Consider the following 72,089-nt stretch of genomic DNA (forward strand, 5'->3'; position numbering starts at 1 on the left):
CTAGATTTCTTACAGCTTTTCTTTCCAAGGAACAAGCATCTTTGAATTTCAAGTCTGCAGTCACCATCCACAATGATTTTGGAGCGCAAGAAAATAAAATCTGTCACTATTTCCACTTTTCCCCCATCTATTTACCATGAAATGATGGGACCAGATGCCATGATCTTTGTTTTCTGAAGGTTGAGTTTCAATCCACCTGTTTCGCTCTCCCTTCACCCTCATCAGGATGCTCTATATTTCTTCTTCTCTTTCTGCCGTGAGGCTGGTATCATTCACTATCTGAGGGTGTTGATATTTCTGCTGGCAATTTTGATTCCGGTTTGTGATTCATACAGCCTGGCATTTCACGTAATGTACTCTGCATATAAGTTAAACCACTTCAGTATTCTTGCCTCAAGAACCCCATGAATAGTATGAAAAGGCAAGTTACAATATGGAAGGTGAACAAATCAATACAAGTTAAAATACAATCAGTGATTTGTTGGGCAGATCAAGGGAAATATTTCAAAACAAAATGTTAATGAACTAAAATGTAAAAGTTATTATAGTTAAAATTATAGATATACAAGACCAAGGAAAGTGAAGTAAAGGGCTAAGTAAAACAGATAGCATTAGAGATGTATTAGAAGAAAATGATTGACTATGCAGATCAAAATAGTCAGTAGATCCTGGGATTTACTAATTCAGGATGAAATTAGAGCTAAGTGATAAAAACACTAAGGTCAGTTTTAGAGAAAACCTGTATGAAGAGCAACATTCCTTCAGGTTAAAATGTACTCAGTTTGCGGTTCCCTGATAACCCAGTGAGAGACTGAGTAAGTGGGCACACACGCAGGGCGTGACTGCAAACATATTTATTATGTATTATACAGAATAGGGAAACATAATATACTTTTATTGCTTATATGTGATCTTTCTGGAATTTAGAAATCAAAGAGATTACATTTATAATTAACACAATATATAATAATAAATGTGTCCATCATACAAAAGGCTATTTCAGAATCCATAGACTATTAAATAAATCAACGTAGATAAAAAAATTGATAAAAGAGTTTCTCTGCTGGACAATTCATGGTTTTGGTTTCCCTGGTTTGATAATGAAGAAAGCATGAATAGATAAAACATAAGAGCTGCTTTTTGCATTAATCTAACAGTTTATGCTTCAGTTTTTGATTGAGCCTATATTCTGAAAATGGGGGGAGAGATTACTTTGTCTGAGTAAAGCAATGAATCCACCATGATAAAGTTCCTTTCTTCAGATCATTTTAAACTTAGGATAGCAGCGTTTATCAGAGAATAACCTGAAAGGTATTGGTCTATAATAGTTAATTTTATCTACCTGCTTGACTGATCCATGGAGTGCCCAGACATTTGGTTAAACATTTTCTGGATATATCTATGAGGGCAATTTGGATAAGACTAACATTTGAATTATTAGATTAAGCAAAGCAGATTGCCCTCTCTATAACGTGGGTGGCCTATCCAGTCAGTTGAAGACTAGAACAAAAACGCTGGGTAAGAGGGAACTTCTCTCCGACTAACTGTTTTGAGCTGGGACATTGATCTTCCCTGCCTTCAGACGCAGAGCTAGACTAGAACTCTGTCATCAACTTTCCTGGGTCTCTACCTTACAGGCTACAGAAGAGACTTGGGATTTCTCAGCCTCCATAGTTACGTTGGTCAATTCCTTATAATTTATATAAATTATATATATATATACATACATTCTTATATCAACCTAATTTATATTTTTACATCTATCTAGATGCTTTCTGGAAAAGGCAATGGCAACCCACTCCAGTACTCTTGCCTGGGAAATCCCATGGATGGAGGAGCCTGGTAGGCTGCAGTCCATGTGGTTGCTAAGAGTCGGGCACGACTGAGCGACTTCACTTTCACTTTTCTCTTTCATGCATTGGAAAAGGAAATGTCAACCCACTCCAGTGTTCTTGCCTGGAGAATCCCAGGGACGGTGGAGCCTGGTGGGCTGCCGTCTATGGGGTCGCACAGAGTCGGACACGACTGAAGCGATGTAGCAGCAGCAGCAGATCCTGTCTATGTATATATTTCTTATCGATAATATTTCTTTTATAAATACTGTGAATCACAATAATCTGTGGAAAATTCTGAAAAAAGATGGGAATACCAGACCACCTGACCTGCCTCTTGAGAAGTCTGTATGCAGGTCAGGAAGCAACAGTTAGAACTGGACATGGAAAAACAGACTGGTTCCAAATAGGAAAAGCGGTATGGCAAGGCTGTATATTGTCACCCTGCTTATTTAACTTATATGCAGAGTACATCATGAGAAACGCTGGGCTGGATGAAGTGTAAGCTGGAATCAAGATTGCCGGGAGAAATATCAATAACCTCAGATATGCAGATGACACCACCCTTATGGCAGAAAGTGAAGAAGAACTAAAGAGTCTCTTGATGAAAGTGAAAGAGGAGAGTGAAAAAGTTAGCTTAAAGCTCAACGTTCAGAAAACTAAGATCATAGCATCTGGTCCCATCACTTCATGGGAAATAGATGGGGAAACAGTGGACACAGTGTCAGACTTTACTTTTTTGGGCTCCAGAATCACTGCTGATGGTGACTTCAGCCATGAAATTAAAAGACACTTACTCTTGAGAAGGAAAGTTATGACCAACCTAGACAGCATATTAAAGAGCAGAGACTTTACTTTGCCAACAAAGGTCCATCTCGTCGAGGCTATGGTTTTTCCAGTGATCATGCATGGATGTGAGAGTTGGACTATAAAGAAAGCTGAGTGCTGAAGAATTGATGCTTTTGAACTGTGGTGTTGGAGAGTCCCTTGGACTGCAAGGAGATCCAACCAGTCCATCCTAAAGGAAATCGGTCTTGGGTATTCATTGGAAGGACTGATGTTGAAGCTGAAACTCCAATACTTTGGCCACCTGATGTGAAGAGCTGACTCATTTGAAAAGACCCTGATGCTGGGAAAGATTGAAGGCAGGAGGAGATGGGGATGACAGAGGATGAAATGGTTGGTTGGCATCACCCACTCAATGGACATGAGTTTGAGTAAACTCTGGGAGTTGGTGATGGACAGGGAGGCCTGGTGTGCTGCAGTCTATGTGGTCGCAAAGAGTCGGACACTACTGAGTGAGTGAACTGAACTGAATTTATATTTTTATGTCTATCTATATCCCTTCTATGTATATATTTTTTATTGATGACATTTATTTTATACTCATTTTTAAACTTATTTCAGTTGCATTTCAGTTTATATATAACTTAGACACATTTTAGTTTCATGGGTTATTTGCAAAAAATGGATTTATGCACATTTTTTTTAAGATAAAAAGCACATAAGGAATGACATGACATGAGGAATCACATCTGGGGATTATACAACAATTTAGCTCTATGGAAGCCACTGAAATATCTGGAAAAGCAGAGAGAGTGGAAAGATGAGAATTACCCTCAAAGAAGAAACTGTTGAATTATTGTCTTACCATCACTCTTTAGGGCAGATACACATATACCCTACTGTTCTATTTCTCTGGAGAACCCTGGCTAATACAAGGTCAGAACTTAATATGTTAAGAACCAATATTAAAAGTACAAAATCAACAAGTCTACAGATGTCTGACATCAAGATGAGGCAATAGACAAATTCGGGTGAGTAGGGGCTGATAACAAGCCATATGCTTGGTCAGCAACTGGTAAATCAAGGGCCAGGGTAACAGTGTCAAACCAAACACAGGTACTAGAAGCAGTGTTCTGGAAACAGAATTCATTTCTTACGTACTCAGGAATGTGTTTTCTTTAAGAGTTGGAACCAATCAAAAATGCACAGCCCTTCCAAATAGAAGCAGATAGAACACGTGTGAAATCTGATCATTCAACACTTAATTGAACGAAAGAGTCTAAAATAAGAATGTCTTTTGAAAGCACTATTTCATTTATAAAGGGGTAATTGAGGTTTTCTTTTAATGAAAAATGGCAAGCTGGTGAAGAAAAGCCACATGAAGTTCATAACACCAGGTTATCTGTGAACATTTAACACAGCATTTATTCAGGCTGGGCCTGGCTTAGTTGCATGCTGTGGACCCTGGGCTGTGTCACCCAGATGATCTATGCAGGACAAGGACAGTTGCTTAGAGCGCTGCCAGCCTCCAGCCCTCAGATGTCAGCTCCCTCCGAGAAGTGTCCTCATCCGAAGAGAGTCCTTGCCCAGGACCTCTTCTGAGGCAGCTACATCCGCCGGCTGTTGATGTGCAGGTGTGAAGGTCCAACCTCTTTGCCGCTCTTTGCATCAACACTGAAAGACTCTCAGCTTTAGGGCTTCCCTTTGGGCTCCTCTGCCATCTTCGTTAACACTTTGTTGTGACGATATCGGAGCCAATCACTTCCTCCTGTGCAATCTTGCTTCTTTACTTTTCCCCATAAATGCCTCCTTCTCTAACCTCATGCAGAAGGTAGGCTTGAGGCAACATTTTACCTTAGAATAAACTCTGAATTCCTATGTACTATACCACGCTTTGCTCCCTAAAGTAGAATGCAGGGTCCATAAACCAAAGGGTGAAAACAGGGGCAGCTTCTCTAACCATCAGTTTTATAACCCACCTCAGAAATCCGTTCCTTCCCATCCCCACAAATCCAGCCTCAAATCCTAGTTCCCAAATGGTTCTTCTTCTACCAAGGGACACAGAGAGAGTGTCGTGGAACTTGAGCGTATGGCTGCCTCCGCGTATTTGAGACTCCTTAGTGCAAAGGCACCAGTAGGAAGTAACAAGAGGAGGTGAAGCCTGCTCTTACACACTGGGGCCAGGGCTGTGTGTTCAGCACCCAGACTATCCCCTTAGGCAAGTCCGGGCACTCCCTTGCCCAGCTTTAATAGTAAGTGGTCAAGAGCAACAGTGTAGGCCTGAGACGGCACAGGACAGGAGACTTAGATACGCTAGGAAAGGGGTCTGAGTCAGATCAGCAGAGAGGACTGGAAAGGGTGGGAGAAGGTTGGGATGGTTTGCACAGGAGGGAAATAATGAATATAAATTTGGGGACACCAGCGTCAATGGCAGAAACTACCATTCATTCTCCTAATCTTTGTCTTATAAACTCACTCCAGGAAGATGAGACCAACGTAATCCTGAAAGAGTGACTTTCAGAACTTAAACACAGAAATGTATTTAAGTAAAGCAAGGGATGGGCTTCGAAGTTGGGTCAGTCATTCAGATGCCCCTTATTTCCCCAGATGCTAGGAGTACTGGGGGTAACAGACTGAGTTTGGTCTACAGCAAAACATCTAATCAACATGCATTAACCATCTGGACATAACATGAGCTTTCTGAAGTTGACTATAACAGATGTTATCTAATTGTCCAAAACTGAAGAGGGCTGCCTCACCACAATTGCACCAATTTTGTGGGCAGCCTGTATGTGATGAAATAGGGTATAAAGGCCTGGCCCCTCTGGCTAACCTTGGAATAACTATGAAGGCACAATCCCAACTTCCCAGTACTCTGTGGGGTCATCCGGGGTCTTTGCTATGATTGCATCATAGACCACCTTCTTCCTCTGCCCAGTTCTGCCTTGAGTCCTTCCCACACTAATTTGAATACACAAAGTATTCCCTAACTAACTTCCTGGATGACAATCTCTGCATCAAGTTTGATTTAATCTTGGGGAATTTAATCTTCAATATTATCCAAAGATAAGAGATAATTAACTGGGTGGCTGATATCCTTCAAGATAGAATGACCAGCACCACCTACTATCATGATTTCCAGGAATGCCTGGTAAGGTATAAAATTACATAATGTCATGTTGAGTGAGAAAGAAGGAAGGTATAGAATTCGATGGGGCTTCATAGGTGCTGCTAGTGGTAAAGAACCCGCCTGCCCAAGCGGGAGATGTACGAGACACAGATTCGATCCCTGGGTTTGGGAAGATCCCCTGAGGAGGGGAACCCACTCCAGTATTCTTGCCTGGAGAATCCCATGGACAGAGGAGCCTGGTGGGCTACAGTCCACAGGGTCACAGAAAGTCGGACATTACAGAAACGACCTAGCGTGCATAGAATTCGATTATGAAGAGATGCGAGAGAGGCAAAGAGAGAAAGAGATCCAAAACAAAATGCCCCGAGGGCTTCCCTGGCGGCTCAGTGGTAAAAGATCACCTGCCAATGCAGGAAACATAGGTTCCATTCCTGCTCCTAGATGGGGAAGGCAATGGCAACCCACCCCGGTACTCTTGCCTGGAAAATCCCGTGGACTGAGGATCCCGGCGGTTACAGTCCGTGGAGTCACAAAGAGTCGGACAAGACTGAGCGACTTCACTGTCACTTTCAGTTTCTGCTCCTAGGAGATCACACACGCCCCAGAGCAGCTCGGCCGTGTGCCTCAACTTTTGAGCCGGGCTCTAGAGCGTGGGAGCTGCAGCTGCGGAAGCCCAGGCTCCCTGGAGTCTGTGCTCTGCAACAAGAGAAGCCGGGTAACGCAATGAGAAGCCTGCACCCCGTAACCGGAGAGCAGCCCCTGCTCCCCCAAACTGGAGAAAAGCCTGCAGAGCAGCAAAGACCCATCACAGCCAAGAAACAGATACGTAAATAAAATTATTTATCTGTGTAAAATGAAAATGCCCCACTGTGTGTAAATGGGTTTTCTAGACTCTAGAAAAACTGGGACTTCATAATGAATATGTATCGATTTTTAATTCGAAAGCGCTACAATTGGCCGTCGCTACCTTCAGGGAGGTCAGTGCCAGGACCTGCCCAGATGGGAGTCCACAGGTGCTCAGGCCCCGTGGTTCTCCCTGCTGGTGAATTCTGTGTCCTCTCCGACCCTGTCTTGGAGGATTCACCCAGGCACCAGGCCTCATGTGGACCCCATAGATATGGGGGGGGTGACTGTCCACTTATTTTTTTTAAATCATCTTCTAAGTAGACCCATGCAATTTAGGTCCCTGCTGTGCAGGGGTCAACTGTATTTTGATTGATATCGCAAAGCTTGCTCTGATAGGGTGGTGCATTTTAGTCAATTTTGATGTCAAGGAAACTTTGATGTCAGTATGATTTTCACCCATAGCTATGATGAGTTTTTCATGTTTATCATATTAAAGGAGTTATGAGTTTCTTCATTTTAGCCAATATAGTAATTATTGATGATTAAGGTACATTTTCTGTCTTCAAGTGAGATGAAATAATAATTATTATTTTCAAATGTCCACCCCTCCAGTAAGTGCCTCCAAGGCTCATTTCTGACTGGTCTGCCTTTAGGACAAGAGACCTGGGTGTGCACACTGCTCTTTCCACCTTGCTCAGATGCCAAGAATGGGCGTGTGTGCCGGCTGCTCTTCTGGGACTGTGGCAAAGCGTCTCAACCACAGGCATCAGTGCTCTGGTTGTTAGGACACAAGCTTGCTGAAGGTGGTCACCAGGGATGCTGTCAGCTACCAGCTTCAACTCCACCCCTTAATACTGAGAGACTCAGTCCCTAGGCAGGTTGATAAGACATCTGGGATCCCCGAGGAGGAGATAAGGGTCTGGAATTCTCAAGGAGGAGGAAAGGACAAACGCCTTTTTTCCCCCTCTATATTCCTTAGTCTCAGTCACATAAAGTGTTTTTTTCTTTAAGCCTGAAACTGATGATTACCCAACAAACAACCCAGTTTAGGATTATATAACAAGAATGTATCCTGCTTGAGGGTAGCGTCTCCTTCATGAAGCCTTTCTGACTAATCCTGTTATCTTAAAACGTATATTATGGGAGTGGATCTGGTAAGATCTTTCTATTGTTAAGTTCTAATCCTGTTACCTTAAAACGTAAATTGTGGGAATGGGTCTCATAAAATTTTTACCACCTTTAGAAAAGTAAATAACTCCCTTGCTTAGATTAGCCAGCAGACCCTCACCACCCCCTTCTGATGTCTATGTCAGAAGCTTTCTCTGCCCCTTTTCATATTTTAATAAAACTTTGCTACACAAAAGCTCTTGAGTGATCAAGCCTGGTCCCTGGTCCCGAAGCTAAATCTTCAGAGATCACGGATCCGACCCCGTTCACCGCAAGCGATCAGTAGTACCTGCAGCCTTCTCAGAAGCCATTCCTCATCTGATGAATTTACTCTCTTCTCTCCCTCTTCCAATACTGCTGTTTAACCTTGGGCCCCTCAGCTGAAAAGGAGGTGTGTGTTGTGTGTGTGTGCGCGCACACGCGCGTGTGTTAGGAGCAAGGTGCTGTCTTTTTTAACAGCCCATTTCCTCGAGAGCTGATCTTCTAAATTGGAAAGATCCTTTATCTTGCACGATTGGCTGATGCGATGTCCGGTTAAGTGATTGCCTTCTGAGTGCTGGCACCGGTGACTGATCCAGGCTGACAGGCCCAGGTAACGGAAATAGGCATCTACTGCCAGCTGCTGTTTACTGAAGCAAGGAAAAAGAGGAGGAAAATACCCTCCACCTGTGGTCCCGAGAATAAAAGGAAGCAGTACAGCTGTGTGGGGCGGTGAGACGGAGGCCTTAAGCAGCTTTCCCTTCTCGTTAGCACTTGAGGCTGAGACGCTCTGTCTATGGCGGTGAATCTCACCCTCTCGCGCGCGCCCCCTGAAACGCATCTGATTGCTGCCCGTGTCATGCTGCCCTGAGTCAGCTACAAGCAGTCTCTTCCTTGTGTTCACTTTCCTTTTAATATTCTCTCCCAACAAAACCAATTTTTTTCTAGCAAATAGAAAATGAAGTATGTGACATTTGTTATCAGAAATGAAAATACACTTGCCCTGCTTTTGGTAATTCATTTCTACCTCTGTTTTTCCACATTTAGTTTTGGTTATTATTTTGAAACAGACTGAACCTTGAAAACTGGCCTAACAGCTTGTGTGGAATATACATGGCTATTGAAGAAACCCGAATCTTCGGACAAAGCTTACCAACAGATTAAGAAGGCGGACGATTATCCAACAAATGTCACTAAAACCTGAGGTCCCACATTGTAAAATTCTTTCCAAGGCCTAATCAGCAGCTCATCTATTTTAAGTGATATTTGACACAGCATCATGTTACTGCATCAAAGGCCTGTGGGCAGTCTTATGGCATTCCTGCTCTGATGGATTTAGCTAAGTAAAGAAGGTTTGGTTTATTCTGGAATCTCTGCTTCAAGTGCAAGCAATTTAGAACTGACTATGCTTGAAATAGTCTGTTGCTTTCTCCCCTATGTGCCAAATTTAGGTGTACTGTCACGCTTAAGCAATTTGCCCAAATAAGAACTAACAGATTCACTACACATCTAATTATTACTTGCCAAAGAGGCCAAATCTGGCATCTTCATTAAGAGTAACTGAACTCACTAGACAATGGAAAGTTCATAAAATAATCAGAGTAGGTTAACCACGTGGGAGTGTGGGTGTTTAACTTAAAAAGAGAATACAAAATAATCAAGAGCTGAATGGTTGATTTAATTTCATGACAAACACAGTGTTTGAAATGGAAATCAAGGGAAATATCTTGATAATTGTTTTTACAGCAATTGAGACAAAAATGTTCCTGAAATATTCAGATAATTGTTTTACTTATCCATCTCACTTTTTACTTCAAAATACAGATTTTTTGAGACATTGATGATCAGAAACTTGTCAAATGCAGTCATTAAAAGGAAAAATATATTTATGCATATTAGTGAGATGAATTTTTGATAAAAGGAATGAATATGAGTGAATGAAGCTGATAGCTATTTAGCCCCTTCTGTGTCTCAAAGATTTTACACATGTGTTTTATTTATTTATTTTTAATTTATTTTATTGAAATAGAGTTGATTTGCAAGGTTGTGTTAATTTCTGCTATACAGCAAAATGATATAATTTCTTTTTGATATTTTTCCATTAGAGCTTATCACAGGTTATTGAACAGAGTTCTCTGTGCCGCACAGTAGGACCTTGCTGCTTATCTATTCTGTGTATGATCGTTTGCATTTGTTAACCCCAAACTCCCAATCTTTCCCTCCCTCACGGTCTCTCCCCCTTGGCAACCACAAGTCTGTTCTCTACATCTGTGAGTCTGTTTCTGTTTTGTAGGTAAGTTCATTTTTTCATATCCTGGATTCCACATATAAGTGATGTCACATGGTGTGGTCACTGACCTAGAGCCAGACATCCTGGAGTGTCAAGTCAAGTGGGCCTTAGGAAGTGTTACTGTGAGCAAAGCTAGTGGAGGTGACAGAATTCCAGCTGAGCTATTTAAAGTCCTAAAAGATGATGCTGTCAAAGCGCTACACTCAGTATGTCAGCAAATTTGGAAAACTCAGCAGTGGTCACAGGACTGGAAAAAGTCAGTTTTCATTCCAGTCCCAAAGAAGGGCAATACCAAAGAATGTTCAATATACCATACAATTGCTTTCATTTCTCAGGCTAGCAAGGTTATGCTCAATATCCTTGAAGCTAAGCTTCAGCAGTACATGAACCAAGAACTTTCAGATGTACAAACTGGGTTTTGAAGAGGCAGAGGGACCAGAGATCAAGTTGCCAACACTTGTTGGATCATGGAGAAAGCAAGGGAATTAAAAAAAAAAAAAAACTTCTTATGCTTTATTGACTATGCTAACCCTTTCACTCTGTGATCACAAAAAACTGTGGAAAATTCTTCAGGAGATGGAAATACAAGACCACCTTACCTGTCTTCTAAGAAACCTGTATGCAGCTCAAGAAGAAACAGCTAGAACCAGAAAAACAGACTGTTTCAAGATTGGGAAGGAACATGTCAAGGCTGATATTGTAGTTCTGCGCATTGAACTTCCATACAGATTACATCAAGAAAAATGCCAGGCAAGATGAATCACAAGCTGAAATCAAGATTGTCAGGAGAAATATCAGCAACCTCAGATATGCAGATGACAGCACTCTAATGGTAGAAAGTGAAGTGAAGAGGAACTAAACAGCCTCTTGATGAAAGTGAAAGAGGAGAGTGAAAAAGCTGGCTTAAAACTCAACATTCAAAAAACTAAGATCATGGCAACAGGTTCTATCACTTCATGGCAAATAGATAGGGAAACAATGGAAACAGTGACAGACTTTATTTTCTTGGGCTCCAAAATCACTGCAGATGGTGACTGCGGCCATGAAATTAAAAGACTTTTTCTCCTTGGAAGAAAAGCTATGACCAACCTAGATTGTGTATAGACATCACTTTGCCAACAAAGCTTTGTATAGTCAGAGCTACGGCTTTTCCAATAGTCATGTATGGATATGAGATTTGGAACATAAAGAAGGCGAAGTGCCAAAAAACTGATGCTTTTTAACTGTGGTATTAGAGAAGACTCTTGAGAGTCGTTTGGGTTACAGGGAGATCAAACCAGTCAATCCTAAGGGAAGTCAACCCTGGATATTCGTTGAAAGTACTGATATTGAAGCTGAAGCTCCAATACTTTGGCCACCTAATGCAAGGAACCAACTCACTGGAAAAGACCCTGACACTGGGAAAGATTGTAGGCAAAATGAGAAGAGAACAGCAGAGGATGAGATGGCTAGGTAGCCTCACTGTCTCAGTGGACATCAATTTGAGAAAACTCCAGGAGACAGCGGAGGATAGAGGAGCCTAGCATGCTGCATGCCGTCATAAAGAGCTGGACATGGCTTAGCAACTAAACAACAACAACAACGATATTTCTCTTTCTATATCTGATTTATTTCAGTTAGTGTGATAATATCTAGGTCCATCCATGTTGCTGCAAATGGCATTATTTCATGCATTTTTAGAGCCGAGCACTATTTTATTGTGTATACAATTGTATATTGTATATATATACCACATCTGATTTATCTATTCTATTGATGGATATGTAGATCATTTTCAAATCTTGGCTATTTAACACATGTACTTTAACTGCTAATTGTAAACAATAACACTTGCACAGAATTTAAATTTGAGAATTTAGTTTGTTTCATTTCACACCATGAACACCAATCAATCCTAAGCTCTACCTCCATTATTTATAAAATAAAAACACTAGTATATAGGAATATGCACCCCTGACTGACCAGTGGGTATAACCCTACTCATCCACCTTTCACTCATTTCTTTGGCTCATGCGTTCATTCATCCATCAATTTAACAAACACATATAACTCTCTACACTATACTGAAACTGTGGTATATACAAAAAGAAATAGATGTAATGTTTGGTTTCTTAACTCTGGTGGCTTATACTGTATATGGAGGAGCTGAAATCTGTGACATCTGGGTTAAGAGCCTGACTGTGCCACTATCATGGTAGAGATGATTAGTTTTCTGCCCCAAATCCATCCTTGACATTGATTTAGAAATAGAAGCATTTTCTTCCATCCCACACCCCCAGCAGCATTGCTCTTATCTGTATGTTGCTATGATCAGCCAATGGCACTAAGAGAGAGGTGTTCTCTGTGGATGGCTTCCAAGAAAAGTCCTTAGGAGGGGGACACAAATCTGCATTGAACCAGTCTTATCTCCCTCATGATTCCTTCTGCTTCCTCAGTGAACTATAGATGTGATTTCCAGAATTCCAGCAGCCACTTTGGGTAACGAGGCAAACTTGAAAATGAAGGTCAAGTACATAGTTTGGCAGAGCAGGAAGAGAAATAGCATGGGTCTATGAAGACGTACTGGAGGCTCCACATGAATCACAGAGTGCCTACTTCTGAATGTGCTTAACCTGTGAATGAAGTTAATTTGTATTATGTTTAAGTTAACAGTTAACTAACAAAAATTCACTTCAGCATTCTTGCCTTGAGAACCCCATGAACAGTATGAAAAGGCAAAAAGATAGGACACTGAAAGATCAACTCCCTGGGTCGGTAGGTGCCCAATATGCTACTGGAGAACAGTGGAGAAATAACTCCAGAAAGAATGAAGAGACGGAGCCAAAGCAAAAACAACACCCAGTTGTGGATGTGACTGGTGATAGAAGCAAGGTCCAATGCTGTGAAGAGAAATATTGCATAGGAACCTGGAATGTTAGGTCTATGAATCAAGGTAAATTGCAAGTGGTCAAACAGGAGATGGCAAGACTGAACATTGACATTTTAGGAATCAGTAAACTAAAATGGACTAGAATGGGTGAATTTAACTCAGATGACCATTATGTCACTAATGTGGGCAAGAATCCCTTAGAAAAAGTGGAGTAGCCATCATAGTCAACAAAAGTGACTGAAATGCAGTTCTTGGGTGCAATTTCAATTTAAGCCTGGATTTGGCAATAAGAAGTTCATGGCCTGAGTCAGAGGCAGCTTCTGGTCATGTTTTTGCTGACTGTATAGAGCTTCTCCATCTTTGGCTGCAAAGAATATAATCAATACGATTTTGGTATTGACCATTTGGTGATGTCCACGTGTAGAGTCTTCTCTTGTGTTGTTGGAAGAGGGTGTTTGCTGTGACCAGTGTGTTCTCTTGGCAAAACTCTATTAGCCTTTGCCCTGCTTCATTTTGTACTCCAAAGCCAAGTTTGCCTGTTACTCCAGGTGTTTCCTGACTTCCTACTTTTGCATTCCAGTCCCCTATAATGAAAAGGACATCTTTTTTGGGTGTTAATTCTAGAAGGTCTTTCAGGTCTTCATAGAACCATTCAACTTCAGCTTCTTCAGCATCCCTGGTCGGGACAGAGAGTTGGATTACTGTGATATTGAATGGTTTGCCTTGGTCAGACCATTCAGGTATGACCTAAATCAAATCCCTTACGATTATACAGTGGAAATGAGAAATAGATTCAAGGGATTAGGTGTGTTAAACAGAGTGCCTGAAGAACTATGGACGGACGTTTGTGACATTGTACAGGAGACAGTGATCAAGACCATCCCCAAGAAAAAGGAATGCAAAAAGGCAAAATGGTTGTCTGAGGAGGCCTTACAAATAGCTGAGAAAAGAAGAGAAGCTATAGGCAAAGAGAAAAAGAGAGATATAGCCATTTGAATTCAGAGTTCCAAAGAATAGCAAGAAGAGATAAGAAAGTCTTCTTCAGTGATCCATGCAAAGAAATAGAGGAAAACAACAGAATGGGAAAGACTAGAGATCTCTTCAAGAAAATTAGAGATGCTAAGGGAACATTTCATGCAAAGATGGGCACAATAAAGGACAGAAATGGTATGGATCTAACAGAAGCAGAGATATTATTAAGAAGAGATGGCAAGAATGTACAGAAGAACCATACAAAAAAGATTTTCATGACACAGATAACCACGATGGTGTGATCGCTCACCTAGAGCCAGACATCCTGGAATGCTAAGCCAAGTGGGCCTTAGGAAGCATCACTACGAACAAAGCTAGTGGAGGTGATGGAATTCCAGTTGAGCTATTTCAAATCCTAAACGATGATGCTGTGAAAGTGCTGCACTGGATATGCCAGCAAATTTGGAAAATTCAACAGTGGTCATGGGATTGGAAAAGGTCAGTTTTCATTCCAATCCCAAAGAAAGGCAATGCCAAAGAATGCTCAAACTACCGCACAATTGCACTCATCTCACATGCTAGCAAAGTAATGCTTAAAATTCTCCTAGCCAGGCTTCAACAGTACGTGAACCATGAACATCCAGATGTTCAAGCTATATTTAGAAAAGGCAGAGGAACCAGAGATCAAATTGCCAACATCCACTGGATCATTAAAAAAGCAAGAGATTTCCAGAAGAAGATCCACTTTGGCTTTATTGACTACTGAATAGCCTTTGACTGTGTGGATCACAACCAACTGTGGAAAATTCTTGGAGAGATGGAAATACCAGACCACCTTACCTGCCTCCTGAGAAACCTGTATGCAGGTCAAGAAGTAATTGATTCCAAATTGGGATAGATGTACATCAAGGCTGTATATTATCACCCTGCTTATTTAACTTATATGCAGAATACATCATGAGAAATGCCAAGCTGGATGAAACACAAGCTGGAATCAAGATTGCTGGGAGAAATATCAATAACTTCAGATATGCAGATGACATCACCCTTATGGCAGAAGCGAAGAGGAACTAAAGAATCTCTCTCTCTTTTTTAAATTAGTTTATTTTCTATTTTTTAACTTTACAATATTGTGAAAGTCAAAAAGGAGAGTAAAAAAGTTGGCTAAAAACTCAACATTCAGAAAACCAAGATCATGGCATCCGGTTCTATCAGTTAATGCAAATAGATGGGGAAACAATGGAAACAGTGAGAGATATTTTTTGGGGGAGGTGGGGGGGCTCCAAAATCACTGAAGATAGTGAGTGCAACCATGAAATTAAAAGACTCTTGCTCTTTGGAAGAAAAGCTATGACCAACCTAGACAGCATATTAAAAAGCAGAGACATTTGAATCAGTTCTATTGAGATGGATGAAACTGGAGCCCATTATACAGAGTGAAGTAAGCCAGAAAGAAAAACACCAATACAGTATACTGATGCATATATATGGAATTTGAAAGATGGTAATGATAACCCTATATGTGAGACAGAATAAGAGACACAGATGCATAGAACAGTCTTATGGACTCTGAGGGAGAAGGTGAGGGTGGGACGTTCTGAGAGAATAGCATTGAAACATGTATATTATCATATGTGAAACAGAACACGATTCCATGTTCAATGCATGAGACAAATGCTCAGGGCTGGGGCAATGGGATGACCCAGAGGGATGACACGGGGAGGGAGGTGGGAGGGGGGTTCAGGATGGGGAACACGTGTAAACCCATGGCTGATTCATGTCAACGTATGGCAAAAACCACTACAATATTGTAAAGTAATTAGCCCCCAACTAAAATAAATAAATTTATTAAAAAAAAAAAATATCAGCTCAAAAAAAAAAAAGCAGAGACATTACTTTGCCAATAGAGGTCTGTCTAGTCAAATCTATGGTTTTTCCAGTAGTCGTGTATGGATGTGAAATTTGGACTATAAAGAAAGCTGAGCGCCAAAGAATTGCTGCTTTTGAACTGTGGTGTTGGAGAAGACTCTTGAGAGTCTCTTGGACTGCAAGGAGATCCAACCAGTCCACCCAAAAGGGAATCAGTCCTGAATATTCATTGGAAGGACTGATGCTGAAGCTGAAACTCCAATATTTTAACTACCTGATGCAAAGAGCTGACTCATTGAAAAAGAGCCTGATGCTGGGAAAGGTTGAAGGCAGGAGGCGAAGGAGACGACAGAGGATGAGATGGTTGGATGGCATCACTGACTCCATGGACATGAGCTTAAGTGCGGTCCGGGAGCTGGTGATGCACGGGGAGGCCTGGCGTGCCGCTGTCCATGGGGTCACAGAGAGTTGGACGTGACTGAGCGACTGAACTGAACTGAACTGAACAAAAATTAGTAAATGATAAAGCACATCATCTTGGTGAGTCTCCTATTCTCTCTGAACCTTCTTCTCTTCAGCTTTAAAATAACACCAGCTTTGTAGTGCCAACTAAAAATTGTCACTCACCATCTGGTTCTAGAAGAATTAAATCATTAGCCACTGCAGCTGCTGACCTTCAACAACCCCTGAAAAGATTTCAGGGTGGAGATCAGGAACGAGGCACTCGGTGCTCTGGCAAAAAACTGCCAGAACAGACTTCAAATAGATATTTTCAGTAGAACATCTGATGACCCCCCTTGTTGCATCTTCTTATATGTAGCAAAGCACTAAAATCATCAGCAGAGATACATGCTCCTCGTGAGCAGCAGCAACTTTCTTGAGACTAGCAGCAGTCTTCTGCTAAATCGTGCGCTTCAGTTCACGCCAGCCCCTTGAGTGAAGTCCCGTCCACGCTGACCCGTCCCCTCCTTCTTCTGAGCGCGCCTCAGAGCTGCGGAGCGGCTGCTTCCTGGCGACAGTCCTCACGTGACCCCAAACAAAACTTATCTCATAACTCATGTTTCGGTTTTTTTTTTTTTTTTATGTTGACTGTTGAATTTTCAGCTAAAATGCTTGATGTTTATAAAACAGCCAGCGCCTCAGGGGTGGCACAGCAGACATTCCCTGGGCCCGGAACCCTCTGAAGTAGTCATACTGCTTGATGGTGGTGAGCTTGGTTTTGACTGGTCAGAATTATGTCTCTCAAGGGGCTGACCTGGTTTTGAACACCACGCCAGAATGTGTTATGAAAATTAGCTCCTCATATAAAGAGATTATTTATAAAAAGCTGAAATTGTAATAGGATTTAAATAAGAAATTCAATAGAAATGTCAGAAAGCAATAACACTGAAGGATCAGCTGTTTGGTCCCAAACCTAAGGCTTTGTGCCTTTTGAACTCTATAATTTTTTTTTTTTTAACTTTAAAATTTATGAGTTGCTGAAAGAGAAAAATACCAATGAGAAAGATTTATGTCATATCCATGGCATGCTGGCATTCACAGGAGATGAAACCATTTAAAAAATTATCAACGAAATATAGGATGTGCATCCTACGACTATGAAAACTTAAAGGTATGAAAATCTCATGTGAAAAAGCCAAACTTTTGTAAACAAATATTGTCCACATTGCTTTATTCGAACCAAATACAAGTTCTGTGCAAGTTTTTAAATTTAATTTTATTTAATCATTTCAAGTATACCTCAAGTGCGTGTATCTCTTTTAAACTGCCTCAGATGCTTTTTAGAAATAAGTGGATATACATTAAACAGTAGTTATTAAATAACTAAACTGACAAATAAATGTAAAAGTATGTAGTGGAAATAGGTAATAAATAATTTTATTTCTGAGTTTAGGTATAAGGGATTTATTATTTCAACCTAGTCACAAAATGCAGAACATTTCCAAAATACTGTTTGTGTTTGTTTTAAGCCCTGATGTTTAACCTAATTAACACAAATAAAGGAAATAATAATTAATACACACCAGCTTCTACATGACATTTATGCTCTTCAGTGTGATGAATGAGGGGAAACACTGGCGTTTTGAATGATGTGATAATTAAGTAGGAAAAGGAGAGGGATCCATTGTCACCATCATGATGAAACGTGCAAAGACATTCTAAGTACATGCACTGCCTCAGGACTTGCCCAAATTCTGCCTGAGACCAGAAGAGAAATAGCTAGATATCTTTGTGATCTGTCTTTATAGGAAAGTTGAGAATTACTAGTGACCCTTCAAAATACTTCCCTTATTATAGAATAAATGTAATTATAAAAGTGAGCAGTCTTTTACTCTGCAGTTAAGAAGAGGGAAAAAGGCACTTTCCTGGTGATCCAGTGGTTAAGAATCCTCACTTTCAACTCTGGGGACTCAGGTTCAGTCCCTGGTTGGGAAGATAAGATCTCACGTGCTGTGTGGTCAAAAGATAGCAAAAGAAGAAGAGAGAGAAAGCAACAGCCGTGGGGTCACAGAAAGAAGTCGGAGTGTCTTGGAGATGCAAACTTTGATTTTGCAAATGAGGAAACCAGGTCTGCAAAGAATATAAGTAATTCTTTAGGAATTTTTCTTGGGCTCCAAAATCACTGTGGATGGTGATTGTAGCCATGAAATTAAAAGACGCTTGCTCCTTGGAAGAAAAGCTATGACCAACCTAGATAGCATATTAAAAAGCAGAGACATTACTCTGCCAACAAAGTTCCCTCTAGCCAAAGCTATTGTTTTTCCAGTAGTCACGTATGGATGTGAGAGTTGGACTATAAAGAAAGCTGAGCACCAAAGAATTGCTGCTTTTGTACTGTGGTGTTGGAGAAGACTCTTGAGAGTCCCTTGGACTGCAAGGAGATCCAACCAATCCATCCTAAAGGAAATCAGTCCTGAATATTCATTGGAAGGACTGATGCTGAAGCTGAAGCTCCAATACTTTGGCCACCTGATGCAAAGAACTGACTCATTGGAAAAGACCCTGATGCTGGTAAATATTGAAGGGGGGAGGAGAAGGGGACTATGGAGGATGAGATGGTTGGATGGCATCACTGACTCGATGGACATCAGTTTGAGTAAGCTCCAGGAGTTTGGTGATAAACCAGGAGGCCTGGCGTGCTGCAGTCCATGGGGTCGCAAAGAGTTGTACGTGACTGAGTGACTGAACTGAACTGAGGTATTTTTCAGAAAGAAGGAAATGTGGCATGGGGTTTATAAGGTCAAAATATGATGGGAAGCTAAAAGAAAAATACCAATGCACTTCTACTGGGTTTAAAGCAGTTCAAGAATTTTGAAAGTAGTTGGAATTTTTGCCATTTGTAAGTGAAAGAATATTTTTCTAGTTCAATTTTCAAAAATTTTCCATTTTAAATCAATGAATAGTAGTAATGATGATACACTGAAAAACTGTGTTTAGACCAAAATTGATTTCTCCTTAGATGATGGGCTGGTAGCCTAAAATATCTCAATAATGAAATAAAAGATACTGCCCTCAAGCCCTTTGGTAACATGATAGGAAATTGTGTGTGTGTGTGTGTGTGTGTGCTGCAGTGGGAGGGAGTAGATGCAAGAAAATATCTGGAGTGAACAACTGGATCTATTCCCAAAAGTTCAGAGGTTCAGAAAGGGGATCTTAAGGGTAAATTCCAGAGTGGATTGAATTGTGTGTGAAAATGAAAATCTGTTTTGGTCTTTTGACTTCTTAGTGGGCTTCCAAGGTGTCACTAGTGGTAAAGAACCCACCTGCCAATGCAGGACATGGAAGGGACACTGGTTCAGTTCCTGGGTCGGAAGTTCTCCTGCAGCAGGGCATGACAACCCACTCCAGTATTGTGCCGGGAGAACCCCATGCACAGAGGAGCCTGGCAGGCTGCAGTCCATAGGGTCACAGAACAGTTTTGCTGAAGTAAAGACCCTCAGAATTTTCCCAATAAAACCACTATCATAGTGAACACCAATGTCTCAAACTACACACAACCAACTAAATTAACAGGTGAACTTCAGTTCAGTTCAGTTCAATCACTCAGTCGTGTCCAACTCTTTGTGACCCCATGAACTGCAGCACGCCAGGCCTCCCTGTCCATCACCAACTCCTAGAGCTTGCTCAAACTCATGTCCATTGAGTCGGTGATGCCAGGGTTGTATAATCATGAAAAAAATTATCATTCTCCAGAACGGACCCCTGGAGAAGGCAATGGCACCCCACTCCAGTACTCTTGCCTGGAAAATCCCATGGACAGAGGAGCCTGGAGGGCTACAGTCCATGGGGTCGGACACGACTGGGCGACTTCACTTTCCCTTTTCACTTTCATGCATTGGAGAAGGAAATGGCAACCCACTCCAGTGTTCTTGCCTGGAGAATCCCAGGGACGGCAGAGCCTGGTGGGCTGCCGTCTATGGGGTCGCACAGAGTCGGACACGACTGAAGCGACTTAGCAGCAGCAGCAGAACTGACTCCAGCCATGTTGCTTTGCACTTTCATTTTCTGGTTCCATATCCTTCCAGTCAGTCTGGGTAAATCTTTTCTACTGTCTTTCCATCCTCTGGGCCAAGCGTTCACTCCCTTCTGCTAGTGTTGGAACCTTCTACGACTCCTTGTTGCTGGCATGATCTGCCTAGTCACAGCAAGCCATGGGTACACCCCAAGGTAATCACTGAGCCCGTGTCCTTTTGCCATGCCCAAAGTAAAGTTAGAGACTGCACGTTGTAAACAGGAGAGAAAACCACAGTGCCTCTGGGAAGACAAATGACTTAGGGCTCTGACAGTATCTTCACATTCCTCCTTCTCCACAGCTTCACGCTCACACAGACCTGAGGATGACAGGACAGGTCGGCCATCTTGTGTCAGTCTTGAAGAGATGCACGAACCAAGGGATGCTCAGCTCCGTTCATCTTTGCATCGTTCCCCATAGCAAGAAACTGAGAAACACACACCTATTAAAGAGACTGTATGATGCCACAATAACAAGTGCACTTAGTAAATAATTCAAGTAACATTTTTTGATTTGCCAAACTGACAATACCTTGGAAGATGGCCAACTGTTAAGATGGCCTGCTATTGTGTAGTCACTTTTCTCTTGGGTGAGGTAAAAAACTGAGAGATGAACTTATTTTCCAATATGACTATACATTTTTAAGATGCCACTGATCATTTTTAGTTCTATAGGAAGAATTGTGCTTTAGCTAAAGTGAGAGAGATTTAAGCTAAATAAGTAGAATTCTTGTCAGAGTGTGATTCGACACTGAAAGGGAAAGCTCAGAAAACATTCACCTGTTTCCAAACAATAAGGACACTTGGTATCCAAGGACTGACCTTATCAGTCAGTTCAAAAAATCCGTCCTCTCTACCTGGGTTGGACCTAGCCTCTCTCGGAAACAGCTGCCTGGACCTGAGAAACGTTTCACTTGGTGAATATCTCTCAGTGGCGTGGTATTGCCCTCTATGGGGAAACTGGACATTTTAAAAAATTGTGTTGATTAAAGGATGCTAACAGGCATTTACTAGGAGCAAGTCTAAGGATGACAGACATCTTACAATTGTTTAAATTGAAGTAGAGTTGACTTACAGTGTTGTGCCAAGCACTGCTGTACAGCAAAGTGACTCAGTTACGCACATATATGCATTATTTTCTATATTCTTTTCCATTATGGCTTATCCCAGGAGACTGTGTGTAGTTCCTCATACTAAACCATAGGACCTTGTTTATCCATTTTAAATGTCGTAGTTTACATTTCAGCCAATCCCAAAACTCCCATTTCATCTCCCTTCTCTCACTGCTGTAAGTCTGATCTCTGTGTCTGTGATTTTAGTTCTGTTTCATAGATAGGATCATTTGTGTCATATTTTAGATTCCGCATACAAGTGATATCACATGGTGTATGTCTTCTTCTAACTTACTTCCCTTAGTATGATAATCTGTAATTGCATCTATCTTGCTGCAAACCACATTATTTCATTCTCTTTACAGCTGAGTGGTATTCCATTGTATCTATGTGTTACCACATCTTTTTTTTTTCTTAAAGAGTGTGGTACCTGTGTCTTAACTGACAATAAGACCAATGAAATGAAATGGAAATGCCAAAATATGTTATTGGTATGCAACATTAGGATTGTTGTTTAGTCACAAGTCATGTCCAACCCTTTTCAACCTCATGGACTGTATTAAGCTTCTCGATGCTTGGGAATTCTCAGGCAGGAATACTGGAGTGGGTTTCCACTTCCTTCTCCAGGGAATCTTCCCCATCCAGGGATTGAACCTGTGTCTCCTGCATTGGCAGGTGGATTCCTTACCACTAAGCCACACTGGCATTAATTGAAAGAAAGAGGTTACGTCCCAGATCATGGTAAGGGTGCACCACATTTTCTTATCCTATTCAGCTCTTGATAGGTGTTTACGTGGTTTCCATGTCTTGGCTGTTATGAGCAGTGCCGCTATGAACAGAGGTGTGAGTATCTTTCTGAATCAGTTCCGTTAGTGTTTACGTCCAGGAGCGCCTGCTCGGTCACACGCTAGCTCTAATTTTAGTTTCCTGAGGAACCTCCATACTATTTTCTATAGTGGCTGCAGCAGCTTACTTTCCTACCTATAGTGTAAGAGGGTTCCCTTTTCTTCACACCCTCTCTAGTACTTGTTATCCGTAGAACTTTTTGATGATGACCATTCTGACCTGTGTGAGGTGGTACCTCATTGTAGTTTTGATTTGCATTTCTCTAATAATTAGTGATGTTGAGCATCTTTTCATGTGCCTATTGGCCATCTGTTAAGACATTTTACAATTCTTGAGACCATCTGGCACAAGCAAGAAATGATCTTTATTATACACAATTTTCAAAAAATAATAGCCCCTAGACAGTTAAATAAATGAAAAGCTGACTGTATTTATCTGAACACATAAACAGCAAGTTTTCATAAAAGTCTAAGTATTTTAGCGGTTTTATTTTATTTATTTTTGGATGTGTCATGTGGCTTGTGGGATCTTACTTCCCCAGTCAGAGATTGAACCCTGGTCCTCAGCGGTGAAAGCATGGAGCCCTAACCAGTGGACTGCCAGGGAATTCCATGACACTGTTTGAATGTATGCAGAAGGCTCCCGGAAGGGGAACTATTGTGTATATAGAGTAAAGGTCTTCCTTTGTTTTGTAAGAAATTTTACTTAGCATTGTTTGTTACTTCAGACAACGACATGCCATCAGCAATGCTTTTCGTGATATTTGAGACTTCATTACACACTCCTATATCCATCAGTATTTGTAGTTGTCACATTCCGGGAATTCTACAGTTATATGAAAACATCTGGCTACTTAATTTACCTTTTAGGATTTGTGTATCAAAACTAGTATTTCATTATCACTTACTTTCCTTTTACATTATTTCCTTTAGAATTCATGAATTTTTATTAATTTTTGATGTGTATAGATTGTTCAGTAAGTATGATTATCATTTTAAGATGCTAAAGAAGCATTACAAAGTACCTGTTATCAAAAGAAGGGGGAGGGGCCCATAGTCTGCACTACTAGTTAACTGGATTATATGACGTCTTTGGGTCCTGGACGCTGGATTTATAGAGGTTTCCTATTAGATTCCAAGGGCATTGCTATTGATACAAAGGGCTGAGAACCAATATTGTGAAAACGGGAAGCTTCAAAAGCTACCCTTAAACAATCAGGGAGGATTCTTTGGATTTTTATGCTAAAATGACATAAAAGTGATGCACATTGTCTAAGGTCCTGCTTGGCAGACAGGCCTGACAGATCCAACAAGGTGGGAGTTAGTCTGATAAGGGAGGAGGAGGGCAAAATAAGAATTTCTGAGAATTGGGAAACAATGCCCAAAGCCAAAGATTAAACAATAATAATAATAATGGAGTGTTAAATATCTTCTGGGTACTCTAAAGGATTCCAGTATTATGAGGGAAAAATCAAAGTATGAAAGTTCAGGTGTAGGCCCCTTTAAGGAGAAGATAGTGACCATAAGTCAAGGGTCAAGGGTAAATAATTAATATATTGAGCTGTGTTTAAACAGTTAACATTGCACAGAATAGAGATCATCTAGCCCTCTTCCCAGCCCTAGGGATTTCATCAAGGTACGTTGGGTAATGCAGTTATCAAGGTATCTCAGCTTCTAAGGATGCACCCTACCTACAGGTCCCCTCAAGTCTGAAAAGCCCCCCAGACTGTAGTATTTTTTTGTAGCATCACATATGAACTAAGACAGAAGAAGTTAACTCTAGCTTTGGGTCCGAATAGTGTCTTTTGATCTGTTAAAGCCACAGCATTTAAAAAAGAAAAGATAATCTACTTTTTGTTATTACGAATGCATCTCTTCATGCATAACAACAGTTCTTCAGTGTCCAAATTTATACATTTGAGCTAAAAAGCATACTGGGCTTCCCTGGTGGCTCAGTGGTAAAGAATCCACCTGCCAATGCAGGAGATGCAGGTTCAATCCCTGGTCCAGGAAGATCCCCTGGAGAAGAAAATGGAAACCCACTGCAGTATTCTTGTCTGGGAAATCCCACTGACGGTGGAGCCTGGTGGGCCACAGTCCATGGGGTCACAGAGAGTCAGACATGACTTTGGGACTTAAACAACAGGTAGACTATCTTTTCTTTTTTTTAATGCTGTTGCTTTTATAGATCAAAAGACCCTGTTCTAACCCAAAGCTAGGTTAACTTCTTATTCTATCTTAGCTCATTTGGGATGCTATAACAAAATACCACAGTCTGGGGGACTTATCAATAATATAAATTAACGTCTCACAATGTTGGAGGCTGGAAGTTCAAGGTAAAGATGCCAGCACAGTCGGGTTCTGGTGAAGGCATTCTTCCAGGGTGCAGACTGCCACCTTCTTTCTGTGGCCTCAGATGACAAAAGGTGCCAGGGAGCTCTGTGGGGTCTCTCTTATAAGAGCGCTAACCCTATCCATGAAAGCCCCACTTTTACGATCAAAGCACCTATGGAATTCTCACCTCCTAATAACATCACACTGTAAAATAGGATTCGACATATGAATGGGGTGGGGGCACAGACATCCAGACCATAGGTCATGAAGTTGAAACAGACTGTTCCATTGGTAGCACTCAATGAGCCTTGCCTCGTGCACTCACGCCTTATATGCCCCCCTCCCTCCGGGACTCTAGACCTGGCCGAGGGCCTCGCTTTGGTCAGCAGGCCATCAGCTAGTGTGATGCAAGCAGGGAATTAATGAGCTTTTGCGCATTGTGTGTTCCATTTTGAGATGCTGATGTTATGTTCTTAGTTGCTCAGTCGTGCCCGACTCTTTGTAACCCCATGGACTGTAGCCCGCCAGGCTCCTCTGCCCATGGAATTCTCTAGGCAAGAATACTGGAGTGGGCAGCCATGCCCTTCCCCAGGGGGTTTTCCCAACCCAGGGATTGAACCCAGGTCTCTGGCATTGAAAGCAGATTCTTTACCAGCTGAGCTACCCGGGAAGCCCACTCATACTGTGAGGAAGCTCAGCTAAGCACATAGCAGGGGTGTCGATTAAAAAAGATGCACAACTTGAGAGCTGCGAGGTAAGTTTTATTTGGGGCAACATGAGGACGGCAGCCTGGAGGCAGCCCCTCAGTTAGTCTGAGAGTCTGCTGAGAAGGTGGTGAAGGGACAGTTCAGTGCAATCAAGCGCTTACTTTATAAGAGATTTTCTGCCAGTCACAATGGTCTGTTGTCATCATGAAGGGATTTAGTGCTTCTCTAGATAGGAGATACAAGGACTGAGATCACAAAATCTGTCTCTAAAAACATCCAAGTATCTAAAGACCTGTCCCACCAGCTTCCCTGAGCCCAGAGCGCCTCCCTCCACCCTGCACTCCTCAGGGGGCGTTGAGGGTCAGCAGCTATGGCAGCATGGGGTTCAGTGTCCACAGAGGCTGATGGCAAATGCCCTTGTTCTTGCTGTTTGGTCACTGGCAAATGCTCTTGGCAAGTGCCAACTTGTAGTTGACAGGGGCCAAATTGAACACAATGAGAGAGAACAGCCCAGAGATAGAGCTGAGGCCCTAAACACATGGCTCCCCGGCAGTCACAGGCAGCCCTTGACCATCTGGACTTGATCTGTTGAAGCCCTGAGCACTGTGGGGACACACAACCCATCTTTTGCGCTGTCTTAGCTCCCGACTTTCAGAAGGGTGAGCAACAAAAACAATATGGTGGTGGGTTTAACTCACCAAGGGGCATCAGGTAAGGGAAACAGGGAGCCTTTATAACCCTTAGCCAAGGCTGTCGTCCGTGTGAAAGCAAAGATGAGGCACTTCACTATTTTTCTATAGAAATGCTAGCAAAAGTCCCCGCTTCTGCTTTCTGGATCAAATTTCAAAGTATCTCTGGATATCATAAGTAGCATTTTCCAATACGAAATCATATGAGGGTTTGGGCATGACATGGATTAAGTTATTTCCTATGTGTTAGTTTTAAATGTCAGCATCATGCCCCTTCTACAGGGTCGGTGGAAATTCTCAAGAAGAGAAAACGGTGTGGAAAATTGGAAGTTTGGCTCTTTTGTAAAAATGAATATTCACCAAATGAAAAATTTGTTTTTCGGTTGAGAGAGTAGGATTGGTTGTCTGTAACTCACTGCGTCTGCACAGTAATATCATTAATACACTTTTGCTGGTATACAGAGTACCATGTAAATTGACTGTAACATGCATGTGCTGCAAGACATTTAGAAATATTTAACTATTTGCTTCTTTTTAATACTCAAATTTAGATCCACGTACTATGGAATGTGTTTTTGCTTGCAGCGGAGCATGAAGCCTGTGATATTTTAATTCTTCCACCAACATTCTGTTTGGGCAAAATTTGCACATCTACAGTTTAAGATCTGTAAGATGCCTGGAAGGCCACCTGTCTCTTCCCTATCCTGGCTACAATTACATCATCCCCTACTCCACCCTTAGTGAATGACCGTTTCACTAAAAAATCTGGGATAAATGGGTGGTTGTGCGGAAAATCTTGCTTTGCCCTGCTACAGGCTTGAAAGGACTAGCTATCCCTGAATGCGGAGCCACTTGGTAAAGACGTGCCAGGGTTTCCACGAAGAACCACGCCATCAGCTTTCCTGATATGCTTGTATTGGGTAGATTCCGCAATTGTTTTGACAAGAAAAAATTTAAATTGAAGTTTAAGTTGTTTTATTTTCCTTACAATAAAATTATTTTCTAAGGCAAATTAAAATGTATACATTGGCTCTATCTCCAAAGCGTAAGCTTAGCAGTCACTGTCACCCGAGCCTCTCACGCAGGCGGGCCTCTTCTTGTTGTGCTTTTCTGTATCATGCTTTACAGATATTGCAGTTTTTAGGCATTTAAGTTTTCCGGCATCTCTGTGTCAGGCAACTCTCTTGGTATCATTTTTCCAACAATATTTTCTGACCTGGTGTTTCTGTATCGTATTTTGTTTCTGTCTCACAATATTTCAAACTTTCTCAGTATTACTCTATTTCTTATGCTGATCTGTGATCAGAGATCTTTGATGTTACTCTTGTCATTGTTTTGAGGTGCCATGACCTGCACCCATGTAAGGCAGTGAACTTAATCGAATATTTCGTGTATTCTGGCTGCTCCATGGATGGGTCTTGCCCCCACCTCTCTCCCTCTCCTCCGCACCCCTATTCCCTGAGACACAGCGATACTGAAACTAGACTATAATGTCCCTGTAATGGCCTCTCAGTGTCCAAGTGACAGAGTCACACACATCTCATTTTCCATCAACAGCTAGAAATAATTAAGCTCATTGAGGAAGGCATGTCAACAGCCCAGTTCAGTTCAGTTCAGTCGCTCAGTCATGTCCGACTCTTTGCGACCCCATGAATTGCAGCACGCCAGGCCTCTCTGTCCATCACCAACTCCCGGAGTCCACACAAACCCATGTCCGTCGAGTCAGTGATGCCATCCAACCATCTCATCCTCTGTTGTCCGCTTCTCCTCCCGCCCCCAATCCTACCCAGCATTAGGGTCTTTTCCAATGAGTCAACCCTTCGCATGAGGTGCCCAAAGTATTGGAGCTTCAGCTTCAACATCAGACCTTCCAATGAACACCCAGGATTGATCTCCTTTAGGATGGACTGGTTGGATCTCTTTGCAGTCCAAGGGACTCTCAAGAGTCTTCTCTAACACCACACTTCAAAAGCATCAATTCTGCGGCGCTCAGCTTTCTTCACCGTCCAACTCTCACATCCATACATGACCACTGGAAAAACCATAGCCTTGACTAGACGGACTTTTGTTGGCAAAGTAATGTCTCTGCTTTTAAATATGCTATCTAGGTTGGCCATAACCTTCCTTCCAAGGAGTAAGCGTCTTTTAATTTCATGGCTGCAATCACCATCTGCAGTGATTTTGGAGCCCAAAAAAATAAAGTTGGACACTGTTTCCACTGTTTCCCCATCTATTTTCCATGAAGTGATGGGACCAGATGCCATGATCTTACTTTTCTGAATGTTGAGCTTTAAGCCTACTTTTTCACTCTCCTCCTTCACCTTCATCAAGAGGCTCTTTAGTTCTTCTTCACTTTCTGCCATAAGGGTGGTGTCATCCGCATATCTGAGGTTATTGATATTTCTCCCGGCAATCTTGATTCCAGCTTGTGTTTCTTCCAGCCCAGCGTTTCTCATGATGTACTCTGCATATAAGTTAAATAAGCAAGGTGACAATATACAGCCTTGATGTACTCCTTTTCCTATTTGGAACCAGTCTGTTGTTCCATGTCCAGTTCTGACTGTTGCTTCCTGACCTGCATACAGGTTTCTTAAGAGACAGGTCAGATTTTCTGGTATTCCCATCTCTTTCAGAATTTTCCACAGTTTATTGTGATCCACACAGTCAAAGGCTTCGACATAGTCAATAAAGCAGAAATAGATGTTTTTCTGGAACTCTCTTGCTTTTTCGATGATCCAGCGGATATTGGCAATTTGATCTCTGGTTCCTCTGCCTTTTCTAAAACCAGCTTGAACATCTGGAAGTTCACGGTTCACTGAAGCCTGGCTTGGAGAATTTTGAGCATTACTTTACTAGCATGTGAGATGAGTGCAATTGTGCGGTAGTTTGAGCATTCTTTGGCAATGCCTTTCTTTGGGATTGGAATGAAGACTGACCTCTTCCAGTCCTGTGGCCACTGCTGAGTTTTCCAAATTTGCTGAACAACAGCCCAGACTGGCCAAAAACTAGGCCCTTTGAACCAAACAATTAGCCAAGTTGCAAATGCAGAGGAAAAGTTCTTAAAGTGTGACTCCAATGAACACAAGAATGATAAGAAAGCAAAACAGACTTATTGCTGACATGCAGAAAGTGTTAATTGTCTGTATAGAAGGTCAAACCTGCCACAATATTTTTTTGAGCCAAAACTTAGTTCAGAGCAGGGCCTTAGCTCTCGTCAAGTCTGTGAAGGCTGAGAAAGATGCGGAAGCTACGGAAGGAAAGTTCAAAGGTAGCAAAAGTTAGTTCATGAAGAGTGAAGGGAAGAAGAAAGGAAGTCAGTCTCCATAACATACAACTGCAAGGTGAGGGCCTTTCCTGGTGGTCTGGTGGGTAAGAATCCACTTTGTAATGCAGGGAATGTGGATTCCAGCCCTGGTTCAGCACTAGGATCCCACATACCTCGGAGCAACTAAGCTTGTGTACCTCAGCTACTGAGCCCAGTGACACGGCTGGAGACTCCGTGCACCTCAGTGAGGGATCTCACATGCTGCAACTAAGACCCAAAGCAGCCAAATAAATGAATTTTTTAAAATGCAAGGTGAAGCAGCAGCAAGTTATCCAGAAGATCAGGCTAAGATAATTAACACAGGTGGCTACACTGAAAAGCAGCTCTTCAATGTAGATGAAACAGCTTTACACTGGAAGAAGCCATCGAGGACTTTCATAACTAGAGAGGAGAAGTCAATGCTTCAAAGCTTCAAAGGACAGGATGACTCTCTAGTTAGGGGGTAATGCAGCTGGTGACTTTAAGTTGAAGCTAATGCTCACTTACCATTTCAAAAATCACAGGGCCCCTGAGAATTGTGCTACATTTACTCTGTCTGTGCTCTCTAAATGCAACAACAAAGCCTGGATGATAACACGTCTATTTAAAACATGGTTTACTGATTATTTTCAGCTCATTCTCAAGACCTACTGCTTGGAGAAAATAGATTTCCTTCAAAATGTTACTGCTCATTAATGTGCCTGGTCACCCAAGAGGTCTGATGGAGTGAAGAACAGGTACAACAAAATTAATGTTTTCAAGCCTGTTAACACAACATCCATTTTGCAGCTCATGTATTAAGGAGTCATTTATATTTTCAAGTCTTATTTTTTTTAAGAGATACATTTTGTAATGCTATAACTGCGATTCTTCTGATGCATCTGGATGAAGCAAATTGAAAACCTTCTGAAAATGATTCATCATTCTATTTTTTTAAAATATTTGTTTATTTAGTTGGCCGCTCTGTCTTAGCTGCAACACAAAGGACCTTCCATCTTCGCTGTAACATGTGGAATCTTTAGCTGAAGCATACAGATTCTTAGTTGTGGCATGTGGGATCTAGTTCCCTGACCAAAGATCAAACCCAGGCTCCCTACACTGGGAGTGTGGGGTCTTAGCCACTGGACCATCAAGGAAGTCTCAAGAGGTCATCATTCTAGATGCCATCTTAAAATGTTTGTGATTCACAGGAAGTCAAAATATCTACATTAACAGGAGTTTGGAAGGCACTGATTTCAATCCTCATGGGTGACTTTGTGGTGTTCAAGGTGTGAGTTGAAGAAATAACTACAAATGTGGTGTAAATAGCAAGAGAACTGAAATTATAAGTGGAGCCTTAAGATGTGACTGAATTGGGAAAATCTCAGGATAAAACCCTAAAAGATAAGGAGTTGCTTCTCGTGAAAGAACAGAGAAAGGGGTTTCTTGCAACGAAATCTGCTCCTGATAAATGTGCTGTGAAGATGAGTGAAATGACAACAAAGGATTTAAAATATTCTTGTTGTTTAGTCACTAAGTCCTGTCCAACTCTTTGCAACCCCATGGATTGCAGTGTGCCAGGCTTCCTTGCCCTTCACTATCTCCCTGAGTTTGCTCAAACTCATGTCCATTGAGTCCATGATGCCATCCAACCATCGCATCTTCTGTGATCCCCTTCTCCTCCTGCCTTCAACCTTTCCCGGCGTCAGGGTCTTTCCCAATGAGTCAGCTCTTCGCATCAGGTGGCCAAAGGATTGGAGCTTCAGCTTCAGCACCAGTCTTCTAATGAATATTCAGGTTGATTTCCTTTAGAATTGGCTGGTTTGGTCTCCTTGCAGTCCAATGGATCTCAAGAGTCTTCTCTAGCACCACAATTCAAAAACATGGTCCCAACCCAGGGACCAAAGCTGCATCTCTTACATCTCCTGTATTGGCAAACAGACACTTTATCACTAGTGTCACCTGAGAAGTCCTTAGAATATTACATAATCCTATTTGATAAATCTTACCAGGTGGCGCTAGTGGTAAAGAACCCACCTGCCAATGCAGGAGACATAAGAGATGTGGGTTCAACCCCTGGGTCAGGAAGATCCCCTGGAGGAGGAAATAGCAATCCACTCAGATATTCTTGCTGGGAGAATCCCATGGACAGAGGAGTCTGGTGGACTACAGTCCATAGGGTCACAAAGAATCGGACACGATGGAAACGGCTTGTCCTGCACGCATTTGATAAAGCGGCAGCAGGGTTTGAGAGGGCTGACTCCGATTTTGAAACAAGTTTTATTATGGGATGAAATGCTATCAAATAGCACTGCATGCACAAAGACATTGCTCATAAATTAAAGATTCAATTGATGTGGAAAACTTCATTTCTGTCTTATTTTAAGAAATTACCATGGCCAGTCCAACCTTCAGCAACTACCACCTTGATTAGTCAGCAGTCATCAACACTGAAGCAAGACCCTCCAGCAGCAAAGATTATAACTCATTGAAAGCTCAGATGATAGTTTGCAATGTTTATCAATAACGGCTTTTTAATTAAGGTATGTACATTTTTTAGACATAATATTATTGCACACTTAATAAACTATAGTATAATGCAAACATAACTTTTGTATGCACTGGGAAAAAAAAAATTATGTGACTCCCTTGATCACAGTATTCACTTTATTGAGGTAGTCCAGAACCAAACACCCAATAACTCCGAGGTATGCCAGTAATGCTTTTGCAGAATAAATTTGAAAGAGAATTTCTTGTGCTTTATTTTCAATTCCACACTAGTTCTGTAAACCTACTTCCCTGATTCTCCAACCATGACCTACTCCAATCAGAGGTTATCACATTTCAGATATTTCTGAGGTTGTAGAAGAGGAAAGCGTAAATGGAAAAATGTAGCCATACTTGCAGGCTACCATGGAGAATCTTAAACTGAGAAGCTGGGAACCACCGTGCGATTTCCAGTTTAAATGAACAGCCAGGGCAGTGTTAGAAAAAAGGTGGGAGCCTGCAGGAGAGGAATGAGGAAGAGAAGGAAGCAACATGATGATGAGGCAGGAAGTAAGTGAGGAATTTCCTTCCAGGCTTAGGCCAGTTTCACTAATATCATTCTGTGATCACCTCACAGTTTTACCCCTCCCCCCAACCTACTGCTTTGCACTGTACGCAGTAACTTCTCTGAATGTGAATCTTTAGATCCAACTGTCATATGTTAGGAAGGCCCCTGATTAGAAGAACCTTCAAGGCTCCTGAAGAGACAGGGTAACCTCCAGCCATGAGTCCCATGGGGCGATGGAAAATGCCCTGGACCAAGTCTCAAAGTGCAGGTTCTCTCCCGCTCCTACGAGGCGCTTCGGTGCAAAAGCCGCTTAACCTTTCTTCAGCCCAAGGTTGTTGTGGACACTGAAAAGAGAGCAAAATGCTTTACCCTGTGGATCTCAAGAGCTACTTCCAAGAAAGTTACCAGTCAGATATCACTGCAACAAGGAAAAAGGGTCATAGTTCCTAACTCTCATCCCTGAAACCCAAGCACACTGACACCATGCAGCAAACAAATGAAAATGTTATCCCAGCTATAACGTACTTTGATTTGAAGAAGGTACTTTGAAACTACTTTCTAAATTTTTATGAAGATTTTAATGAAACTTGAGTACTTGTAAAAAAAAATGTTGATATTCTGTCCAAATACCCTCGAAACTCTGCTCATCAAACTGTTGATTTGGCCAATAAAGCAAAAGTAAACTTTGAAAAATTCCATTCAGTTTATAAACATCTTACAAAAGAATACAAAAAGATTTTACCTTGTTGAATATTCTGCAAACCTTTATACAACAGTGCTAAAGTGTGTGATTTGCCTACCTGTGATAGTGAGGATTTTGTAATGAGAATTTTTTTTAATCACTTTTCAGTTTCCTTGAAATGTGCAGAGGAACATTTATGGTGTTTTAGACTTTACTGAAATAAAAGGTAATAGCCTTTTACATGTCTAGAGGATGACTCTGTGATGTTTAGTCGCTCAGTCGTGTCTGACGCTTTGTGACACCATGGACTGTAGTCCCCCAGGCTCCTCTGTCCGTGGAATTCTCCAGGCATGAATACTGGAGTGGGTTGCCATTTCCTTTTCCAGAGGATCTTTCTGACCCAGGGATTGGTCTCCTGTGTCTGGTCTCCTGTGTCTACTGCATTGCAGGTGGATTCTTAACCACTGAGTCACAGGAGAGATATTAAAATGTCGGCCTATTGTAAAATCATATTTCAAAATTTGGGACAAGAAAAATGTTCTTCAGTTTAGAAATATTTACGTGGAGGATAAAAAATGGGAAAAGAACTACAATAAAACAGAAACTTCTGTGCTGTTTCTCAAACTGTTTAATGATTTTCAAAGGGCCGTAATGAGTCAAGAAAAGGATGAACTGACTGCTCATGAATTATTTGATACTATGTGTTCAGTTCAGTCGCTCAGTCGTGTCTGACTCTTTGCGACACCATGAATCACAGCATGCCAGGCCTCCCTGTCCATCATCAACTCCCGGGGTTCACCCAAACCCATGTCCATTGAGTCGGTGATGACATCCAGCCACCTCATCCTCTGTCGTCCCCTTCTCCTGCCCCCAGTGCTTCCCAGCATCAGGGTCTTTTCCAATGAGTCAACTCTTTGCATGAGGTGGCCAAAGTATTGGAGTTTCAGCTTCAGCATCAGTCCTTCCAATGAACACCCAGGACTGATCTCCTTTAGGATGGACTGGTTGGATCTCCTTGCTGTCCAAGGGACTCTCAAGAGTCTTCTCCAACACCACACTTCAAAAGCATCAATTCTTCGGTGTTCAGCTTTCTTTATAGTCCAAGTCTCACATCCTTCCATGACCACTGGGAAAACCATAGCCTTGACTAGATGGACCTTTGCTGGCAAAGTAATGTGTCTGCTTTTTAATATGATATCTATGTTGGTCATAACTTTCCTTCCAAGGAGTAAGTATCTTAATTTCATGGCTGCAATCACCATCTGCAGTAATTTTGGAGCCCCAAAAAATAAAGTCTGACACTGTTTCCACTGTTTCCCCATCTATTTCCCATGAAGTGATGGGACCGGATGCCATGAGCTTAGTTTTCTGAATGTTGAGCTTTAAGCCAACTTTTTGACTCTCCTCTTTCACTTTCATCAAGAGGCTCTTTAGTTCTTCTTCACTTTCTGCCATAAGGGTGGTGTCATCTGCATATCTGAGGTTATTGATATTTCTTCTGGCAATCTTGATTCCAGCTTGTGCTTCTTCCAGCCCAGCATTTCTCATGATGTACTCTGCATATAAGTTAAATGAGCAGGGTGACAATATACAGCCTTGACGTACTCCTTTTCCTATTTGAAACCAGTCTGTTGTTCCATGTCCAGTTCTAACTGTTGCTTCCTGACCTGCCTACAGGTTTCTCAAGAGACAGGTCAGGTGGTCTGGTATTCCCATCTCTTTCAGAGCTTTCCACAGTTTGTTGTGACCCACACAGTCAAAGGCTTTGGCATAGTCAATAAAGCAGAAATAGATGTTTTTCTGGAACTCTCTTGCTTTTTTGATGATACAGCGGATGTTGGCAATTTGATCTCCGGTTCCTCTGCCTTTTCTAAAACCAGCTGGTATATCTGGAAGTTCACGGTTCACATATTGCTGAAGCCTGGCTTGGAGAATTTTGAGAATTACTTTACTAGCGTGTGAAATGAGTGCAATTGTGCAGTAGTTTGAGCATTCTTTGGCATTGCCTTTCTTTGAGATTGGAATGAAAACTGACCTTTTCCAGTCCTGTGGCCACTGCTGAGTTTTCCAAATTTGCTGGCATATTGAGTGCAGCACTTTCACAGCATCATCTTTCAGGATTTGAAATAGCTCAACTGAAATTCCATCACCTCCACCAGCTTTGATCGTAGTGATGCTTTCTAAGGCCCACTTGACTTCATATTCCAGGATGTCTGGCTCTAGGTGAGTGATCACACCATCATGATTATCTGGGTCATGAAGATCTTTTTTGTACAGTTCTTCTGTGTATTCTTGACACCTCTTCTTAGTATCTTCTATGTGTGGGTTGCAGCAAAAATTCATATAATGAAATATATGACACATTTACTAGAAATTCAAAAGTATGTCTATAGAAAAGGGAAGCCAAGTTTAATAGGACTTTCTCAATATCTTTACAAAAACTGTAATTTAAAATTTGGAATCAAATTTTGATTTTACAAGTTCAAATTATCTCTGGGTATTAAAACCATTTTCCTGTAGAAATGTAACTTATGATGAAATCCATTGAACTTCTGAATGCTTAAAAATGATCGGTATTTTAGACATGGCTAATCTATATAAAAACTTTATAGATGAAAATGACCTAAATGGCAAGCTGTTCATCTGCCAAAACAAGCATATAGATACACTGTGGACTTTATTGTGCTTTTTATTTTAGTCACTATAAAAGGCATGTAGCTGCATTTCCTTCTTTTAATTTGTGGTTCATTAATGACATATGATGTTAACATCTTTCTCATATGTTTATTTGCCATCTGTGCATTTTCTTTGTTGAGTTTCAAATATTTTTTACATTTTATAATTGGGCTTTTTGTTTCTTTTTTATTGAAGTATTTTGTTTTTTGGTTTTCTGGATTAATTTTTAAAGCACTTACGACAATTTAGATAGGTCTAAACAGAGTTACTCTCAAAGTCTGCGATGATGCAGACATGCATTCTTACTTCCAGACACTCGCCAGCATCTTCCAAGTTTTCTCTTAGTGAAGCAATAGGGTCTGATATTTCATTCATATACATCCTTCTTGTCTACCGAATAATCTGCAATGTTGATGCAGCAAGAGTGGGCACCCTTGTCTTTTTCCTGGTCTTAGAGGAAAAACTTTAAGCTTTTCACCACTGAGTATGTTAGTTGTTGGTTTGTCGTATGTGGCCATATTATGTTGAGACATGTTCTCTCTATGCCCACTTTGTTTAGTTTGTTTCTTTACTGTTGAGTTTTGACTTCTTCATATATTTTTCATGCAAGTACTTTGTCTGACATCATTTTAGCAAATGTCTCTTCTCAATCCGTAACTTTTCTTTTCATTCTCTTGATAGTGCCTTCATAGTACTTTTAATTTCAGTGATATTCCACTTATCAATTTTTCTTGATTGATTATGCTTTTGGTGTTATAACTGAAAAAACTCCAGGAGCTTATAACTCTTAAGCTGGTCAGTGCTGAACCTCCAGCAATTATTACTTGAGTATTCCTTCTGGTACTCAGTTCAGTCATGTGCTTTTGCTCCAAGTAAGCTGTGAATCCCTTTAGTCAACTCTGTCTTCAATGTTAGGGTAGGGTCTTGATCTATAACCTCAATTCTTTGATAGATCAAGGAATAGTTGGTGATTTTCAGTTTGTTCAGTTTTTTTACTATTTCAGGGACAGGATTCATAGCTTCCAACCTCTTTAAATGTCAGACCAGAAGCCAGGAGTCTCTGGGTGACATTATTGGAAAATTGAATATTAATTCCTATAAATTGAAAAGGACTGCCATCGCGGGAAAGTAAAATCCTATGTACTCTGTGCTCTCATACGTCTGTTGAAAGCCTGTTTAGTTTGATGCTGCCATATTAGACTAGCACCAAGAAGCAATGTAGTATAACTTTGATAAGAACAAAATTTCAAGTCAAAGTGAATTTTACCTTTAACTATGTTCAATTTTGCCACTATACAAAAGAATAAAAGGACATCCTAAAAGCAAAATGAAGTTCAGAGAAGTATTATTGAAAAGAAACAGAAAGATTAAAAGTATCCTATTCTATTGTGGGATGGAAAAAAACACACCGTTGTTATTTTTAAATAAAATTTAGGTAATATTTGTTTAACTCCATCCATTATGTTGTTGTTCTCCTTTAAAAATTCTTAAATTTATGTACCTCTAGAATATACAATAATGCAACCTGCAAAATAAAGAATTTTTTAAGTTAAACTGCAGAATCAAAGGACAGAAAGGAACAAAAAATTACTGCTGTATTTTTCACACGCGTTGCCTTTTATTAGTCATACTGTTAATTACTATTAATTGTCACTGTTACTAGTCCTATTGTTGTTGTGCTTAAATACTAGCTGTATGTAACAGAAGATTCCCAGGTGGAGCTAGTGATGAAAAACCCGCTTGCCAATGCAGGAGATGTGGGTTTGATCCCTGGGTCAGGAAATAGCCTGCAGGAGGGCATGGCTACCCGCTCCTGTATTCTTGCCTGGAGAATCCCATGGACAGAGGAGCCTAGTGGACTACAATCCATATGGCTGCAAGGAGTTGGACACAACAGAGAATAACAACAATAAAAATACCCCAAAAATTAGATAAACAAAAAGGAATACAGAATTTCAAGCATCTGTTTTTCATATTTTTGTATTAAAGTAATAACTCATAATTTAATATGTGGGCAATTATTTCATATATTCTATTATTATAATATTTTTGTCTGATATGGCTTTGTCCTGACTTGCCTTTCTAAAATTTGGTCACCGTATTTAACCTTCATGCTAAGCATTATAGGCTTTCTCATGTAAACTTGGGAGCTGGAGGCAATGGCAGAGGAGCCAGCAAGGAAGCAGGTATAACAGATGCCATGATGAAATGCCAAGAGCTATCCAAGCCCACAAAGTATCTGCCACTCATTCTTTAATAAAATCCATCCAATATTGCCAGCCTTCTGCAAGACCACAGGGAATAGAGGAAAGGGACTTATACACAAGATTGAGAATGGGTGGACAAGAGAGTATAAACTCTCCACACCAGCAGTGCTCCAGGATGAAAACGTACAAGAAATATGTGAAATCTTGGTGCTGACCAGGAGGTTGATCAAAGGTGAGGCACAGTGTCTAGAGCATCACCCAACTGTAACCACAGAAGGGGGCTTCTACGCAGCTAGGGTGGCAGAGACAGCAATAGCTTAAAAACTAGCTGTGAGTGTGGAAGACCTCTACAGACACCTAGAACTGTTGGAAGAAATAAGAAAGCTTGAAAAACTTGCAAAGATGGAGGCAAGGTATAATGACAGAGAATACATTGCTATAAAGATGGTGGGCTGCAAGCTAGCAATGATGCTTGTATTAATTTGACCTTATTTGCACAAAAGGAGGAGGAAGCTTGGTGACATTCAGGTGTCTGTATCTATAAGGCTACCCTTGTTAATTGTATCATTCCAATCCTTATAGTGGAAAAACATTGCTTCTTCTTCTCCCGCATTTGTTTTCTCTTTGGAAACTAATACCTTCATCTTCCTGTGTGAATCGCCCTATCCATGCGGTTTGAGTGAAACAGAATGTGCTGGGGTTGCAAACATCAGCATGTGACGCAGTACAGACACTCACAGCATCCAGGATCTGGTCAGAGACTGTCACGGGGCAGTTGACTCATAACAGGCCAACACGGCCACATGCATTTGCCAGAATTGTTAGAAGAGATAATGTCTCTTTGTATTTGTATTGTCATTTATGTGAATGATGTAAACATACAGCTGCTTATAGAGAGCCGAGGCCAAAATATAGAAATGGAGAACCTAGTGGTAGAGAAAGAAAATGTGGAAGAACAAAAGAAAGAGCAAGAGATGAGACAGGTAAACACACACATGGCCCGGGGTGAAGCGTGGTCAGTGATAATAATGTCATAAAAAAGAGCTCTGAATCCCGTCTCTGGACTCTCATCAATAGATCCCTCCCTTGAAGGACTTTTAATCATCAAGGACTAACAAAGATATCAAAGTTTTGCAATCGTAATGTATGTCTTTTTGTTGTTGTTGTTGATTTGTTTTGTTTTAAAAAACTTCAGCATCAGTCCTTCCAATGAACACCCAGGACTGATCTCCTTTAGGATGGACTGGTTGGATCTCCTTGCAGTCCAAGGGATGCTCAAGAGTCTTCTCCAACACCACAGTTCAAAAGCATCAATTCTTCGGCGCTCAGCTTACTTTATAATCCTGAATTTGCTGAATATTGAATTCTACTTGTTATCCATACATGACCACTGGAAAAACCATAGTCTTGACTAGACGGACCTTTGTTGGCAAACTAATGTCTCTGCCTTTTAATATGCTGTCTAGGTTGGTCATAACTTTCCTTCCAAGGAGTAAGCGTCTTTTAATTTCATGGCTGCAATCACCATCAGCAGTGATTTTGGAGCCCAAAAAAATAAAGTCAGGCACTGTTTCCGCTGTTTCTCCAGCTATTTGCCATGAAGTGATGGGACTGGAAATCATGATCTTAGTTTTCTGAGCGTTGAGCTTTAAGCCAACTTTTAAACTCTCCTCTTTCACTTTCATCAAGAGGCTCTTTAGTTCTTCTTCACTTTCTGCCATAAGGGTGGTGTCATCTGCATATCTGAGGTTATTGATATTTCTCCCAGCAATCTTGATTCCAGCTTGTGTTTCTTCCAGCCCAACGTTTCTCATGATGTACTCTGCCTATAAGTTCATGGGGTCGCAAAGAGTCGGACACGACTGAGTGACTGAACTGGACTGAATAATGAGTGATGTTGACCATCTTTTCATCTGTTTACTAGTCATCTGTATGTCTTCTTTGGAGAAGTGTCTGTTTAGGCCTTCTGCCTACTTTTTGATTGGGTTGTTTCTTTGTCTGGTATTGAGCTGTATAAGCTGCTTGTATATTTTGGAGATTAATCCTTTGTCAGTTGATTCAGTTGGTATTATTTTCTCCCATTCTGAGGGTTGTTATTTCACCTAATTTATATTTTATTTGCTGTGTCAAAACTTTTAAGGTTAATCAGGTCACACTTGTTTATTTTTGCTTTTGTCTCCATTATTCTAGGAGATGGGTCACAGAGGATATTGCTGTAATTTATGTCAAGGAGTGTGCTGCCTATACTATCCTCTAGGAGCTTTAAAGTTTTCGGCCTTATGTTTAAGTCGTTAACCCATTTTGAGTGTATTTTTGTGTATCATGTTAGGAGGTGTTCTAGTTTCCTTGTTTTACATGTAGCTGTCCAGTTTTAACTTACCACTATTGTTAAACATTTTTTGCTTTATACGTTTGATTGTATGGTGCCTAAAGGTTTGTCATTATAATATCTTCCACATAAGCTTCCTGCTAGGCATTCTTTAAATTTTTAAAGTGAAACATTTTACTCACTCTTAATTGGAATCCAGAAGACTGCTCTTTTTTTTTTTTACGTTTTAATGTTCTAATTTTGTTCATCTTTTTTGTATGCTTCGTTTAGTAGACTTTTCATTAGTCCCTTATAAACAGCTCAAGATTGCATTTTGTTTTATAATATAAACTAACATTGTGTATGCTTGCAGTTATTGATTCCATTGGTTCCATTTTCAGTTATTTCGTGACCCACTTACTGTCTTATTCTTGTCATCTTGTTCTAGTTTCTCATCGCACTTGGCCATGATAGAAATTATTTATAAATTGCTGAATATTGAATTCTACTTGGTATTATTTTGTTAATTTTTACATCTCTATTCAAGAGGGATATTGGGTTGTATTTTATCTATTTTTTTTTAGTACTATCTTTGTTTTTGTTATCAAGGTAATAAACTTCACAAAATAAACTGGGAAATTTTCTCTTCATCTTAGTATTCTTTTTGGAAGAGATTGTGAATTGTTAATTCTTTAAACATTAGGTAGAATTCTCCAATGAAACCATCTGGACTTGGAGACTTTTTTAGGGACTTAATTAATTATAAATTTATTAATTACTAAATAGTTGTAGGGTATTTCAAATTATTTATTTCATGTTATATAAGTTGTAGTATTTCATGATTTTTGAGAAATTGGTCTATTTTTTTAAGTTGTTAAATTTATGAGTGTAGAATTGTTACTAGTAAAACTTTATTATCCTTTGGGAGTCCGTACTGTCTATAGTAATATTTTCTATCTCAATTCTAATATTAGTAATTTGTGCTTTCTTTCTCTCTCTCTCTTTTTCAGTCTTACTAGAGGGTTGATACTTTTATTATTTCAAAGAGAAGAAATTTGTTTCATTGATTTTATCTACTGTTCTTGCTTGTTTGCAATTTCATTGATTTTATCTCTTATCTTTATTATTTTCTTCCTTATAATCACTTTGGAATAATTGTACCCCTTTCTTCTAAGTCCTTGAGATCTGAGATATATTAATGACTGGATGCTTCTTCTCTTCCATAATGTAATATTTAATACTGTAAATTTCCCTCTCAAAACTGCTACAGTTGTATCCACAAATTTCATGCTATAGTTTTGTTTTTATTCAAGTTCAATGTATCTTTAATTTCTCTTGAAGCTTCCTCTTTAACTCAAGAGTCATTTAGAAATGTTTTACTTGATTTCCAGCTATTCAGAGATTTTCCATGTATATTTCTGTTATTACTTTCTGGTTTGATCCCACTGTGTTCAAAGAACATAATTTGTATAAGTCTTTTCAATTTGTGTTTTGATGCAGGATACAGCCTGTCTTAGTACATGTCCCACGTGCACTTGGAAAGAATGTATATTCTGTTGCTGAGTAGAATCTTTTAGCAAATGTAACTGAGATCCTTTTGGTTGATGGTTTTCAGTTCTTTAATACCTAGCTGATTACCTCTTTAGCTGTTCTGTCAATTGTTGTGAGAATGGTACTAAATCTGTACTTAAATTTTGAGATTTTTCTGTTTTCCTTTCTGCTTTTATCAGTTTCTGCTTCACACATTTGACAGTTCAGTTGTTTGCTGCATATACATTTAGGATTGCTATTGCAGCATGATGGACTTTCCTTTTATCATTGAATAATATGATTCTATTTCTCTGGTTATTTTCTTTGCTGTAAAGACTACAGAGTTTAATATTAATATAGTCACTCTTTCTTTCCTTTGAAAAACCTTGGCATCTGATAAACTATCTTCCAGCATTTTATTTTTAACCTGCCTCTGGTTGAGGTGAGTTTCTTACAGACAGCATACGGTTGGTTCGTGTCATAAACATATTAGGTGGTTGTTTTTCCTCTTCTGGAAATGTCCCCATCACCATGACAGACCAGCTAAGTTGGTGAGATGTTGGTTTCAAAGTCACTTTTATGATTTATCAGCATTAGGTTTGGAAAGGACAAACACGTATTTCCTCCTATGAAGACTCTCACAGCTATTAGTTGGAAGCGTGAAATGATACTCCTTTGCGTGCGCATGCTAAGTCGCTTCAGTCATCTCTGACTCGTTGGACTGTGGCCCACCAGCCTCCTCTGTCCATGGGGATTCTCCAGGCAAGCACACTTGAGTGGATTGCTGTGTCCTTCTCCAAGGGATCTTCTCAGCCCAGGGAAGTCGCTTACGTGTCTCGCGTCTAACCTGCATTGGCAGTGGGTTCTTAACCACTAGTGCCACCTGGGAAGCCAAATATTTCTTTGCTTGGTACTTATATCCCTTGGATTTCTTCCAACTTCTAGACCATGGTGGCTCAGATTTAGAAGAAGATACCCCTAACGTGAGAAGAAATTAATATAACTCGTTACTAAGAAATATAAACCATAGAAAAATGCAGTTACAGCTTCTCTTCTGACTCTGTAAGCATTGGGTGGCTAAAAAAAGCACACCTGGGTTTTCCTATAAGATGTTATAGAAAAATCCAAGTGGACTTTTGGCCACCTCAGTACAAGCTTGATGTGTGACGTCCCATCCCAGTCTCAGGGCCTTTGCACGTGTGGCTCCTGGGAGCTCCTCCCTTTTATTATTTACATGCTGACTCACTCATTTAATTCATGGCCACGCAGAAGTGTCACTTCCTCAGACTCCTTCCTCGATATTTCCGTCTGTAAAATTTCCACCCCCACTTCCACTCTTTTGGACTACGTCATTTTTTTTTAATTTTTATTTATTTATTTATTTTTAACACCAAAGCATTTTGTATTGGGGTATAGCCAATTAACAATATTGTGATAGCTTCAGGTGAACCGTGAAGGGTCACAACAGTACATATATGTGGACTATGTCATCTGTCTTCATTGTGTGATTGTTGCCGACCCAGGTTGCGAGAGAATTCACAGAAGTTTTAACCAGAGAAGAGAAGAGAGTTTTTATTCACTTTCCGAGAGAGGAAAGGGGCCAGAAGCATGGAGTGGTGTGGGCCCCAAGGGTGGCAGTTTGAGCCTTTTGTTGAGCTCTACGGGGGAGCTGCAGGAGAGGGCGGGGTGACCTCAGGTCTGCCCTGGCCCCCAGCAGTATCTGGGTGGGTACGTCTCTGTAAGGTGTGGTTTTTCTGCGAATAGACTTACTGACCTCAGAAAGTTCCAGTTCTGAGTGGCTATTGACAGGCATTATTCCATTTTGAACCATGTTAGGTGGGTTTACAATGATCACTACGTGGCAGTCTAGCTTATCAATATGTTGGTTTATTTCCCCTTTTTCTGCTCCCCTCTAAAATATAAGATCTGCTGGAGGCTGGGCTCTGTCTGCCTTGATCCTCATGATGTCATCAGTGCCTCAAAACAGTACCTGACTCAGAAGAGTCACTTGAGTATTTGTCAGAATGTGGCCAGAAAGGGGATTCAAGATCCCTCTTTGCTTCTCTAGAACCTTTCAGCACAAGTGTTTGAATTTATTTGATTTACTACATTTTGCTCAAAATACATGATTGCGGAAATAACTTATCATTCTTTTGGAGGAAAGTCATGCTTTGGCCCTTAAGGTTTACTTTCAAAACAGTCTAATCAGCTCTCTGCAGTTCAGTTCAGGCGCTCAGTCGTGTCCTACTCTTTTCGACCCCACGAACCACAGCACGCCAGGCCTCCCTATCCATCACCAACTCCTGGAGTCCACCCAAACCCATAGCCTTGACTAGATGGACCTTTGTTGACAAAGTAATGTCTCTGCTTTTTAATATGCTGTCTAGGTTGGTCATAACTTTCCTTCCAAGGAGTAAGTGCCTTTTAATTTCATGGCTGCAATCACCATCTGCAGTGATTTTAAGCCCCCCAAAATAAAGTCTGTCACTGTTTCCATTGCTTCCCCATCTATTTGCCATGAAGTGAATGCCTGAAAATCTATCTAACACATTGTCATAGCAACTTATTGAAGGCTGTGCCCTAAAGGAAGAAGTCACAACTTTCTAACCTCTACTAACGGGTGGATTCAGGGAGGGCTGAAACGCTTCCCAAAGCTTTATAAGCAGTGAAGCAGGTGTTGTACAAATCTCTGTTGCAGGACTTCACATCTGTCAGTGAGGCTGACGGCAATAACTGAGATATATCAAGTTCCCATTTATGGGCCAGTTATTTGCTATGGGATTTGCACCAAGAGTTTATCCTAAACACAACTCTGTCAGGTAAGTCTTAAAATCTGATTTGGATTTTCTTATTTAAAAATATTCTATTATGGAAAATGTCTAATGCAAACAAGATAGAACAGTATAATAAACTCTCAGGAATCCATCGCTTTTATTAACTTACAACCAATATTTTTTTTTCATCCATAGACTCACATACTTAAACTTCTCACATTATTTTGAAGAAAATCTCAACTATCTTATCATTTCAGTCACAAAGTTTTACTGAGTATATCTAAAAAATAAAAAATCGTGTTTATGTTAATAATATAATCACAATTGTAATCCTATTCCTGATAGCAGGTTATCTGAAATGTTTTAATATCATGAATATCCCTTCAACAAATATCCATATTTCTCAAGACAGATGTGGAAGACAAAAGGAAAGAAAAAAAATAGGAAGTAATAGAAAATAAGTAAGAAATTAATAAATGTAAACAGAATAATATTATAATCACTTTAAATGTAAATAGTCCAAACACTCAAAAAAGCAGAGAATGTAGGCTTGGGTAAAAGAATAATATTCACTGCTATATACAAAATAGATAATCAATAAGGGGCTACTGTGTAGCATAGAACAATATTCTGTAATAACCTGTTTGGGAAAAGAATCTGAAAAATAACAGATGTGTGTAGACGTATGACTGAATCACTTTGCTGTACTCCTGAAACTAACACAACATTGTTAATCAACTCTATGTCAATATAAAATAAAAAGCTCTAAAAAAGAAAATAAAATTGAGTGTGGGAGGATGAGCAGGGGGTGGTGAGAAATGAATCATGAGGCCAGATAATCTGAATTTTAAGCTGATTACCATGGAGAAGGGGCCTCATGAGAGATGCTGTTTTGGGTTTGCATGCCTACAGACATACCTTTGCAGCCCAGCTTTGTGAAGATCTGGATTTTCCATCCTAGCAAAGTGAAGTTGCTCAGTCGTGTCTAACTCTTTGTGACCCCATAGACGGCAGCACGCCAGGCCTCCCTGTCCATCACCAACTCCTAGAGTTTGTTCAAACTCATGTCCATCGAGTCTGTGATGCCATCCAACCATCTCATCCTCTGTCATCCCCTTCTCCTCCTTTGCCTTCAATCTTTCCAGCATCAGGGTCTTTTCCAATGAGTCAGCTCTTCACATCATGCGGCCAAAGTATTGGAGCTTCAGCTTCAACATCAGTCCTTCCAATGAATATTCAGGACTGATCTCCTTTAGGATAGACTGGCTGGATCTCCTTGCTGTCCAAGGGACTCTCAAGAGTCTTCTCCAACACCACACAGTTCTAAAGCATTGATTCTTCCATGCTCAGCTTTCTTTGTACTCCAACTCTGTTACCATACATGACTCCTCCCAAACTCTGCTGTTAAAGCACTTGATGCGCCCTGCAGCTGAGCACTGACTCAAAGGTTGAGAGAAAAAGGGGGTGCACGCCTCTAACGCTCCTGAAACTCTGCCTTGTTCACTGTCCCATTTTCCTGCACTCTCCTGCCCACTGGAGGGCCTGGGGTGACACATGGCTGCAGGGCTAATGGTCTGGAGGGATAAGTGGGCAACGGGATGTTTTGAGGGGCTTCCCAGGTGGCTCGGTGGTAAAGAATCTGCCTGCCAGTGTAAGAGATGGGTTCGATCCCTGGGTCAGGAAGATCCCCTGGGGGAGAAAATGCCAACCGACTCCAGTATCATTGCCTGGAAAATTCCACAGACAGTGGAGCCTGGTGGTCCCCAGTCCACAGGGTCACAAAGAGTCAGTGGGACATGACTCAGTGATTGAGCATTCAGAAAACTGGGAGAAGTAAAGCCAAGAGGATGCATTTGCTGTTTGTAACATGGAGACGACCCGGAACACAGACAAGAAGTGATGTTAGCTCCAAGTCCCTTCTGTGAATAATTCTTCAGTCTGCTTTAAATAAACAGCCAGGCTCTTGCAAATAAGTAAATAATAGAATAATACTCAAGTATATGCTGCCTGGACCTCCCAGGTGGCAGTAGTGGTACAGAATCTGCGTACCAATGCAGGAGATACTGGAGACATAGGTTCGATCCCTTGGAGGAGGGCGTGGCAACCTATTCCAGTGTTCTTGCCTGGAGAATCCCATGGACTGAGGAGCCTGGTGGGCTACAGTCCATAGGGTCTCAAAGAATTGGACACAACTGAAGTGACTTAGCATGTACATAAGTACGCTGCCTATTAAAGACTCACTTTAAAAATAAAAACACAAATAAACTAAAAGTAAAAGATGGTAATTGCACAATAATAATAATAATAATAAAAGTGAGTGGCTGTATTAACATCAAGCAAAGCAGATCTTAGAGAAAAGAACATTACCATGGATAAAGAGTAATTTCAAGACCACAGGGTCAGTTCTTCAAGTGCATGTAACAATCCTAAATGTTTCTTCACTTTACAACAGATCTTAAAAATAGAGAAAGCAAAAATGAATAGAACTGAGAAAAGAAATAAGCACATCCATCATTATCATCAGAGATTTTAGCAAGTCTCTTTCAATAATTAATATAAGGAAACAGAAACTTACTAAAGATACAGAGTAGTTGAACCAGACTATCAATCAGCTTGCCCTGAATTGACATTTATTGAACACTCCAACTAAAACCAGCAGCATACATATTCTTTTCAAGCCTGCCACACGCCAGGCTTCCCTGACCTTCACTGTCTCCCGGAGTTTGCTCAAACTCACGTCCATTGAGCTGGTGATGCCACACAACCATCTCATCCTCTGCTGCCCGCTCTCCTCAGTCACAATGCATGGCATACAGTCAACAGCGTACTGACAGAGAGACAAATAGCACTAAATGCTCACATTAGAAAAAAAAAGGCAAGATAAAAGGTCTCAAAGAACTCAGCTTCCAACTTAAGGAGAAAACAAAAGAGGGAAATAAAAAAGGTCAGAGTAGAAATAAATATAAATTAAGGAAATAAAAGGGAAAATCAATTAAATCACTTGAGATCAGTACAACCCAATAAATGTTGGCCAAATCGATCATGATAAAAGAGGTCAACTGTCAATACAAAATGTGACATGACATCGAAACAGATTTTATGGATATTAAAAAGATAATAAATGAATAATAGAAACCATTTCATGCCAATATATTTTATAACTAGATAAAATGAGCAAATTCCTTAAAGACATAAACTGCTAAAGCTCATTGAAAAAGAATTAGGTAACATGAATACTACCACATCTATTAATGAAATGGGACTTGCAGTGAAAATTCTTCCCAAAAAGAAAACTTCAAGATCAGATGGCTTTCCTTGAGGATTTCACTAAATGCTTAAGCAATAAATAATACTCATTTTACACAAAGTTTCCAAACAATTCAAGAGGAAAGTATATTTCCCACTTCATTCTATGAGGAAGGGATGAGTCTGATACCCAAAACAATCCACACAAACAAACAGAAACCAGAGACCAGAGATATTACCAAAAAAGTAAACTATACACCTGAATTACACATTAAACTGGACACAAAAATTCTTCACAAAATTTTAGGAAGTCACCCAATATATAAAAAAGATGATACATCATTCCCAAGTAAGATTTATCTTAAGAATGCAAAGTTGATTTACATTAAAAAATCATTAAACATAATTCACCATATTGACATACTAAAAAACTATATTATCATTCCAATAGATTCAGAAAAATCATTTGACAAAATTCAATATCTATTCATGAGAAAAATTCTGCACAAACTGAAAAAAAGAGAACTTTTTTAACATAATAAAAGGCATCTACAAAAACTTCCAGTTAATATTATACTTAATCATGAAATGCTAAATAATTTCCCTCTAAAATAAGAAGTAAGAAAATTTTATTTGTAATAGCCCCAAACTGAAGCAAACATTTTGTTAAGCACTGTGTTAGAGTGATTGCTAGTGCAATGATGCAAACAAAAACAAAAAAAGTTCAGACATGTAGGAAAGAGGCAAAATGACCAATATTCTCAGATGGCATGATAAACTTTGTAGAAAATCCAATAGCATCTAAAAAAAAGTATTACAGTTAAGAAGTGACATTATCAAGATCTTAAGATATGAGTATACAAAAATCAATTCTATTTATACTGACAACAAATAGTCAGATATTTAAATATTAAAGATTCTACTTAGAAGAACATAAAATATGAAATATGTGCATGGGGAAAATTTTGACAAAAATTGGAAAAACTGTAGCTGAAAACTTCCAAACATTGCTGAGAGAAATTAAAGAAACCCAAAACAAATGAGTGATACAGTGGCTTCCTACCAATTCTCCTGCAATTTATTTATAGATTCAGCATAATTTCAATCAACTCCAGTAGAATGTTTTGTGGAAATTAGCAAGCTGAATTTAAAATTCATATGGTAATTCCAAAAAGCCTTCTAAAACAATCAAAGTTGGAAGACTAAAACTACCCGATTTGAAGGGAATGTAAAACTACAGTATTGAAAATAGTATGATATTTACACCAAGACGATGAATAGGGTGATGAAACATAGATATATAGCCCAGAAATAGACCCATACTTACAGAGTCAATGAATCTTCAGTAAATGTGCAAGGAAAATTATATAGGGAAAACTACAGTATTTTCAACAAATACTCCTGAAACATTCAGCTGAAATATGCAGCAAACAAACAAACAAAAAACCCACTTTGGATTCATGCCTTGCACCATATACCAAAATTTATACAATTAGTTCAAAGATCCAAATGTAAAACTTAAAGTTGTAATACTTCTTGAAGAAATACAAGAGAAATCTTTTGTAACCATGCATAGTCAAAGGTTACTTAGATTTGACACCAAGAACATGAAACGTATAAGAAAAAAACATAACTTGGAAATCATTAAATCTAAGAGCTTCTGCCTTTTGAATGACATTGCTAAGAACATGAAAAGAAAAGCCATAGGTTGGGGAAAAAATCTATCTTTGCAAAGCAAATATCTGATATAGGATTTGACTCCAGAATATGTAAATATTCTTTAGACTTCAATAATAAGAAAATAAACAGCTTAGTTAAAAGGGGCAAGAGGTGAGCCTTGGGGTTTCTGGACCCAATTTCCACATGTGAGTGAGGGATTTCCCGTACCTTCTAACAAGCAATCCTTGGATACGGCTAGGTGTCTGCAAATTCAGCTCAATTCTAACACCATATACCTGGAGACAGCATTAGAGTCCATCAACAGAGAGCTGAACCCCACAAGACTGCTCACTCACCCCTATTTCAAAGGTCAGTTACAAGTCCAAATGCTTCTGACCCCACTGTCTATAGATTGGAAGTCCCAGTGACCACCTTGGGTTTCAGATGCCAGTCACAAGTCCAAGTTGTTGTCTGTCCTTCTGACCCACTGGCTCCCATGATCCCCTTCTTAGGTTTGCTTGATTTGCTAGAGCAGCTCACTGAACGGGAGACACATTACACCCACTGGATCACCCGTTTATTATAAAAGGGTGTAAGCTGGGAACAGCCAGATGCTATGCGGAGAGTGCATGGAGCTTCCACGCCCTGGACAGCACCGTGGTCACCAAACTGCAGATGATCACCAAACCGGAAACTCTCTGAAGCCCGTCCTTTGGTGTTTATGGAGGCTTCATTACCCAGGCACGGCTGGTTAAAGCTGGCCATCCATGACTGCACCTGGAGCCTCCCTTCTCTCCCTGGAGGTCAGGGTGGGACCCTCTAATCAGACGGTCTGCTTTACTGGCGACCAGCGCCATCCTTGGGGACTTTCCAAAAGTCTCCTGATTAACGTAACAAGAGACACATTTTGTCACTTTGAATACTTAGGAAATTCCAAGATTCTGGGGAGCTGTGAGCCTGGAACTGTGAAGGAAGACCAAATACAATATGAGAAATGTATTCTGGCCTTCAGAATGATGAAAGTTATATTTTTCTTGTAAATTAAAAGATTGCAAAGAACACTGAAGACACATTTCACCAAGAAGACATATAGGTGACAATGTTTTTTTTTTGCATCAGTGTTTAGAACAAGCTAATTAAAACCACAATAAGATACTTCAGTTCAGTTTAGTTCAGCTGCTCATTTGTGTCCGACTCTGTGAGACTCCATGGACTGCAGCACACCAGGCTTCCCTGTCCATCAACAACTCCCAGAGCTTACTCAAACTCATGTTCATTGAGTCGGCGATGCCATTCAACCATCTCATCCTCTGTTGTCCCCTTCTCCTCCTGCCCTCAATCTTTCCCAGCATCAGGGTCTTTTCAAATGAGGCAGTTCTTCGCATCAGGTGGCCAAAGTATTGGAGCTTCAGCTTCAGCATCAGTCCTTCCAATGAATATTCGGAACTGATTTCCTTTAGGATGGACTGGTTGGATCTCCTTGCAGTCCCAGGGACTCTCAAGAGTCTTCTCCAACACTACAGTTCCAAAGCATCAGTTCTTCAGTGCTCAGCTTTCTTTATAGTCCAACTCTCACAACCATACATGATTACTGGAAAAACCATAGCTTTGACTAGGCAGACCTTCATCTAATTAAAACCACAATAAAATACTGCTACACATCTATGGCGCGCTCAGTAGCTCAGTTGACTCTTTGCAACACCATGGACTGTAGTCCACCAGGCTCCTCTGGGATTGGGACTGTCCAGGCAAGCACTGTCAATCACAAATTGGCACTTGCCAAGAGCATTTACCAGTGACTGAACTACAACAAGGGCATTTGCCATCTGCCTCTGCTGAAATTGAACCCTGAGCTGCTGCAATTGCTGACCTTCAACACCCCCTGAGGGGAGTTCAGGTGGAGAGTGAGGCACCCTGTGCTCCAGAGAAACTGGTGTAACAGGTCTTTAGATCCTAGATGTTTTCAGGAACTGATTTCATGATCCCAATCCTTGCATCTCTTCATGTCTAGAAAAACACTAAATCCCTTCGTGGTGACATCAGCTCCTCATGACTAGCCAAAAACCTTTCCTTGTAAAGTAAGCTCATGATTGCACTGAACTCCCACTCACCAAGATCGTATATATTGATTCTCCCCACTACATCTTTGGAACAGTTCCTCGGAGCTCTCTGAGGTGCTGTCTCCCAGACTGAGTCCTCATTTTTCCCCAAATAAAACTTAACTCACAATGCTCACGTTGTGCGTCTTTTTTAGTCGACAGCATACTGGAGTGGGTTGCCATTTCCTCCTTCAGGGGATCTTCCCAACCCAGGGATTTAGTCCATGTGCATCTTGTACACTGGCAGGCAGATTCTTCACCACTGCACCACCTGGGAAGCCCTTGCTACACATCTATGAGAATGGCTAAAATTAAAAGAACTGACCATACTGTGTGTCTGCATATTATGTGGGGAGAATGTAGAGAAATTGGAAGCTCTCATAAACTGCTGGCTGTTACAATTACTTTGCAAAAACAGCTTGGCAATTTCTTTAAAAAGTAAAACATTTATGTTCCATAAGACCCAGCCATTTCACTTGGAGATATTTAACCAAGAGATATGAAACCGTATATCAGTACAATGTCCCCAACTGTTCATCATAATTTCATTTGCAGTAGACAAAAACTTAGAGCAATCCAAATATCTATCAATAGTGTCAATAAAAAACTGGCGTGCCAAAGCCAGTGCAATGGAATGCCATCTAAAAATGAAAAGGAATGACTTATTGATCCATGCAGCAATATAGATGAATCTCAAAATGATTATTCTGAGTAGGAAATGTTATACAAAAAAGAGTGCATCCTGTGTGAATCCATTTAAATAAAGTTCTAGAAAAATTTTAAAAATCTCTAATGACAGAAGGAATATTAGAGATGGTCCTGTGGAGATGTGAAGGGTATTTGGAGAGGGAAGAGATCACAAATGAAATTTTTGAGAATGATGGATGATTATTCTCAATCATGATGTTAATTTAATGGATATATACATGTCAAAACTTAGTAAGTGTTATCTTTAAATATATGCCATTTATTGGATATCATTATACCTCAATAACGCATTTTTAAAACTACAGAAAATATACTTTTATAAACAGTATTGTTTCCATTTCTGCTACCCTACCTCCCCTTCCTCTACAGACATTTAAATTGCTTGCATAATTTATATTATTTCTTAAATAAATAGTAGCATTCCATATAGAATTTACTCTGCCTTGCTTTCTCATGTAACTATATATCCTGAGATATGGCAGTATATGGGTATAGTCCTCATTCCTTTTTTCAGCTGCATAATTCTCCATTGTGTGAATATATCATAGTTTGACTGACACTCATTAATCTTTGGGCATTATCTTCAGTATTTTGGTTTTAGTAAACTAATAATATAATAGTGCAGTGGATGATCTTGACATTCTTTTCATACTTTTGATAGTGTATTTATGGTATATATTCTTACAACTGATATTCCTAGGTGAAAAAAATGCAATATAAGTTTGCTAGAGATTACCAAATTCTCCTTCCTTGGAGTCGTACCATTTAATATGCCCTCTAGTAATGTATGAGGTACCTCTATTCAACAGGGTATATTGTCCTGAGTATACAGGCTGAACGGCAGAGTAACACTGGATCTTTGTCTATATCTGAAAGATGAAAAATTTTGCTTTAGCTATTGGCTAAATAATAAAATGCAAGTGTCAGTAACTGGGCAATTCGGGGAAATCGAGTACCCCCTGTATCACTGCTGTCATACATCAAAAACTTAACACTTCATAGTAGATTTAAATTAGTAAATTTATGAACTGAATTATATCTCTCCAAAATTCATATACTGAGGTCTCAAAACCTAGTACTTCAGAATATAACTGTGTTTGGAGATAGAGCCTTTAAAGAGATAACTGAGTCAAAATCAGCCATATGGGTGAATTCTAACTGATACAACTGTATTTGGAAATAAAACCTTCAAAGAGGTATTTAGATTAAAAAGAAGCCCATAAAATGGGGACCTAATCCAATGGGACCTAATCTAGTATGACCAGAGTTCTTACAGAAATACAAAGAAACACCACGGCTGCAAACACACAGATTAAGGTCATGTGAGGACACAGCAAGAAGCTGACATCCACAAGCCGGGGAGAAAAGCACCAGAAGCAAACCAATCTGTCGACACTCTGGTCTTGGAGTTTGGGCCTCCAGAATGGGGAGTATAAGTTTCTGTTGTTTAAGCTACATACTCTGACAGTGTGTCAGGGCAACCCTAGCAAGCTCACACAGTGTATTTTCTATGGGGTAATTCCTTAAGTCTATTGTTCCTGTTGGTGGTAACTACCAATCAAAAAGGGGCTTCCCTGATGGCTCAGCAGGTAAAGAATCCTCTGGCAATGCAGGAGACGCAGGAGATGCAGTTTGGATCCCTGGGTCAGGAGAAGTCCCTGCAGGAGGAAATGGCAGCCCATTACAGTATTCTTGCCTGGGAAATCCCACGGACAGAGGAACCTGGTGGGCTGCAGTCCGTGGGGTCACAAAGAGTCAGACATGACTGAGCGACTAAGCTCGCAGTATCAATCAAAAAAACATCTCATAGACATTTTATAATTCAGAAAATAGAACAAAAATGATGGTATTCTAACAATGGAGCAGGGAATATGATATTACATACCTACTCTTTATTAACTCCAAGTGTTAACTACTGCCAACACAAATATGCTTCTTTCAATCTTACCCTTTCTCATCAGTAATTCTCAAAATGTGGGCACAGCATCTTCTGGGAACTTGTTAGAAATACACATCTTGGACCTCACTCCAGAGCAACCAAACCAGAAACTCTGCTGGTTCAGCCCAGCTGTTTGTGGATTAATAAACTCAGGGGAGTTCATGGCACACTCAGGTTGATAAACATTCTAATAATTCACCTCCGCGTGTGTGCATGTGTTAAGTGCCTGCAGTCATGTCCAACTCAGTATGACCCCGTGGGCTGCAGCCCACCAGGCTCCTCTGTCCATGGGATTCTCCAGGCAAGAACACTGGAGTGGGCTGCCATGCCCTCCCCCAGGGGATCTTCCCGACCCAGGGATCCAACCCACGTCTCTGATGTCTCCTGCATTGGCCGGGGGGTTCGTTACCACTAGTGCCACCTGGGAAGCCCAGTTCACCCCCACCAACCACCAGAGGGAACTACAGACTCAGAGCACAGGTTTCATCATGTAGCTCCTCTCCCCTGCTCACTCTGATATAATAAGTCACCCATAGCCATTGTGATCTTCTATTAGGATCTTACACTAGACCTGTTCAAATGTTTAAGGTTATGATTTGGAGTTCATAGCCTGGGTCTGAATCCCAGGCTATCACTTAATCTGTGTTCACGGACAAACTATGGAATTTCCTCACCTTTGTCATATGGATAATTTCCTCACCCTTGTCACAGGATAATCCCATGCCTACCTCATAGGATCGCCTGCGTGCATGCTAAGTCACTTCAGTTGTAGTCCAACAATTCGTGACGCCATGGACTGTAACCCGCCAGGCTCCTCTGTCCATGGGTGGGTTGCCAGACAAGAGTAGTGGGTTGCCATGCCCTCCTCTAGGGGATCTGCCCAACCCAGGATTACTGAGCATCAAATTAGTTAATACACATAGAATGTTAGAACTGGGCCTGGTGTTTAATAAGTAGTCAATAAATATCCCCCTTCATAGATGACTGCCTCATCGTGGCAAAGGGGCTTGTGTAATTCAATGAAGCTATGAGCCATGCCCTGTAGGGACACCCAAGACGGACGGGTCATAGTGAAGAGTTCTGACAAAACATGGTCCACTGGAGGACGGAATGGCCACCCATTCCAGTATTCTTACCGCGAGAACCCTATGAACAATAGAAAAGGCAAAAATCCTGACACCAGAAGATGCACCCCCCCCCAGCCGGAAGGTGTCCAGTAGGCGATGAGGGAAGAGCCTAGGGCAATTACTGAGAGCTCCGGGGAGAATGAAGCGGCTGGGCGGACGGAAACGTGCTCAGCTGCGAGTGTCTGGTGCTGTAAAGAACGGACATGAGTTTGAGCAAAGGCCCGGAGGTAGTGAAGGACAGGGAAGCCCGGCGGGCTGCAGTCCATGGGGTCTGCAAGGCCGGGCATGACTGAGAAACTGAACAACAACAACAATAAATATTAAATTAAAATTTTATTTATTATTTTCTTCCACCCTTTCTTTATTACCTATCACACCCCATCGCAGGTTGCTTCGCTCCAGTAAAACTGAACCGTCCTGGTACCCTCTATGTATTCTGCTGTTTATTCTATCACTTTACACAGCCTGAATTTTTCTGAACCTTTTTTAAAGTCATAATGATTTGTGGTGTGTTAGGTCTCCGTTGCTGCGCTAGCTTTGCTCTAGCTGCTGCAAGCAGGCTGCTTGCTGCTGCGGTGGCTTCCTTGTTGGGGAGCCCAGGGCGCTGGGGAAGTCGCGGCTCCCAGGCCCAGTGCGCAGGCCCCGCGTCCGTGGCGCGCAGGCTGGGCTGCTCCGTGCACGCGGCATCTTTCTGGGTGGGCGATCAGACCCACGTCTCTGGTCCTGGCAGGCGGATTCTTGCTGCAGCGCCTCCAGGGAAGCCCCACATACTCCAAATCTCTACTTCTGTTGTTTCCACCTCTTCAAGCACCCGCTCATGTCCAGTGTTGCCTAGATAATGCATATTTATTTTTCAGCAAAACCCAATGATCCATTCTTCCAGGAAGTCTTTCCTCACTCCCTCTTTACCACCCACCTTACATTGAACTTTGTAGTCCTGTTTTGCTTTTCCTTAGTGCGTGTGCCTAATTCTGGGTTGCAGAGACGATCCGGATGCTCATAAACCACTTCCTCCTGGGCTCAAAGCTAGCTGACCTTTCCCAGTCTCCCTTGCAGGTAGGTGTGGCTTTGTAACGGATTTCTAGCCAATCAGTTACACTGGGATTCAAGCGGAAGTGATGTGTAATTCTTCCAGGTCTGGCCTTAGAGAACCTCGCTAGGGTAATCCTCCGTCCTCTCTGCCTGCTATGCTGAAGATGAAGCAGATGTTTTTGGAAGAGGCTGAAAGGGTCCTGGGTCCTACGTAAACATGGGAAGCCCATCAACCTAACCATTAGAAACACAAATGTTGAAATCATTGAAGCGTTGAACTGCTAAGACTTAGAGACTGATCTGTTACAGTAGCTAGCCTTAGCGCAATATGTGGACTCTGTAATCATACTGGAAACTTAGTATTAAAATTATATTTTATTTATCTGAATCACTTATTCGACTGTAACAATTCTGAGTTTAGAGACGGTGAGGGGTCTTATTCATATTTGTAACACTAAGTAAATGCAGATATTCAGTGAAAGCTTGAATTCAATGAATGATGACAAAATATTGAGAGGTACCTGAAAGTTACATATTGTAGATGATTAATAAATGCTATCTCATTTAACTTTCGCAACCATGCTTGTGGGAAATGTCATTTTCTCTGTTTTATAAGCAAAGGGAGGAACACAAGAAGACAAGCATTTGGGCACGGTGGACAGCCAGCCCATCGAGGCTGCGAGAGGATGCCCGGAGCGTCCTGATTGTATCTAAAGCCCATGTGACTTCCTTGAGACGTGTCACAGAGTCTGTGAAAATCTACAGTTCATATCCATAGCCTCATGTCCTATTTAATGCTTTTAAAGAAACAGTTGGGCCATATTTTTGTTGCATGTTTCTCTGATGGAGAAGAAAACTTTTCAAAATCCCCCCAATTAATTTTCTTTCTAGGGAAATTTATCAGATGTTATTATTTTCCAAAATATTTTTGGTCGATCATGTTCATCTATTTCATTTTTCGAAAGTCTTTAGACTTACCTTTTGAAGACGTGCTCTAGGTTTTTTTTTAAATGGGAGAAAGAAGATAATTTTTCTTCAAACAATGAGGTAGTTTACGATTTAATCGAAAATGAAACACCAGCAACTTGTTATCTTCCAGCAAGAACTCTGCAGTCTTTGCTTGCACACTCCTTATTAGTCTCCTTGGCAACGGGTGATCGCTTGTTTCCCTTAAATAGATGAGATGCCAACAAATATGTAATAGTGGTTTGATACATCAGCAAAGAAAAGTGCTATAATGACAACATAATAAATCTGAACATGAAAAGTTAATAGCTACATTAGTGACAGCCTAACTATAGTGTGAGAAGCACATGGAGTCTGAATTTTCTGCTTCCGCTTCGTTCTCTTTGTGATACCCCATCCTCCCACTCCCCTCCCTTTTCACAGACTGAAACCTGTAAAGGAATAGAAACCCTTCACAATAAAATAAATCTGTTAGTAATTTCTGCTTTCTTCTCATAAAAAAGGACTTTGAATTGTTTGGGATCTGGGTAAATATTTCTATAAAAAAATAGGAGCTTGAGGCCATCCTCGAAGAGTCAAATGTGTGATCTGAACCCAATATGTTTACCTAAATGTGTTGCCTTTGGGGGTATTCACCTCGATTCCGTCGTCGGGGTCACTCAGCCCTGTTGGAATGCCCTCTTTGTCCTCTGGTTAAGCACCCTAGTTCTGCCATAGAAGCCAGTGCAGAACTCACCACGGTTCTCACGGTGAGGCCAGGGGCGACTGGGGTGCACTTACTACCTTTGCCTCTGGAGGGGAAACCACGGCCAGTGAGCCTGCTCGATCCGCGTGGGGTCAGCCCTCTTACCATCGCTGCTAGGGATGCATCAGCTCTGGTAGTGACCTGCAGATGCCCGTTGCTTTCACCCCTCTTCAGCCTTGGCTGGCCTTAGCAGTGGCACCAGATTTAGGCGACAGTGAGGAGTCAGCGCCCAGCTCCCCTCACCTCCTCCCTTCTAGTTTTCAACACCTCTGCCTCCACTTTCAACGGTTCCTTCTAGTCTTTTCCATCTTCCTTGGGTACCCAATTCTGTCTTTTTCTTTGACAGAGTAACAGAACCATCTGCAAAATGTTGCTGTTCTAAGACGCTAAGCAGTCCAACAACATGAAAAGATGAGACTAGAGAATGAAACCGATTGAAAACGTAAACAACTAACCAATATAAATACTATTAGAAATTATTGTATCGCCTGCCAAGTACCATGTATCAATCAGTGTGTGAAATTCTATACACATGATTTCCACTCAACCCTTATAATATGGGCATTACTGTTGGGATTTTCTAGGCAACTGACATTTCCACAGATGTTGAACATCCTGTCCAGAACTAGTTCTGTCCGCAGAACTAGAAAGTGGCAGAGCGTGCGTGCTCAGTCTTTCAGTCGTGTCTAACTCTTTGCGACCCTTTGGACAGACTGCTCTGTCCATGGGATTCTCCAGGCAAGAATACTGGAGTGGGTTGCCATGCGCTCCTCCAGGGGATCTTCCCAACTCACGGATCCAACCCGCGTCTCCTGTGGCTCCTGCCTTGCAGGTGAATTCTTTACTGTTGAGCCATTGGGGAAGCCCAGAAAGTGGCAGAATCAGAATTTTAATCCACATCAGCTTGTTTCCAAAGCCAGTGCAGAGTTGAAAGGGTCATTTAAGGCCAATTAATACTTTTCTACAAACTGCAGTCATCCTTCATCCAGAATTCTTTGAGAGTGATGAACCAAATTCTGAATAGTTCCAGGTCCCTGCCTTCCAAGGCATCTACTGATAGTTAATAATAAGAGAAGGAATAGCTAATATTTATGTAATGCTTACGATGTGCCAGGCATATTCTAAAATCCAGAACAGGATCAGCCGTTTTAACCACGGACTCTGAAATCACTGCGTGCGTTAGAATCGTTATCCTAGGCTTGTGAGAGCTTGGGCCTCTGTACCTCACTTAACACCTCTGTATTTTTCATTTCTAACATGGAGAGTCATAAGATTTCCTATAACATATGGTTACTGAGAAAATTGGAGAAGAGCATGGCAACCCACTCCAGTATTCTTGCCTGGTGAATCCAACGCACAGAGGAGCCTGGGGGGCCGCAGTCCATGGGGTCACGAAGAGTCAGACACTGCTGAAGCGACAGCATGCACACATTGTGAAAATAGGATGAGGTTTTGTATATATAGCTCTTTGGACTGTGACTACACACGTGAGGCATTCAGCAAATGCTAACTAGATTGTGAGTTGTTCTTATTGTTCCTGTTTACAGGGCAATGTGCTAAGCCATTTGCATTTTTCTTTTGATCCTCTTAGTAATTCTGTGCTTTCTGCACTATGATTATTTTTATTTTACAGACAACGCAGATGAGACACAGAGGGTTGATACACGTTTCTGAGGACACACAGTGGGGAGTGACTGAGCCAGAGTTCTAAGCCAGGCATGACATCTCTGAAGCCAGCTTTCTTGGCATCTGCACCCTGGCTTGATTGCCAGATGACATTATCAGTTCGAAAGTGTGCTTCTATGTGAAGCCAAACTCTTCTTGTGAAATTTTAACCCCTTGGTCTTAGTTTTTGTTATCAGTACTTTGCACACATCAGTGAACCATGAGAACGTCCTCTTTCCTTCCGTCAAAGGCTCTGCGTCGCTCATCACCAATCCCACCCCAATGTTCCTGCTTCACTAACTTTACATCAGGAGTCATTTGTTAAAGCTACTCTGGGGAAAAGGCACAAAACAAATCTAGGTAACTTAAAGCTAGAGGACAGATATTTCGGCAATGTGTTTGACCAAAAGTCTGTCTAAAATTTACATAGGAATCGAGGTTTTTCTTATGTTGGAAAATTAAAGTAAGAGGCAATCCATTGGATCTGGGGATTTGTCCACCAGTTTTCCAAGAGGAGTCAGTTCTGTACCCTCTTGGCCCCTGGGACAGGAGCACGATGTCCAGACTCACTCTGCCCTGGAAGGGACGGAGGGCTCTTGCTTGGCGGTAGAGGGTAGCACACACCCACAGTGCCTTGCTCGCCAGAAATCGGCAACTTTAGCAAAGTGCTGTGCCTGTTGCAGATTTGTATCATAGCAACATGCACATTTCTAATAAATAAATGGTTCTCCAAATAACTTTATTCACTGAGGAGAGATTTCCGGATCTCGCCGCTGCATCTGAATAGCAATCGATGTTCAGTCCTTCCTGTGTTGAATCTGAGAAACCACACAAACTCTCTTCACTCTCTGCAGATTATTCTCACAAGTGGAAAGTGCTTTGGTTTTCAGGGGATGGTAAAACACCGTGTTTCAAAATTCTCTGGAGTTACGGGAGAAACAATGTCAGGGGTGAGAGTTTGATTTAAAAGCATGAATCTCTGTCAGATGTCATTTCCGAATTCACCACTAGAACAGTGACTCGGCTGAGGAGTTGTTCTGATTTCATTTCCAGTCATTTCACACTGTGCTCCTCTCAAGAATCTTGCAGTTTGCTCAGAAAAGGGGATGGCGGGATGGAAAAAAGAAAAAAAAATACAAGGTAGAACATTAAATAATTTTTACACACATAATGGCCTGAGGAATTAGGCAACTGAACCAGTGAAATCAGTTCCGAGTAACCTCTGTTGAGATGTCAAGCAGTTGCGCTTTTATTCGTCCTTCACCGTCTCCCACTTCTCTTCTGTTCTGTTCCCCATGGTCTATGGTGAGGGCATTTAACACAAGCCAAAGAATCCTCTTATCAAATGTCTCTAGCTGTCTGAAAAAAAACTTGCTCAGCCTCTGTAGACCAGCACTTCATCCTTTAGAAAGATCGTAGCATCCCTTCCTGTTTGGCTCTAGACTGATTTCACCCCCTCGTCTCATCTGGAAGCCTTTGCTGACTTCCGGTGTCCTCCTCCACCTAGGAGTTCGGTGCCTCTCTTTGGGATCTCATAGCATTTTGAACACTTTCCTAGCATGATGTGTGTGCTAAGTCTCTCAGCCATGTCTTACTCTGTGATTCCGTGGACTATATCCCCCAGGCTCCACTGTCCATGAAGATTCTTCAGGCAAGGCTACTGGAGTGGGTTGCCATGCCCTCCTCCAGGGGATTTTCCCAACCCAGGGATCAAACCCAGGTCTCCCGCATTGCAGGAGGATTCTCTGAGCCACCAGGGAAGCCTAGCAAATTTACATTTATTCGTGTGCACGTCCAGTTGCTTTTTAAAGTGTGAACTTCTCAAGGCAGATGCTAGGTCTTAAGCTTTTTTACAAATCCCAATTGCAAATTGTCTTTTCAAGAAATGTTTGTTGGTGGGTGCATGGGTAGATGACCAAACTAAATGATAAGACCTAAGAGAAATCTTGGCATCACTACCTTTAAAGCTCACTAATTAAATACTCATTAATTTGGGAGACGATTAGAGTGAAAAAAGCAATTGGTTTTAAAGAAAAAACACTTGAGATGGTAAACAATGTTCTAAAATTAGATTATGGTAAATGTTGTACATTTCTGAAAATAAATGAAAAATCACTGGCCAAAAAAAAGGAAAAAAGACCCGGGCTTAAATATCTACTATATTACTTATTTGCTATTTGGTCTGGTTGCTTAACTTCTGAGACCATGAACTATCTCTTTTATAAGTTGGGCTTATTAAAGCTTTTCTCAAAGGATTTTTATAAAAATGAAACAAGATTATGAATAGAAAGGGTTTGGTCAATTCTAATGCCCGATAAATGGCAGTTACTATTATTTCTCAACCTAAGAACCTATCTATACTCTAAAATATATTTTTGTTTCTAAATAAAAATAGTCAAAGATATCCCAGAATACACAAATGCATGCATAGACATATTTTCCTTAGCACTAAAATTCGAAACCAATAGATGATTTATCATACATTCATGCAGCACACACACACACACACACACACACACACATTCACACACACAAACATATGCAATCAGGAGTGTCAAATGGATATTATTCCCTGAAAACACCAGTTTTGGCCAAAGAACTCTTACTTGTTTGCACAAGTCATCTTAAGGGATAATAATCATAATAATAACAATATTAATGTAGAGCTTATGCGCCAGGTGCTGGATCAAGCACTTTACTACATTATATTAGCTACTGACATAAAAGAACACTATAATGCGGATGAATGATTCTTAGGCCAATTTAACAGGCAGGGAAACAGCACAGAGAAATTCAATAATTGGTTCAAGCTCATGCAGTTAGTAAATAATTGTCAGGCAAGTTCATTAAGGTAGCAATGATACCAAGCTGTTGTTGTTCAGTCACTAAGTTGTGTCCAATTCTTTGCAACCCCATGGACTGCAGCATGCCAGGCTTTCTTATTCTTTACTATCTCCCAGAGTTTTCTCAAACTCATGTCCATTGAGTTGGTGATGCCATCCAACCATCTCATCCTCTGTCACCCCCTTCTCCTCCCACCTTCAATCTTTCCCAGCATCAGGGTCTTTTCCAATGAGTCAGTTCTTTGCATCAGGTGGCCAAAGTATTGGAGCTTCAGCTTCAGCATCAGTCCTTCCAATGAATATTCAGGACTGATCTCCTTTAGCATGGACTGGTTGGATCTCCTTGCAGTCCAAGGGACTCTCAAGAGTGTTCTCCAACACCAATTCAAAAGTATCAATTCTTCAGTGCTCAGCTTTCTTTCTGGGCCAACTGTCACGTCTGTACATGATTGCTGGAAAAACCATAACTTTGACTACACAGATGTTTATCAGCAACGTGGTATCTCTGTTTTTAATATGCTGTCTAGGTTTGTCACAGCTTTTCTTCCGAGGAGCAAGTGTTCTTTTAATTTCATGGCTGTAGTCACTGACTGCTACCAGTTATGATGAAAAGTTACCTCGCTGTGAAACAGATGACTGGCAGAAACTAGCCATGTTCCCAGATAAGAACACCCCCAATCTTATCAAGCTAAACATCAGGAAGAGGACTTACAGAAACACATGTGCAAGTCCAAAATGCAAGTGGTAGTTGGAGCAGAAGGCTTCAGATTCTCACCCCGTGAATGGTGTTCCTTGATTGTTTACATCTTCTGGGACCTCAAGGTGCAAGACCTTCAGGCATGATGGGTGGCGGGCAGGGCTCCTCACTGTGGATACCCAGGGAGTCACTTGGATTCGGAGCTCGCAATACTATGTGTGTGCTGTGTCTTTGAGGCTGGGGCATGAAAACTTTCTGGAAGCTCCCTCAGCTATGCAATCACATCAGCTGGTATCTAAGCCCTCCCCCTTATTCTGGTTGATCTGCACCCCTGCTCTTTGTTACAGAGGATGATGGAGTCATCACACAGAATGAAACGTACATATACGTATTCCCAGTTGTTTTATCTATGGAAGAAGAGTAGTATAAATGAATAGCAAATTCCAAAATCAAGCATCTTTCACCTACATAGTGTATTTTCCATGACAGAAGATTTATACCCAGCAGAAAAAAATCCCTCTTGTGGAAAAAGCCCTACCGTGGTGATGACAGCATCCAGTGCCGTGCGTTACGCCGAAGATGCGAAGGAAGGCTACTACAGGACGTCAGAGCTAGTAGTTCTTTTATTTACTTAGTTATGTTTGGAAAGTTATTTATTCATTTATTTGGCCGTGCCAGGTCTTCATGAGCACGCAGGATCTTCACTGCAGCGTGTGGGATCTTTAGTTGTGGCATGCGAACTCTTAGTTGCAACATGTGGGATCTGGTTCCCTGACCAGGGATCAAACCCGGGCCCCCTATGTTGAGCGCGAGCCGTCTTAGTCACTGGACCACCAGGGAAGTCCCAGGAAGCTCTTTTAGCCAGGGTTGGTAGTGCCGGTGGTAAAGAATCAGATTGCCAATGCCGTAAGAGACACGGGTGTGGTCTCTGGTTTGGGAAGATCCCCTGGAGAAGAAAGTGGCAACCCACTCCAGTACTCTCGTCTGGAAAATTCCATGGACAGAGGAGCCTGGCGGGCTCCAAGGGGTCACAGAGAGTCAGACACGACAGAGCCCACAGTCACTCCGTCTTAGTGCATGAAAGAATCGGCGAGAGAGCTGCAAACGGCAAAGACACTGCTTTCGGACCCTCAGGCACACGTCAGGCGCTTTCCCGGTGGTTCTGCTGAGGTGGCCGGTGTGCCACACCTGGACAAACAGTGCCCAAGGGCATCTTCGGTTGTTTAACAGTTAATGCTGTCTGCTTTAAATGCTTTAAAACCTGTAAAGTATTACAGACATGATCTCTTGGCCTGTATGTCATTAGATCCCAAGATGTGCAGTTATTTTTGTACAGAATATCAGAAGGCAAATGCGGCCATGTGGATTTTTCTCCCACAGTTAAGATGCCCCTCCCCTGTCATCCATTTCACCTTCGTTGGTTGGAGCCCTTGTCTACAGACAGTTCAGTTCAGTTCAGTTGCTCAGTCGTGTCCAACTCTTTGTGACCCCATGGACTGCAGCACGCCAGGCCTCCCTGTCCATCACCAACTCCCAGAGTCTACTCAAACTCATGTCCATTGAGTTGGTGATGCCATCCAACCATCTCATCCCCTGTCGTCCCCTTCTCCTCCTGCCTTCAATCTTTCCCAGCATCAGGGTCTTTTCCAATGAGTCAGTTCTTAGCATCAGGTGGCCAAAGACAGCAGAGGCAGAGAAATCCCTTGCCCAGAAGCCCAGGGTTTTATGCTTGCCAACTGCTGAAAAAGAATTCATTAGAATTTTGTCTGGATAGATGTCCAGGAGTAAGACTCGAAATAATGCCATTTGTAGCAACGTGGATGGCCTTGAGATTATCACACTAAGTGAATTAAGTCAGAAAGAGAAAGACAAGTACCACATGATATAACTTATATGTGGAATCTAAAATATGACACGAATGAATGCTTCTGTGAAACAGAAACAGACTCACAGAGAACAGACTTGTGGTGGCTGGGGAGGAGGGTGGAAGAGGGGTGGATTGGGACCTTGGGATTAGGAGATGCAAACTATTATATATAGAATAAACAAGGTCCTATGGTATAGCACAGGGAACTATATTCAATATCCTATGATAAACCATAATGGAAAGGAACATGGAAAAAATAAACATGTATAACTGAATCACTCTGCTGTACAGCAGAAATTAATATAGCACTGTAAATCAATAATACTGCAGTTTTTAAAACATAAATTAATAATAACTTTAAAAAAGAATTCATTAATTCAGCAGGGCCTCTCCTTGGTGCTGAGTAACTGATGACCCTTCTAATATCAATCTTGACATTGTATTAAAGCAACCACAACACAAAGAAGACTAAACAGACGCAATCCGTGATCTGAATACAGCAGGTGTTGCCAAGAACAGGGGTAGGGCTGATGGCGGGACGTGGGTTTTGCACTTTGATCTGCACATCTTAGATCACTGTGCTGTAAAAGGAAAGATGGTCAACAGACAGTGAAGAGCTCTGAATCCGAAATAAGCTCAGAGTCATCAGCAGCATCATACCACTATCATTGTGATCACAGTCAACACTGCTATTTCTCAACCAGTGTAAGAATAACTGCTTCCTTCACCTGTGCGCAAACAATTATCTATTCTTTAGCTACATTCTATGAAGATTTGTTATTCTATGAAAGAGTCTGATTAAAATTTTTGTTCTTGTTGTAAATATTGTCTCCAAAGCTCACTTACTGTTTATCTTGGGGCAGCTGCTTTGTCTCTCTGGTCTTATTAATTTTATATTTGTCACATGTGGATAGTAACATTTTTACCCCTGTGATCATTGATAAGATGAAATTTTTTAAAAAACAAAGGATTTTGGTATAGAGACTGAATGTGTTTCAGTTATGTCTCTGAATATGTTTTAGGTACATTCCCCTCACTTATCTGATATCGTCGAGGGTATGTAATAACTGCCCACGAATAAAGAATGCGTGAATGGACTCACAGGGAATGGAAGAATGCTCAAACAGAAAATGTGATAACTTGATTTATAACGTAAAATATCATCTATCCTTTAGTAGAGTCCTGCAAAAAGCAGCATGTTATATTTAATAGAAAGAACAATATAGAACATTTTATTATTGGAAGAGTCCTTCTATGTCATCTATTTCAACCCATTCATATTATAAACTGGATAAAGGAGAGTAAAAAATAAACTATCCATACAGTTTATCAACCAAATCAGGACATTTTTTTGCGCTTGAAATGGAGTACGAGTGACGATGTCATCAGTGCGACAGGTGCCAGGTGGAAGAGCTCCAGGCTGATCAGGATTACTAATCAGCTTACCTAAGACAATCCTGAGGCGCCAGCTGATGCTAGTCATCTCTTTTCCTCAGCTCAGTATCGTTTTCTGACCATCCCTGTCTCTTTTAATGTGGTTATGTGTGCTCAGTCACTCAGCTGTGTCCTGACTCTGCAACCCCGTGGACTGCAGCCCGCCAGGCTCCTCTGTCCCTGGGATTTCCCAGGCGAGAATACATCGGTGGGTTGCCATGCCCTCCTCCAGGGGATCTGCTCCCAACCCAGGGATTGAACCCACGTCCCCTACCATGGCAGGCGGGTCCTTTACCACTGAGCCACGGGAGAAGTCTCTTTAATACATTACTCTTATGTTATTGGTCAAATAATATTTTAAAGAATTATTAAAACTATTCCAAGCTTACCATGAAGCCATCCTGAAGCTCGCCCTTAGCTTCCTTCTCTGGCCCTGTCCTGCAGCCTTCATTCCTTTTCTCCCAAGAGCACCCCTCGGAGAAAAACAACTCTCGTGAGAGTCCCATCTCAGCCTCTGCTTCTGGGAGGCCCAATCAAAGACAACAGGACTGGTTGTGGACAGCAAGGGGCAGAATGTTCCAGAAAAAAAAAAGAGACAAGTTGGAGAAGAGATAGTCTGGGAGACCCTGTTCTGCTTGCCTGCACCTCAAACCGATCAAAGCGGAAGCCTTGATGGTGCTGGTTGGACTCAAGAACCGGGCAAGTCCTAAGCGTGTAAATGACCCGTGGAAGGTACAGGTGTAGGCTGTGTGCATCACTTCCCGGGGAAGCGTGAGCCGAGGCAGAAGGGGCTGATCTGTCTCCATCTAGCAGGTCTCCCGAAGCCCTACCTCGAGCCCTGAGAATGTAGCCCTGTTTGGAAATGGGATCTTGGTAGACATGACTGTTCAGACGAGGTCCTATATCCAGTGTGACTGGCGTCCTTATACCGAAGGAGGGGAGACAGCCCTGTAGAGTAAAGGTGATGGGGAGACGCACAGGGAGACCCCGATGTGGAGACAGAGGCAGAGACGGGGTTGTGCGTTGTGTCTACAGTCAAGGGCTTAAGATCACACCGGAAAGCCAGGAGACGGCGTGGGACCAACTGTCCCTCAGGGCCCCACAGGAGAAACTCACCCTGTGAGCACCTCGACTTTGCACTTCTAGACTCCAGAACCGACTGGGAGAGAATGCATTTCTGTGTTTGCTTTTTACTTTTATTAGAGTATGGTTGTTTTACAATGTTGTGTTAGCCTCCACTGTACAGCAAAGTGAATCAGCTGTATGTATACACGTATCGGCTCTTTTGTTTGGATTTCCTTCCCATTTAGACCACCGCAGACCACTGAGTGAACGGCTGCTGTTTTTAAACCATCAGAGTTTATGGTCATTTGTTTTGGTAGCCCTAGGAACTAATATGTCTAACTATACAATGGCACTAAGTTAGTATCTGTTCACTTCAGTCACTCAGTCGTGTCCGACTCTTTCTGACCCCACGGACTGCAGCACGCCAGGCCTCCCTGTCCATCGCCAACTCCCAGAGCTTACTCAAACTCATGTCCATAGAGTTGGTGATGCCATCCAGCCATCTCATCCTCTGTCGTCCCCTTCTCCTCCTGCCCTCAATCTTTCCCAGCATCAGGGTCTTTTCCAATGAATCAGTTCTTCTCATCAGGTGGCCAAAGTATTGGAGCTTCAGGATCAGTCAGTATAACCTGGGTTTTCATTCATAAATCTGGCAGGACCATCTCTGTACTAGAGGTTACCGGCAAACTTGTCTGGCCTCCTCCACGTCTCACCTAACTTAACCCAGGGGAAAAAAAAATAAAAACAACTGGGCAAAAGAGGCCTTGTTTTGTCCTGCCTCCTGAGGCATTCTGCTTCCATGGAGTCCTGCATCTTTAGCTAAATACACCACAAATTTGCAGAGGGGATGTTTGTGTAGTCTTTCCCATCACAACCCAACCCACCTGAAACACTCTGACGCTCTCAAAAATAATTTCAATGAATGAATAAAACATGATCAGCTAATAATTAGCACTGAAGGTGAGCTCTTCCACAGGAGGATAATTCACTGCTGTGCTAATTGTTTTCCCCAGCATCAGACCTTAGCTGACATTTGGTTTTAACTTCAGCATAACAATTCCCAGCTATGTTTAGAAAGACTATGAGCAGTTTCCTAGGACTTGGCCAGAAATTATTTGCAATGCCTGGATTACACACTTTGAAAAATGTGAAGTTGTATGTTAGTCAAGATTCCAAATCTAGCTTTGGCTCAGGCTCAGGCTTGGAATACTCAACAGAAACTTATGATCAGCCATGGCGCTCCATTTCTAAGCAAAACAACACGAAGGAGACCTTTGCTGTTAGATAATTAGCAATTTAAAAATCATGGATGTGAATCAGCGTCAATGTGTCAGTTTATTGCCCAGCCAGGTAATAAGGATAGATATTTTGCATGGTATGGCTAATTCTATGGGAAATATGTTCCAAAATATGGGGATGAGCAGAGGTTATTTTGAACATTAATAATAAAAATCTTTTGTCTGGATTTTTTTCAAATAATCTGGCAGCTTCCAGGTATTTTGGGAAAGTTGTATGTGGCTCCTCCCCACCCCTCCCCATCCCCCCCAAAAAACCCAAAATGGAGGAAACTTATGTCCAGAAACATTATTATTTCAGAATTTTTCATCATGTTTAACTTGAAGAAAGAAATGTAGAAAGAAGATATTTTTTTCCTTCGTGTGTAAGGTACTCGGTGTTTGTTAGTGAAATCCAATTTCTGCTCTTAGCTGAAGCCAGACTCTCTAAAGGAAAGTGCAAAGAAAATGACAGAATCCCTTTTTGAATAAAGTTACCACTGCCTGAATCAAACAGCTCCTGTGTCTCAACTCCAGGAAACCCACACACACTCCACTGCTTAATTTCTCACAAGTTGTATTCTGGTAAGGGGAAAGTTGACTGAAATAGACGGCAAAACATGGTTCCCCAGGAAGCTGCCTATCCAAAACAAGAATCAAAAGCATATGCAAGGTGAATCTAGGAACAGTGATTGGACGGGGGTGAAGGTACAGGCTGCACAAGACCCTGAGGAGTAGCTGGCCAAAGACCCTGGGAGAGTTGAGAACCAATAAGCCCTTCTGGGTGTGCAAACGCAGTGACAGCAGTGGCCTGGCAGGAAGCAATTCTGGGGCCTCTGAGTGCAGATCACAGCAAATCCCCTCCTTTCCCCACAGCGGGAGGCAGTTCAATTAGCAGCCAATGGTTGCCTAATAGGAATGCGATGGCTCAGTAAAGAATTCTCATGAAATGCAGGAGAACCCAGTTCGATCCCTGCTTCGGGAAGAGCCCCTGGAGAAATGGCAACCAACTCCAGTATTCTCACCTGGAAAACCCCATGGACAGGGGAGCCTGGTGGGATACAGTCCATAGGGCCACAAACTTGGACACAACTTGGCAACTAAACAACAGCAACTAGGGCTCTTAGGTTTTTCTGATTTTTCAAGAGAAATCAGAATTTCTAACTTTAAAGGAAATCCTCTTTCTTTTTTTTAAAGATATTTGGGAGCTAATTAAAATTTGTTTAGGCACAGTTCAGGCGAAATAAACAAACAAAAAAGACCTTTTCTGCCCTATGGAAACATGGAATATTATTCTGCTACATCTTGTCTGCAGTGAAATTTTATTTCAGCAAGGGCCAACCACTGGGTTTCAAAGTTATAAATAAAATGATTGTTATGCCTAACACTTAATTGAAATGTACTAAATGATTAAAGATGAGAATTGATGTCTTTCTAACAAGAGAGAAAGAAGGACCATGAAACAGTGTCCTTCAGAGATGAATAAACACACAACATTTTACTTTTTTTCCCCCATCAAAACGCACATTTCTTTTGAAAAACAGTCATGAGATACAAGTCCTGTGAGTCACTAAATGTCTTAGTTGACACTTGGAACAATTGTGTTATACAGTTTTTCTGTACTTCTTGGAATTGCAAGATGTTGCAAATGAGTGGAACATGCAGTTTACAAACTTTGTTCTCAAAAGCCTTAAAGCTTCAACTAAGAACAAAAATGTGTCTTAAATTGGATACACTGCCTATGGGTTATTTATGGATGAGAGAATAATATGCAACCATCTTTATTTCATGAACTAAGTGAATAATAAAGACCTAAATAAACCAATCTCCTGAAATCGGCAGTAATGTCTTGTTTACTTGGATTATTTTGAAATTGTCAAAGAGACAGAGGACAGGCCTACCAATGTTTCTAGAACTGCTGAAGGAACTGGGGAGTTTTCATCACATAAAAATGACATTAGTGTCTTTTGTTTAAAATTGAAATAGAAAGGTTCTTTTTAAAGAATTCCTGATTTTTTAAAAAAGAGGTTAATTTGTTCACAGCTCCAACTTTGACTTAGTACAGGACCAGAGTCAGGATAGAATGTGTTATATTTTACATATGAGTCAATAAAACTGATTCATTTCATACTGTGGAAATAGTTGGCATAGAAGGGATTTTTATTCCAGGACTTAAAACAGAAGAATGGCATGATGCAAACGATGTGAATTGTCCAGATTATTATTATTATTTTGAATTTAGGGCCTTGCTGGCGCACCCGGAGACACTGTTTGGGTCTGCAGTGAAAAGAAATAATATCAACAAGGCGAAGAGTCACCACGCAGCTATCAAAATGTAAAACATGCACAAAATTCCGTCTCAACTGTCCAAGTCCACCTGGGGACATCCAGAACCTTTGATGAAAGGTTATTCAGCGTGATTTGGCAAGATGAAAAGAGCAAAGCTGTTCACCGCACAGGCTTGCATGGAAGCCTCACAGGTCTGCAGCCCGAGCGCTCGGATCCCTGCAGCTCCGCCGCGTCCCCCCGATCCCGCAGCTCCGCCGCGTCCCCTCTGATCCCGCAGCTCTAGCCGTGTTCCCACCAGAGTGGCTGGAGCGGCCCTAACCCATGAGGCATCAGTGTAGCTGAGTGATGGGTCAGAGACCCCTGTCTGTGTGACTAGCATGTCAATTTCTCTAACCCTTCGTTCCATTCTTTTATTTTTTCCCATTTCTTCATAAAAATCAAGCTAGTCATGTTCACTATACAGCTTTAGTATTTCTGGTGATACTCTTTTGAATATGAGGTATTATTGTTATCAGGTAAAATCTAATGAAACCTTTTGCAAAGCAGCTGATACTGGACAAAGCCCTGCTTGTATTCTCTAAGCTATAAGAATATTCAGTTCAGTTCAGTTCAGTCGCTCAGTCGTGTCCGACTCTTTGCGACCCCGTGAACTGCAGCACGCCAGGCCTCCCTGTCCATCACCAACTCCCGGAGTCCACTCAAACCCATGTCCATCGAGTCGGTGATGCCATCCAACCATCTCATTCTCTGTCGTCCCCTTCTCCTCCCACCTCCAATCCTACCCAGCATCAGGGTCTTTTCTAACGAGTCAACCCTTCGCATGAGGTGGCCAAAGTACTGGAGTTTCAGCTTCAACATCCGACCTTCCAATGAACACCCAGGATTGATCTCTTTTAGGATGGATTGATTGGATCTCCTTGCAGTCCAAGGGACTCTCAAGAGTCTTCTCCAACACCACAGTTCAAAAGCATCAATTCTTC

General features: G+C 41.3%; 1 long non-coding RNA gene across 1 annotated transcript; it reads right to left on the bottom strand.

Annotated features, from left to right (window-relative positions):
- Nucleotides 1-31,959: 31,959 nt before the first annotated feature.
- LOC145517572 (uncharacterized) lies at nucleotides 31,960-57,905 on the bottom strand. Its single transcript, XR_014062160.1, has 3 exons — nucleotides 57,838-57,905; nucleotides 57,243-57,433; nucleotides 31,960-32,621 (listed from the first exon to the last, which is right to left on the bottom strand). It is a non-coding gene; the product is annotated as an uncharacterized LOC145517572 (long non-coding RNA).
- Between the last annotated feature and the right edge of the window lie 14,184 nt (nucleotides 57,906-72,089).

Source organism: Giraffa tippelskirchi, chromosome 8 (genome assembly GCF_054371585.1).
Source record: "Giraffa tippelskirchi isolate mGirTip1 chromosome 8, T2T-mGirTip1v1.2.pri, whole genome shotgun sequence".
NCBI classification, from domain to species: domain Eukaryota; kingdom Metazoa; phylum Chordata; class Mammalia; order Artiodactyla; family Giraffidae; genus Giraffa; species Giraffa tippelskirchi.